This window comes from Peromyscus eremicus, chromosome 1, assembly GCF_949786415.1.
Source record: "Peromyscus eremicus chromosome 1, PerEre_H2_v1, whole genome shotgun sequence".
NCBI classification, from domain to species: domain Eukaryota; kingdom Metazoa; phylum Chordata; class Mammalia; order Rodentia; family Cricetidae; genus Peromyscus; species Peromyscus eremicus.
In genome coordinates, this window is record NC_081416.1 from 191854051 (window position 1) to 191926139 (window position 72089).

The 72089-nt window shown below is 43.7% G+C and overlaps 2 protein-coding genes across 2 annotated transcripts in view; one reads left to right on the forward strand and one right to left on the reverse strand.

The window, feature by feature from the left end:
• LOC131903935 (vomeronasal type-1 receptor 4-like) overlaps window positions 1–662 on the forward strand; it is a 921-nt gene extending 259 nt beyond the window's left edge. The window contains exon 1 of the mRNA XM_059254821.1: window positions 1–662. This exon is cut by the window's left edge and continues 259 nt beyond it. Within this exon, the coding sequence (XP_059110804.1) occupies window positions 1–662 (662 nt within the window).
• Window positions 663–31166: 30504 nt separating this feature from the next.
• On the reverse strand, window positions 31167–53166 carry Ppp2r1a (protein phosphatase 2 scaffold subunit Aalpha). Its single transcript, XM_059244886.1, has 15 exons — window positions 52949–53166; window positions 47145–47235; window positions 43891–43991; window positions 42643–42875; window positions 41752–41899; window positions 41492–41647; window positions 39848–39962; window positions 39672–39742; window positions 39112–39246; window positions 37441–37614; window positions 37065–37125; window positions 36075–36229; window positions 35019–35161; window positions 31756–31847; window positions 31167–31629 (listed from the first exon to the last, which is right to left on the reverse strand). Exons 1-15 carry the CDS (start codon window positions 53024–53026, stop codon window positions 31613–31615), a joined length of 1770 nt encoding a protein of 589 aa, XP_059100869.1. The 5' UTR covers window positions 53027–53166; the 3' UTR covers window positions 31167–31612.
• Window positions 53167–72089: the final 18923 nt, after the last annotated feature.

Consider the following 72089-nt stretch of genomic DNA (forward strand, 5'->3'; position numbering starts at 1 on the left):
TCCACAGGGTGGGGAGGACAGTGTCCATCAGTAGTACCTGCTTCTTGAGTGTCTTCCAGGTTATTACCATCAGCCCCATGGGCTCAACATGGTTAAAGTGTAAATTGCAAGCTCCCAGGTACATTGGCTCTTCCACATATCTGACCTGGATCCTGTCCCTTCTTGTAAACATAGTTTTTCCTGTGCACATAACTGGAAAATCCAACAATACAAATATCACAAGTCTAAAAGAGTTTGGATACTGTTCTTCTATCCGTCATAACAAAGCCAGTGACATCTTCTATTCAGTATTACTCACAAGTCCTGACGTGTTTTTTGTGGGCCTGATGCTTTGGTCCAGCAGCTCCATGGTTTTCATCCTCTACAGACACAAGCAGAGAATGAAGCACATTCACAGGAGCAACGTCTCCCTCAGGTCCTCCTCTGAGACCAGAGCCACAAAGACCATTCTGCTCTTGGTGAGCACCTTTGTATGTTTTTACACAGTTTCCTGCCTCATACATACTCATTTAGCTCTTGTCTATCATCCCACATGGTTCATGGTAAATGCCGCTGCAATTGTCTCTGGGTGTTTCCCAACTGTGAGCCCCTTTCTGCTGATGACCCATGATTCCTGTGAATCTTCATTCTGTTTTCAATGGGCAAAGAATAGAAAATACTAATCACATGGTCAACATGTAAACTGTTTGTTTCTGAACAATGTTTAGTTGTTATTCTATCACTTATACATTCTCAGTACATTGGTGAAACTATCATATCATAAAAGTGAGGGTGATACATGTGTGAACCATGCACATAAATTTTGCATGCTATATTATGTGTGTATTTGCATACCTTATTTTTTCTTAACAAATAAATGTCTTTAGTTAAATTATTTATCAAGCTTAATAAAACTAAAAAATAACATATTAATCTTGATATTATCTTTTCATTTTATTTGAGATATGATGCCCTCCTCTGATTTCCAAGGGTACCAGACATGAAAGTGGCACAGACATACATGCAAAATACCATATACATAAAATCATTTTTAATTACAAGTATTTATTAAAAGTCAGGTGACTGTAGGAGTGTGGGCTTATCTGTGAGTCCTGGCTTCTATTTCATTGATCAGTGTGTCTATAATCATGTAAGTACCATGCTGGTTTTATTACTATAGTTGTGTAGTATAACTTGAAATCTGGGATAGTGATACCTCCAGTAGTTATTGTGTTGCTCATGATTACTTTAATAACTCTGGGTCTTTTGTGTTTCCATACAAAATTTAATGTTTTTTTTCAATTTCTGTAAAGAACTGCTTCCCAGAATTTTAATGGGAATTGTACTGAGTCTGTAGATTGCCTGGGGTAAGATGATCATTTTCATGATATTAATCCTGCCAATCCATGAGCATGGAAGTTCTTTACATGGTTTGGTATCATCTTCTGTCTTTTTTTTTTCTTCAGTATCTTAAAATTTTCACTATGTGACTCTTTCATTTCCTGTATTGGATTTATTCCAACATATTTTGAATGTTGTGAGACTATGGTGAATGGTATTATTTCCATGGTTTCTTTCTCAGTATATATGTCAGAGAATGTAAAAAGAAAAGAGCATGTCAAGTTGGAAGGTAAGTAGGGGAAGAATTGAAGCTGAGAAAAGGGGTCTGTTTGATCAAAACATATTCTACATATGCATTTAAAAAATCACAAAAGAGAAAATATGAACTTGAACACAGCCAAAACATCGAATGAGATTGAAGCAGTATTAGAATGCTTCCCACAAAGCAAGGCCCAGATGGAGTCCCTGTAAATTCTTCCAAACATTTAGAAGAGCTAACACAAGTTCTCATAAATCTGTTTTATCAAACTAGAAAACAAGTTAGGTGACTCAGGCTCAGGTAGACTAATGTTGCATGTTCTCCTTTATATGAAGGTTATAACTAAGAGTTTTGATATTTGTCTATGTAATTTGGAATGTCTTTGCAAACCTGGAAATGATGATGGTCCCAAGATGGATGAGAAAGACTTGATGGAAGGGTAGATGGTGTGACATATGCTGGGGAAATAGAGGGATGGGAAACTGGAGGTGGTGAGGTTTAAATGGGGATGGGAGTCAGATGTGGGAGAAGATGGTGGGAAGGACAGGATTAACTAAAACGAAGGATTTCGTCAGCACTTGAGGAGCACATGACCTGTCACTACATCTGTCCCTGCTGCTGTCACTTATCACTCACATTTTCAGAACCTTCAGTTTTTTAATTTTTAAATGTAGTTTAGGTTTCCTTCTTATCGCTAAGGGCAGTACAAATGGTAAAGTGTATTTTGCTATAGAAGCTAAGTAACAGTTGGCAACAGAATGTGATGTAAGTTCAGAATGACTGACTGTGCAAAGGGATCTAATGATTGGCTATATGAATTATTAGTGTATTTTATACAAATCTATTAAGATCTTCATCATACATTTGTCTCATTTTGGTTATCTTTCAATATCGTAAATGATGGTGTCACTCAAGAGCAGTGGTTCACAATTTTCCTAATGCTGTGACCCTTTAATACAGTTCCTCATGGTGTGGGGACCCCCCAGCCTTAAAATTACTTTCATTGTTATTTCACAACTAATTTTGCTACTGTTATGAACTGAAATATAAATATCTGTGTTTTCCAATGGTCTTAGGCAACACTTGTGAAAGGGTCATTTACTGCCCCAAAGGGTCATGACCCACAGGTTGAGAACCACTGTTCTAGACTCACAAATAGGAAATAATTAAGTAGGCTTCCTTGTGGGAGGAAAGAATGCAATGAGACCTCCATAGTTCACTGCTAGTCCTTCACATGTCAGACCTCAGTATTTCCTGCTCCATCTCAGTGAGATATTGTCTTCCACCTGGGATCAAGAATTATAAGACCATCATCTGCACCTCCAGTATTCTCTTCAGAGAGAGAGAAAATAGCAATTGTATTTCCCTTTCACCTGAGATGAACAATTCTCAGAAGAGTTCTTTGGCTGTTCACAGCTGCCTGTCCATTGCTACTGCAAGTGAAAAGATAATTGAAGGTCTAAGGGGAGGTGAGGTCACAGAATCACAGACCCATCCATATCTCAGGCACTAGATACCTCTCTTCAGCACATATAGTGTTTATAGGGGCAATGGAACTGACATCAGGATCCCAGACAAGATCCAACTGCTGTCTGAAATGGGGAGTCCATAAAGGAAAGCTTGTGTCGAGTGTCTTGGTAAGTGACCACACCACCAAATAGGACTTGGGATTGGACCAGGTTGATGACAAAGCCATGTAGGAAATGAGGACTCTTGAGGAAAGTTTAGGCAGCAAAGAGACATAGAGCCCTGATCACACAGATAACCCTGCTTTGCATTTAAAGGTTCCCAGCACTAACAGTTGCTGTTGGGACTTAATCTGAGGTAATGAAGGCTTATCTTTAATTGATTAAAGGTGTTTGAAAATCAATCTGTTACTCAACCCTCAGCTCTGGAATCCTAGACTGGATGTTTGACCTTTTTAAGACTATGTATTCTTCCAGTACATGTTCTCAAGTCCATGTGTGGGATGAAGCTCCCAGCTTTATTTGGTCATCTTAGTTTTTTGTATAGAGTTGAGGCCTCATTTTTATCTGTGGGTGTTTTAGCTGCAGGTATGTCTGTGAACCATGTGCATGCAGTGCCCAAGGAGGCTGGAATAGGGATTGGATTCCCTAGAACTGGAGAAACTGATGTCGTGAGCTAACATGTGGGTGTTGATAGAACCCAGGTCCTCTGGTAAAGCAGTCAGCGCTCTTATCTCCAGCCTTGATTTCAAATTTTTTCTAGTATAACTTCATCTCATAAATATGCCATTTTTCATGTATGAGCTCTATTGTAATAGCAGTTAGCAATGCTGCTTCAATGGGGAAAGCACTATTTAATTGCACTAATAGCACTTCAGTGTGTCATTGTTTCTTTTTAATATTTTATTAGTTCTTTGAGGATATCATACATTGTTGATCATATTGCTTCCCCATCCCCTCCCAGAACCACTTCACTCCCTTTCCTTACCAACCCAACCTTGTATTCATTTTCCTTCTCTCTCTCTCTCTCTCTCTCTCTCTCTCTCTCTCTCTCTCTCTCTCTCTCTCTCTGTCTCTTAACCTAACCTATCAAATTCAATTTGTGTTGTCCATATATTATTGGGTATGTGGCTTGCCTTGGAGCCACACACTCTTAGGAAAAATACTGACACTCACTCTCCTAGCAGCTTACCAGTTGCCAATAGCTCCTCAGCTAGAGGTAGGACTTCATGCCCAACTGCTCTATCCATGCTAAAATTTTATCTGAGTTGAGCTTACATAGGTCTTATCACAACTACAGTGAGTTCATATGTGTAGCTTCACTGTTGTTTCCAGAAAATCCTGTTTCCTTGTAGTCATCCACTGTCTCTGGCTCTTACAATCTTTCTATTCCCTTTTCTGTGAGTTTTGATTCTATTATACTCTATTCTTGCATTGGTCCTACTTACCCTGACATTATGGCCTGCCTTGTGATTGCTTGAATATTTTTGTGATAGAGTCATCATCCTGGTATTTAAATACGAAAAAAAGTGAGTTCTGAGTAAATACCTGCACTTGGTTTATTTCACAGACTCATCTTGATGTAGGCCTCTAAGATACTGTGTTTCTCACAGTTGATGAACATGATCAAATATCTCAATGATCAATCTTCATTAGTTTTGGTTTACACAATTAATATTCACAAGCAAATGGATACTTCTTACAGAAACATTCCATTGAAAGCATAATTATAAATTATGAAAAGCAAATTAAATACCTAACTTAAAAAATAAAATAAGGTCTCACTGGGGAGCTCAGAGCTCTGGCTGGCCTGGAACTCAGTATGTAGATCAGGCTAGCCTCTGACTAACAGAATTCCACCTTCCTCTGCCTTCTCAGGTTTGAGATTAAAAATCTACACCACAATGCCCTGCTTTTAAATACACAACATAACGAAGAAGTCCAGTAACTAGTAATACTAAAAGCCTGTTGAATACGTGCACTCTGATAATACATAGCCACTTCCTTGTCAGCACCTTATCCTTTACCAAGCTTGAATTCAGAAACATGTAACCATTCTATGTTCAACGTTCAACTGTTTTCCTAATATTCATACATGACATCCTACTAGTGCTACCTTCTAGAATAAAAAAAGGAAATTATCTCTTGGGCTTCTCATATAGCTGGAATCTGTTCACTGTAAATCCTTTATAAAATTACAGCATATAAGTCATTATCTATTTATAGTTCTTTGTCTAGGAGTGGGACCCTGTGAAATTTTATACCTTCCACATTAACGTGTCTATTGACTTTGCCACTATTACAGACTTGGTTATGCAGCTAATTTGAGGACAGAATACTCCTTCCTGGTGTTCTGGCCCTTACCATCTTTCCCCTCCCTCTTCCATGGTGTTCCCTAAGCCATAGATTCAGGACATGCCTCTCTCAGGCATGAGCCCCTTACTGGTTGTCCAATACAAAGTAAAAATTTATACACACAAATAATAAAAATGATCTGTTTACTTTTATGTAACTGTGTATACAACATGCATTAATATATGCATGTAGTAATAATAACCAAAGAGAAAGAAGCTATCAATTGAGAGTGGGGAGGCGTGCTAAGTGTTGGAGGGTGGGAACATAGGAAGGACTGAAGGAAGTAAAGGGAAAGGGGAAAGTGATGTAATTCTTATTTAAAACAATTTAAAATAAAACAAAATGATGTAATGAACTGAAGTGTATCAGTTGACAATAAGTCCAGAGGGATTAATATCTATAGATGGAGATGGTTGAGATACAGATGATGTGGTATCTGAAGCCCTTGCCTCATCTTCTCATGCAGGATTCCCCTGCTCAGGAATCAGTCACTGATAGGATGAGGGACAGAGACATGGCTATAGGAATCATCTTTTTTTTTTTTTTTTTAATTTTTTGAGGCAGGGTTTCTCTGTGTAGCTTTGTGCCTTTCCTGGAACTCACTTGGTAGCCCAGGCTGGCCTCGAACTCACAGAGATCCGCCTAGCTCCGCCTCCCGAGTGTTGGGATTAAAGGCGTGTGCCATCACCGCTCGGCCTAGGAATCATCTTCTTTTTTTTTTTTTTTTTTTTAAAGATTTATTTATTTACTATGTATACAGCATATATGACTGCAGGCCAGAAGAGGGCACCAGATCTCATTACAGATGGTTGTGAGCCACCATGTGGTTGCTGGAATTGAACTCAGGACCTCCGGAAGAGCAGTCAGTGCTCTTAACCTCTGAGCCATCTCAGAGGTTAAGAGCACTGCTACTCACATCACCAGGCAGGCTACCTGGAAACCAGGACCCCAAGAAAGACACAGGGATCGCCCAATGACAGAGAAATGGAATGAGATCTACATGAACAGCCTGGACAGGAGTGGGGGTAGTGAAGGGCGAGGGTCGAGGGAAAGAGAGCTTGGGTGAGTGGGAGATCCCAGCTGGATCAAAAACAGAGAGGGAGAACAAGGAATAGGAGACCATGGTAAATGAAGACCACATGAGAATAGGAAGAAACAAAGTGCTAGAGAGGCCCACAGAAATCCACAAAGATACCCCCACAACAGACTGCTGGCAATGGTCGAGCGACAATCCGAACTGACCTACTCTGGTGATGGGATGGCCAAACACCCTAATTGTCGTGCTAGAAACCTCATCCAACTACTGATGGACCTGGAGGCAGAGATCCATGACTAGGCCCCAGGTGGATCTCTGGGAGTCCAATTAGCGAGAATGAGGAGGGTTTATATGAGAGAGAATTGTTGAGACCAAGGTCGGATAAAGCACAGAGACAAATAGCCAAACAAACGGAAACACATGAAATATGAACCAATGGCTGAGGGGTCACCAACTGGATCAGGCCCTCTGAGTGGGTGAGACAGTTGATTGGCCTGATCTGTTTGGGAGGCATCCAGGCAGTGGGACCGGGTCCTGTGCTCATTGCATGAGTTGGCTGTTTGAAACCTGGGGCCTATGCAGGGTCCCTTGGCTCAGCATGGGAGGAGGGGACTGGACCTACCTGGACTGAGTCCACCAGGTTGATCTCAGTCTGTGGGGAAGGCTTTGCCCTGGAGGAGATTGGAGTGGGGGGCGGGCTGGGGGGAAGGTGAGGGGGGCGGGAGGGGGGAGAACAGGGGAATCTGTGGCTGATATGTAGAACTGAATTGTATTGCAAAATAAAAATTAAAAAAAAAAAAAAAAAAAAAAAGATTTATTTATTTACTATGTATACAGCATATATGACTGCAGGCCAGAAGAGGGCACCAGATCTCATTACAGATGGTTGTGAGCCACCATGTGGTTGCTGGGAATTGAACTCAGGACCTCCGGAAGAGCAGTCAGTGCTCTTAACCTCTGAGCCATCTCTCCAGCCCCCAGGAATCATCTTCTTAATACAAACTTTGGCTGGAATTTCAGGCAATTCCTACCTTGTGTACAATTACCTGCTGCATCATTTCAAGGAGCACCAACTAAAGGTCAAGGACTTGATTCTGGTGCATTTAACTTTAGCCAATTTCTTAACTCTCTTCTGTAAAGGAGTGCCCCAGACAATGTCAGCTTTTGGTGTCAAGTGTTTTCCCAGTGATTCTGGGTACAAGCTGCTTTTTTACCTTCACAGAGTTGGCCGAGGTGTATCATTTGGCAGTACCTGCTTATCGAGTGTCTTCCAGGCCATCACTATCAAACCAAGGCATTCCAGCTGGACAGGAATTAAAATTAAAGCTCCCCAATTCATTACCCCCTTCATATACTTGACCTGGATCCTGTCCCTCCTGGTAAATACTGATATACTTGAGCACATGACTGGTAGCTTGTGCAATACAAACATCATTCATCTAAAGGATTTGAAATGCCATTCTTCTTTTCCTTGGGAGGAAAGTGGTGAAATGTTGCATGTGATCTACATGACCCTTCCTGATGCTGTGTGCATGGTGCTCAAGCTATGGGCCAGCAGTTCCATGGTTCTCCTCCTGCGCAGGCACAAGCAGAAGATGCAGCACATACTTAGGACCAAGGTCACCTCCAGATCCTCCCCTGAGACCAGAGCTACTGAAACCATCCTTCTCCTGGTGAGCACCTTTGTCTTCTTTTACACACTCTCCTCCCTCTTTACCATCTATTTAATGTTTCTGCTTGATCCTGGTTGGTTGATTGTTAATGCCACTGGAATACTCTCCATGTGTTTTTCCTGTCTCAGCCCCTTTCTGCTCATGAGACATGGCTTCAGTTCATCCATACTGTGCTGTACTTGGATAAAGAACAGAAAAATCCTGCCTAATTTCATAACAAACATGTGAATAAAGTTTGAAGAATTCTCATTTGTTTTCAGTCCTATCTACAGAAGTTTAATCACAATATAAGCAATCTTAACATCCATGAGTGGTGATTTCTACAAAGAAATTTTTATGTTAAATACACCTGTGTATGAATACACAAGTGTATATGTCTGTGCATGAATGCATGAGCATGTATTCACTCAGATGTTTATTTTCCATACAGAAATATTATGTGAAAATCGAGTGTAACATACATGCATTTCAAAGGAAAATGATAAAGTGTGAATTTTAGACTTCAAAGAATGCTAATTATAACCTTAACAAAGTATATTAAAAATACTTTATTATTTTATGTGCATGGCTGTTTTGTCTGTTATGTGTATCTGCACACTACATTTGTGCCTGGTGTCTGAAGAGTCCAGAAGAGAGAGCTGGGTCCACTTGAACTAGTCCTCAGCTTCCATGTGGGTTCTGGAAACGGAACCCAGGTCCTCTGCAAATTATGAAAACTTAGGCACAGAGTATTTCAACTCAACAACTGAAATGGGTTTGATATTTTCATGAAACGGTGCATGCATTTGGTAAGCACTGACCAATTTTAAAACATCCATGCCCAAGTCAGACATACACTGATCAATAAAATCCTCTGCCTGAACTCCTCTCTGCATGCAACTCCTATATTGAAAATGAATACTGCAGTATCAAAAGGCATCTGCCTTACTAAGGGTGGTAACTACTGTGACATCTCACAGCATAGATTGGCTCCTAATTTTTTACTTTATATAAACCATATCATTCAATGTGAAGTCTTTTACATTTGGCTTTTAAAATTCTATGTGCTTTAATTTTTTTCTACACTTTCCTATATTGGTTACAGAATTCAACTACATAAATATAAAATTACTTTAATGTTACTCTATTGAGGTTCATGTACTATGGTTGAGACATGATTTGAGTTTCTCCAGAAAGTTCCATTTGTTAAAACTTTTGGCCGGGCGGTGGTGGCGCACGCCTTTAATCCCAGCACTCGGGAGGCAGAGCCAGGTGGATCTCTGTGAGTTCGAGGCCAGCCTGGGCTACCAAGTGAGTTCCAGAAAAAGGCGCAAAGCTACACAGAGAAACCCTGTCTCGAAAAACCAAAAACCAAAAACAAAACAAAACAAAAAAGATGTACGAGCTCTGCATGTCCGATACCTGAGTTGATTCTGATTTCTGATTCATGTAGTCTTATATGTGTTGACCCAGATGTAGGAGGTCATTATTCTTCTCCTTTGCACAGTGACAGGCCATGTCCAAAGGTTGGTACTCTGAGTAAAGAGTACCACATGTAGATGTCTGAGCAGCTCTTTTCAAAGATCTCCAAGTAAAAATAGGATTTTAGGCTTTGATGATGAAACTAATTTCAAGGCATGCCAGTATGAAGCAAAGGGTGATTTGGTAAAACCAGAAAGGAATTTAGTGTGAGAGGAAACTCGTATCAAATAGGATGGGTGTGTGCTTCTCAAGGGAGAGGGGACAACTCATTTTTTGTTTTTACTGTGCAGCATGTGTGTGTGTGTGTGTGTGTGTGTGTGTGTGTGTGAAGTTTTAGTGACTTTCATTTTTGTATCCCTAAAGATTGCTAAGTAAGCCCCACTCCATTCTTTAACATTGCTCAAGGACTATAAAGTCTGTAGCTTATAATGATTCAAAGTTAAAGAATGTCAGGGCTGAAGAGATGACTTGGTAGTTAAGAGCAGTGGCTGTTGTTGCAGAGGATACAGGTTTGGTTTCCAGCACTCACATGGCAGCTCACAACCATCGGTAACTTCAGTTCCATAGGATCCAATGCCCTTTTCTGGTCTTCTTGGGTACTGAATGCATACAGCGTACTTACATTCATGCAGGCAAAACATTAATACACATAAATAAATAAAAAATTAAATAATTTCCTTCTGCAAAGAAAGATATAAGGTAGATATATTGGGGGTATACAGTATAGATTTAGGAATGAGTGAGGAGCACTATAAACTCAAAGTTATACATCATTTTAGGTATAAGTAAGGGGAGTTTATGTACTGTCCTTGTTATGATATCACATGGAAACTCATATCATCCCCATGGGTAATTTTTGCTTCATCAGTGTTCCTGCCTTACTCACCAAAGTAGAGGTTCTGATTCTAGAGCAGAGCCACCACACTGTCCTATTCTTTCCTCCCCATTACCATCCATCACCCCCTGTCTTTTTATCCTTCCTTACTAGTCTCTCCTCAGTTGTAAAGGGCAGTGTTTATATTTGCATCACTCTCTCCTTGTTTTCTGTCCTTCTCTCTCTTTTTTTTTTTTGTTTTGTTTTTGGTTTCTGGTTTTTGGTTTTCGAGACAGGGTTTAAAAACTGTGTAGCTTTGCGCCTTTCCTGGAACTCGCTTTGGAGACCAGGCTGGCCACCAACTCACAGAGATCCACCTGGCTCTGCCTCCCGAGTGCTGGGATTAAAGGCGTGCGCCACCACCGCCCAGCTGTCCTTCCCATTTTTAAGAGGCAATCATTTAAAATCTAGTATATTAAAAATTGGGAGCATATATACTGGTATTTAGAATGTTACTGTGCATGCTGAAGGAAAAGCACAGTCTCAGACAAAAAAAGACTTCCAAGTTTACACCTAAAATTGATCCCCATAGGTAGAATGATCACATAAAATGATTTTTTTTAAAAAATGGAAATAATAAAATCCCAAGAAAAGACAAGGAAAAGGTAAATCATTAATATTTTTGTTAGTTGTTTGAGAATTTCATACAATCAACTTTGACTCTGCCAGTGTTCACCCCCTTAAAAAACAGCAACTCTCCTTCCCCTGGAAGCCACCAACTGTCAACAGTTCCTCAGTGAGGGGACCTCCATACTAGAATGCTGTCTGGCTTGATCTTATGTGAGTCTTGTGCAGGAAGACAGAGCTGTTGTGTGTTCACTCAGGGTCCTGTCATGTCCAGAAGACATTTCATTTGGATTCCCCTCACCATCTGCCTCAAACAATTCTTCTGCTTTCTTCCTCAATAGTCCCTAAGACCTGGGAAAAGAGAGTATAGATACCCTATTTGTGTCTGAGCACTCTGCTGACACATATTCTCTGCCCATGGATAAGCTAGGTATTTCTGCATTGTCATCCACTGTTCAAAGAAACTTCCTCTCTCTCTCTCTCTCTCTCTCTCTCTCTCTCTCTCTCTCTCTCTCTCTCCTCCCCCCCCCCACATACACCTCAGCTGCAGTTTCCCCTCCCTCCTCTCCTCCCAGTACCTCCCCCTACTCCTCCTCTGTTCCAATCTCCCAATCTCCCAATCCACTCCTCCTCAGTTTCTGTTCAGGAAAGGACAGGTTTTCCATGGATATCAAGAAACCATGGCATATCAAATCAAAGAAACTTCTTTGATATGGTCTGAGAGCTGCACTAATCTATGGGCAGAGAGATATGACTTTAAAGGGCAGTTTCATACTATATACATTTAGCAGGATAGTAACAGCAATTTCACCTCTGGGGCCTGTGGGTTTCCCCAGAATAGGTTCTTGGTCAAACTTCAGGAACCAGGCATGCATTTCTCCCTGTGAAGTAGGCCTTATACTCAAGAATTGGTTAGCCCTGTAACATTTGTGCCTCTACTGCACCCATGGTCATATCTTGCCACACTAGTTACTCTTGTAGTCCACAGGGGTCATATCTGAGTAAGACTGTTGATGACTTTTGTCCTCCAGCAGTCCGAATAGCATCTTCCAGTACAATGAAAGCTAGTCATCAGGAAAACAAAAAAACAAAAAAACTTCTTGGCCACTACCAACTTGATTTCTCCATGATCTGTAACCAATGTTCATAGTATCTTTAGGAATCCAGTCTAAACATCAAGTCCTGGTGGGTAACCAAGCACAATTTCAATAGCCTGTATTGTTTGAGAGGGTGTCCAAGACATTTTCTGACTGACAACTTAAGAGAAAGTATTCCACTCCTGGCACTGTGCTTTCTATTTGTTAGTCTATGGCTTCTGGGAGGAACATAATTCCTCTGTGTAGGGAAACCTCAGTTAAACGCTTGTATCTAAATACACACACACACACACACACACACACACACACACACACACACACAGAGGAAGCGGATAAAATAGGTTTCTAAACGCCTTTTCAAACATTTTGAATGTCATCTTTCCCTCTCCCCCATCCTCTGCCCTACACTCCAATACCTCTCCCCATTGAAACCTGCCCTCCCATTATTTCCTTTATATCTATCCTGTGTTCTACTATCTATGGGGGGGGGCAGATTTTACTCTATAGGATTCTATTCAAATGTCAAATTTTCAATCAAATAAGTGTATTTCAAGAGGAAAAATATGTTCCATTCAAAAGCCAAGTAGGTAAATGACCATGAATCTATGACTGACAAAACGAATACTGCCCATTGCAGACAATTTCCTGAAAAATATTTGAGGTAACTCACAGAAACAAAAATAAACATAAAACCAGAATCTCACTCATAGCAGATATGAAAATAATAAAACACAAAACATGCTGACTGAGGAGGTTGAAAGACCGCTACAAGAAAAACTGAAACTGGAAAAAAAAATTGGATTTGTTTGTTTTACTTTGTATATGAAAGTTTTGCTTGCGTGTATGCATATTCACTACATGTACAAGGCCTATGGGTGCCACAAGGTACTAGATACCCTCAAAATCGTGTCACAGATGGCTGTTAGCAGCTATGTGTTTGCTGAGACCCAAGCCCTATACAAAAGCAGCTAGTGCTCTTAACCACTAGGGCATTTTTCTAGCCCTGAAAAAAACAAAACTTAAGATGAAAGTAGCCAGCATCTGACCTTAAAAAAGCATTTGCCTTACAAAGTATCAGTGTATGCTCTTTTTCCAGTCTTTGCCTCATATCATGGAAAATTTCACACATGCATTTTGACATTCTAGCATAAATACACATTCTCTTAGTGCAGAATTGCTTATGTCCATAACCCACATGTTGAATCATAGCCCCCAGCATATAACATCATGAATTTATTTTAAAATACACTAACATTTCCCATGTTATTGAGTACCAAACAATTGGCCATAATGTAATTTGCTATGTAAAATAATCACATCTATCTCCTTAGTATGCAAATTTGGTTTTTTATCTTAGTCATTAAGATGATATAGGTTGGGGGCTGGAGAGATGGCTCAGCGGTTAAGAGCACTGGATGTTCTTCCAGAAGTCCTGAGTTCAATGCCCAGCAACCACACGGTGGCTCATAACCATCCGTAATGAAATCTGGTGCCCTCTTCTGGCCTGCAGGTGTATATGCAGACAGAACACTGTATACATAATAAATAAATCTTCACCAAAAAAAAAAAAAAAAAAAAAAAAAAAAAAAGATGATATAGGTTGAAGGAAAAGGGCTGGGGAAAGGAAAGGAGAAAAGGTATATAATTTGATTTTTTTTTTAATTTTTATTTTGCAATACAATTCAGTTCTACATACAGGCAAAGATTCCCTTGTTCTCCCCCCTCCCGCCCCCCTCACCTTCCCCCCAGCCCGCCCCCCATTCCAATCTCCTCCAGGGCAAAGCCTTCCCCACAGACTGAGATCAACCTGGTGGACTCAGTCCAGGTAGGTCCAGTCCCCTCCTCCCATGCCGAGCCAAGGGACCCTGCATAGGCCCCAGGTTTCAAACAGCCAACTCATGCAATGAGCACAGGACCCGGTCCCACTGCCTGGATGCCTCCCAAACAGATCAGGCCAATCAACTGTCTCACCCACTCAGAGGACCTGATCCAGTTGGTGACCCCTCAGCCATTGGTTCATATTTCATGTGTTTCCGTTCGTTTGGCTATTTGTCTCTGTGCTTTATCCGACCTTGGTCTCAACAATTCTCTCTCATATAAACCCTCCTCATTCTCGCTAATTGGACTCCCAGAGATCCACCTGGGGCCTAGTCATGGATCTCTGCATCCAGATCCCTCAGCAGTTGGATGAGGTTTCTAGCACGACAATTAGGGTGTTTGGCCATCCCATCACCAGAGTAGGTCAGTTCGGACTGTCTCTCGACCATTGCCAGCAGTCTGTTGTGGGGGTATCTTTGTGGATTTCTGTGGGCCTCTCTAGCACTTTGTTTCTTCCTATTCTCATGTGGTCTTCATTTACCATTGTCTCCTATTCCTTGTTCTCCCTCTCTGTTGTTGATCCAGCTGGGATCTCCCACTCACCCAAGCTCTCTTTCCCTCGACCCTCGCCCTTCACTACCCCCACTCATGTCCAGGCTGTTCATGTAGATCTCATTCCATTTCTCTGTCATTGGGCGATCCCTGTGTCTTTCTTGGGGTCCTGGTTTCCAGGTAGCCTGCCTGGTGATGTGAGTAGCAGTCCAGTCATCCTTGTTCCACATCTAGTATCCTGTTATGAGTGAGTACATACCATGTTTGTTTTTCTGAGTCTGGGATACCTCACTCAGGATGATTTTTTCTAGGTCCATCCATTTGTCTGCAAACCTCATGATGTCATTGTTTTTCTCTGCTGAGTAGTATTCCATTGTGTATATGTACCACATTTTGTTTATCCATTCTTCAGTTGAAGGGCATCTAGGTTGTTTCCATGTTCTGGCTATTACAAACAATGCTGATATGAACATAGCTGAACAAGTGCTCTTGTGGTGTGGTTGAGCATTCCTTGGGTATATGCCCAAGAGTGGTATAGCTGGATCTTGGGGGAGATGGATTCCCAATTTTCTAAGAAATCGCCATATTGATTTCCAAAGTGGTTGTACAAGCTTGCATTCCCACCAGCAGTGGAGGAAAGTTCCCCTAGCTCCACATCCTCTCCAGCATAAGGTGTCTTTAGTGTTTTTGATCTTAGCCATTCTGACAGGCGTAAGGTGGTATCTCAGAGTTGTTTTGATTTGCATTTCCCTGATGATTAGGGATGTTGAGCAATTCCTTAAATGTCTTTCAGCCATTTGAGTTTCCTCTGTTGAGAATTCTCTGTTTAGTTCTATAGCCCATTTCTTAATTGGACTGTTGGGCATTTTGATGTCTAATTTCTTGAGTTCCTTATATATTCTGGATATCAGTCCTCTGTCAGATGTGGGATTGGTGAATATCTTTTCCCATTCTGTAGGCTGTCGCTTTGCTTTGTTGACCATATCCTTTGCCCTACAAAAGCTTCTCAGTTTCAAGAGGTCCCATTGATTGATTGTTTCTCTCAGTGTCTGTGCTACTGGTGTTCTATTTAGAAAGTGGTCTCCTATGCCAATGCGTTCAAGACTACTTCCTACTTTCTCTTCTAGCAGGTTCAGAGTAGCTGGATTTATGTTGAGGTCCTTGATCCACTTCGACTTAAATTTTGTGCACGGTGATAGATATGGATCTATTTGCAGCCTTCTACATGTTGATATCCAGTTTTGCCAGCACCATTTGTTGAAGATGCTTTCTTTTTTCCATTGTGCACTTTTGGCTTCTTTGTCAAAAATTATTTGTTCATAGGTGTGCGGATTAATGTCAGGGTCTTCAATTCGATTCCATTGGTCCACATGTCGGTTTTTATGCCAGTACCAAGCTGTTTTTATTACTGTAGCTCTATAGTACAGCTTGAAGTCAGGGATTGTGATGCCTCCAGAGGTTGTTTTATTGTACAGGATTCTTTTGGCTATCCTGGGTTTTTTGTTTTTCCATATGAAGTTGAGTATTATTCTTTCCAGGTCTGTGAAGAATTGTGTTGGTATTTTGATGGGGATTGCACTGAATCTGTAGATTGCTTTTGGTAAGATTGCCATTTTTACTATGTTAGTTCTGCCTATCCATGAGCATGGGAGATCTTTCCATTTTCTGACATCTTCTTCAATTTCTTTTTTCAGGGACTTAAAGTTCTTGTCATATAGGTCCTTCACTTGCTTGGTTAGTGTTACCCCAAGGTATTGTATGTCATTTGTGGCTATAGTAAAGGGTGATGTATCTCTGATTTCCTTCTCTGCTTTTTTGTCCATTGTATATAGGAGGGCTACTGATTTTTTTGAGTTGATCTTGTATCCTGCTATGTTGCTGAAGGTGTTTATAAGTTGTATCAGTTCCTTGGTGGAATCTTTGGGGTTGCTCAAGTATACTATCATGTCATCTGCAAATAGGGAAAGCTTGACTTCTTCCTTTCCAATTTGTATCCCCTTAATCTCCTTATGTTGTCTTATTGCTCTGGCTAGAACTTCAAGTACTATATTGAATAAGTATGGGGAGAGCGGACAGCCTTGCCTCGTTCCTGATTTTAGTGGAATTGCTTTGAGTTTCTCTCCATTTAATTTGATGTTGGCTGTTGGCTTGCTGTAAATTGCCTTTATTATGTTTAGGTATGTTCCCTGTATTCCTGATCGCTCCAAGACCTTTATCATGAAGGGGTGTTGGATTTTGTCAAATGCCTTTTCAGCATCTAGTGAGATGATCATGTGGTTTTTTTCCTTGAGTTTGTTTATATGGTGTATCACATTGACAGACTTTCGTATGTTGAACCATCCTTGCATCCCTGGAATGAATCCTACTTGATCATGGTGGATAATTGTTTTGATGTGTTCTTGGAGTCTGTTTGCCAGTATTTTATTGAGTATTTTTGCATCAATGTTCATGAGGGAGATCGGTCTGTAGTTCTCTTTCTTTGTTGTATCCTTGTTTGGTTTGAGAATCAGGGTAATTGTAGCCTCATAGAAGGAGTTTGGTAATGTTCCTTCTGTTTCTATTGTATGGAACAATTTAGAGAGTATTGGTATTAACTCTTCTTTGAAGATCTGGTAGAATTCTGCACTGAAACCATCTGGTCCTGGGCTTTTTTTGGTTGGGAGACTTTTAATGACTGTTTCTATTTCGTTAGGGGTTATTGGACTATTTAAATAGTTTATCTGGTCTTGATTTAATTTAGGTATGTGGTAACTATCCAGAAAATTATCCATTTCTTTTAGGTTTTCCAGTTTTGTGGAATAGAGGTTTTTGAAGTATGACCTGATGATTCTCTGGATTTCCTCAATGTCTGTTGTTATGTCCCCCTTTTCATTTCTGATTTTGTTGATTTGGATGCTCTCTGTCTTTTGGTTAGTTTGGATAAGGGCTTGTCTATCTTGTTGATTTTCTCAAAGAACCAACTCTTTGTTTCATTAATTTTTTGTATTGTTCTCTTTGTTTCTATTTTATTGATTTCAGCTCTCACTTTGATAATTTCCTGGCATCTATTTTTCCTGGGAGACTTTGCTTCTTCCTGTTCTAGAACTTTCAGGTGTGCTGTTAAAGTCACTAGTGTGAGATTTCTCCAGCTTATTTATGTGGGCATTTGGTGCTATCAATTTCCCTCTTAGTACTGCTTTCATAGTGTCCCATAGGTTTGGATATGTGGTGTCTTCATTTTCGTTGATCTCTAGGAAGTCTTTAATTTCTTTCTTTATTTCTTCCTTAACCCATTGGTGATTCAGGTGGGTATTGTTCAGTTTCCATGAGATTGTAGGTTTTCTGTAGTTTTTGTTGTTGTTGAAATCCAACTTTAGACCATAGTGGTCTGATAGAACACAGGAGGTTATTCCAATTGTTTTTATCTGTTTAGATTTGTTTTGTGACCAAGTATGTGGTCGATTTTAGAGAAGGTTCCATGGGGTGCTGAGAAGAAGGTATATTCTTTTTTGTTAGGATGGAATGTTCTGTAGATGTCGATTAAGTCCATTTGAGTCATGACATCAGTTAAGTCCTTTATTTCTCTGTTAAGTTTCGATTTGGGGGATCTGTCTAGTGGTGAAAGTGGGGTGTTGAGGTCTCCCACTATTAATGTGTGGGGTTTCATATGTGATTTAAGTTTTATTAATGTTTCTTTTACATATGTGGGCGCCCTTGTGTTTGGGGCATAAATGTTCAGAATTGAGACTTCATCTTGGTGGATCTTTCCTGTGATGAGTATGTAATGCCCTTCTTGATCTCTTTTGATTGATTTTAGTTTGAAGTCTATTTTGCTGGATATCAGGATGGCTACACCCACTTGTTTCTTAAGACCATTTGATTGGAAAGTCTTTTCCCAGCCTTTTATTTTTAGGTAGTGTCTATCTTTGAATTTGAGGTGTGTTTCTTGTATGCAACAGAAAGATGGGTCCTGCTTTCGTATCCATTCTGTAAGCCTATGTCTTTTTATAGGTGAATTAAGTCCATTGATATTGAGGGATATTAATGTCCAGTGATTGTTCATTCCTGTTATTTTTTGGTGGTGATGTGTGTGTACTTTTCTTCGTTGGGGTTTACTACTGTGGCTTTATCTATTGCCTGTGTTTTGGAGGGTGTATCTGACTTCCTTAGGTTGGAATTTTCCTTCTAGTGCTTTCTGTAGGGCTGGGTTTGTGGATAAATATTGTTTAAATCTGGCTTTGTCATGGAATGTCTTGTTCACTCCATCTATGATGATTGAAAGTTTTGCTGGGTATATTAGTCTAGGCTGACATCCATGGTCTCTTAGTGTCTGCATTACATCTGTCCAGGACCTTCTGGCTTTCAAAGTCTCCATTGAGAAATCGGGTGTTATTCTGATAGGTTTGCCTTTATATGTCACTTGGCCTTTTTCCTTTGCTGCTCTTAATATTCTTTCTTTATTCTGTACGTTTAATTGTTTAATTATTATGTGGCAAGGGGACTTTTTTGGGGGGTCTAGTCTGTTTGGTGTTCTATAGGCTTCCTGTATCTTCATGGGCATTTCCTTCTTTAAGTTGGGAAAGTTTTCTTCTATGATCTTGTTGAATATATTTTCTGTGCCGTTGAGTTGGTATTCTTCTCCTTCTTCTACCCCTATTATTCGTAGGTTTGGTCTTTTCATGGTGTCCCAAATTTCTTGGACATTTTGGTTCATGACTTTGTTGACTTTAGTGTTTTCTTTGACTGATGAATCTATTTCTTCTATTGTATCTTCAACGCTAGAGATTCTCTCTTCCATCTCTTGCATTCTGTTGATTATACTTGCATCTGAAGTCCCCAATCGTTTTCTCAGATTTTCTATTTCCAGCATTCCCTCTGTTTGTGTCTTCTTCATTTTTTCTATTTCCCTTTTCAGGTCTTGGACTGTTTCCTTCATTTGTTTCATTGATTTTTCTTGATTTTCTTTCAGTATTTTATTGTTCTCTTCCAGGACTTTTTTGATTTCTTCTAATTTGTTTGCCCTTTCCTCTAGTTGTTTACAGCGTTCTTCACATTTTTTTGTCTTTTCCTCTACACGAGCCTCTAGCTTCTTCATGATGACATTCATAAGGCTATTTTCTTCTGCTTCTTCCAATTTCTGATGTTCAGGTCTAGGTGTTGGAGGAGGGCTAGGGCCTGGTGATGGTGTATTGCTATTCATTTTGTTGTATGTGTTTCTGCCTTGACGTCTGCCCATCTCCTTGTGGTTCGTTCTTGGCCTTATCCGCACACTTGGTTCAGACAGAGCTGACAGATTCAGGAAGTCTCTCTCTCTTGTCCAGATGGGAGCTCTCTTGTCCAAATTGGAAGTCCGGGGCAGGATGGGAGCTCTTGTTCAGAAGGGAAGTCCGGGGGAGGATGGGTGCTCTCCTCTCTCTCTCTCTCTCTCTCTCTCTCTCTCTCCTCCAGATGGGAAATCCGGGGCAAGATGGGAGCTGGGGGCCAGCCTCTAAGTCTCAAGAAGAGGCTTGGGGCTCGGGCGGATGGGCGTGGGGTCAGGGCGTGGAGACTGCAGGGTCTGCCAGGGGTCTTGGAGAAGGGGATCCTTCCCGGTGGGACTAGAAGGGAACTTGCACAGTGACCAGAACCTGGGGCCAAGTTGGACAGGTCTTCCCGAGTGGCTGGTGCCCAGGTATGGGGTTGGGGGCAAGTTAGGGGACTCACCTGTGCTTCAGAAGGGAAGTCCTGGGCAAGATGGGAGCTGGGAGCTGGGGGCCGGCCTCTAAGTCTCAGGAAGAGGCTTGGGGCTCAGGCGGATGGGGGTGGGGGCAGGGCGTGGAGACTGCAGGGTCTGCCAGGGGTCTTGGAGAAGGGGATCCTTCCCGGTGGGGCTAGAAGGGAACCTGCCCTGTGACCAGAACCTGGGGCCAAGTTGGGCAGGTCTTCCCTGGAGTGGCTGGTGCCCAGGGATGGGGTCGGGGGCAAGCTAGGGCACTCACCTGTGCTTCAGAAGGGAAGTCCGGGGCAAGATGGGAGCTGGGGGCCAGCCTCTAAGTCTCAGGAAGAGGCTTGGGGCTCAGGGGATGGGCGTGGGGGCAGGGTGTGGAGACTGCAGGGTCTGCCAGGGGTCTTGGAGAAGGGTATCCTTCCCGGTGGGGCTAGAAGGGAACCTGCCTGGTGACCAGAACCTGGGGCCAAGTTGGGCAGGTCTTCCCCGGAGTGGCTGGTGCCCAGGGATGGGGTCGGGGGCAAGCTAGGGCACTCACCTGTGCTTCAGAAGGGAAGTCCGGGGCCTATAATTTGATTTTAATTAAAATAAATAAATAAAAACAAAGTTCCACATAAAGTTACAATAGCCAAAGAGATTATATATATTATCAAAGACTTGGTTTAAATAGTTTACTTCTGTTTTATCATCAGAAATGTTTGATTGGCACATTGAAAATGACATACTCTTTTTTTTTTTGGTTTTTCGAGACAGGGTTTCTCTGTGTAGCTTTGTGCCTTTCCTGGAACTCACTTGGTAGCCTAGGCTGGCCTCGAACTCACAGAGATCTGCCTGGCTCTGCCTCCCGAGTGCTGGGATTAAAGGCGTGCTCCACCACCGCCCGGCTAGAAAATGACATACTCTTAATTTTAATAAAATGTCAGAGAAGCAGGGTATCTACAAAGACGTTTGTGTTCCCCTTTTCTTGAGAATCTTAATCCACATTTCCCTATATCAGCATTTATGGAAAGCAAAAAGTAAAATCCCCTTCTAAACACTTCAGAGATCTCTTAGGAGATAAAACTCTTAGGAGTGAGTTTTAATTAGCAACTGGGATAAATCTTTTGTCAAAAACATTTCCTGGGTTCCAAGCCTGAAATGCCATTGCCACTAATAGATGAAAAGTTAATTTTGGCTCTTGGGGGAGAGGTCACAGAATGGGAAACCTATACCTCAGGACCTGGCTGCTTTCCCCAAACACACTGGCTGTTGTGACCTTAGAACCTATCCCACAGTCCTGAAAGGGGAAGCTGTTATGTTTTTACTGCAGTCTGTGAGGCAGAACAAGGGAGGGGATGAAAGAAAGACAGTTTAGGTTAGTGCTGACATTTGGAAAATGGACTCTAGGGATACAAATCCCATGTAGGGTCTCTGTAAACTGGGCTGTTAAGGCAACTTAATGAAAGGATCTCTGGAGATGGGCACAGCTGAACCATGCAAGTTATGGACAAGGAAGGCTTTACATGACTTGAGAAGAGAGATATGTCTGTTGTTCATGTAACCTTACAAACATCATGTCAGGTCCAAGGGAAACTCCATTTCCCTAAATTCTAAAAGGCAGAAGGGACAAATGGTTATCTGTGGTGCGTATCAGCATACCAAAGCATATGCTGGCCTCCAGGCTTCTTCAGTGTAACAAGTACCTGTCACACATAGTCCATGTGCATCCTAGCTCTTCTTACCTCCTCCCCTACCCTCAACTTCCCCCAGCTCACAGGCTTCTCTCCCTGCAGTTACTCTCATCCCTCTTATAAACCTGCTATTTCAGCTATGCTGTCTTCCTTCCTGTCTCCCTCCTCCTCCTTTCTCTGCTCTTCCTAACCCCACCCCCACCCCACATCCCCCACTCCCCCAGCACTCCTGTTTCTCTCATTGCCAGGTGGTCTGTTTACTACTTTCTCTCTCTGCTCTGGACTCCCGTAGACTCTGCCAGATGCCTCTGGCTGTTTCTCTGTCTATCTATCTATCTATCTATCTATCTATCTATCTATCTATCTATCTATCTATCTATCATCTATCTGTCTCTCTCTATCATCTATCTATCTATCTATCTATCTATCTATCTATCTATCTATCTATCTATCTATCTATCATCTATGTACTATAAAACCTTCCCCTTAACCACACCATAAAGCAGTCATATTGTCAATATCTACATCTCACAAGATAAATCCTCAGGATTACTGTCAACCAATATGTTTACCTTGACTTTGGGCTTTTGAGAAAGAATAGGATGAAATCACAAGAATTCCCTCATACTGTGTAGAAACGAAGAATATGAAATCATTTGTGGAATGAAAAATGTTTGTGAAAATGTTATTCTCATAGTTAATGAATGATTATAATCTAACACTTCTGTACTCTGATTATAATGGCAACACAGACTTCCTTCATGAACTTAAGATCTCATACATGTCAGGAAATGACTTCTCCAGGTGTCAGAGCATAAAAATCATGACACTGAAATCTCCATTTCAGCAAAGACCAACAGCAGGGTGAGTATTTCCAGCTGCAGTCTGAGAGGCAAGTTCACATAGGAAACCTGTGTCTAGAATCTGGTAAGTGTTTATATGAGAAAATAAGATGCTGGATTAAAAGCAACTGAATCACAAAGTCACACAGGAAGTAGAGAAACTGGGGAGGAATGGGATTAGGCAGCAAGAGCAGTGGGGTCCTAGATACATCCCAAACCCAGATGTTTTCTCTTTTAATATACTCCTCTCTGACAGTTCTTGCTGGGATTAAATCTATTTGAAAATGAGAGTTGATGCTGAAGGTGGTTATGGCTGCACTGATATTAGCCTGCTGCTGTTGCCTCCAACCCACAATCCTAGCCCTGATTTTCAAGTTTCCCAAAGCCATGCCTGTAAGCTCCCAGGCTTGCGAAGAGGATGAACCAAAAGGAACTACTTAGTCTGTACAGAAACGGAAACTGCTCAAGGAGAATGGCTACTCTCACTCTGGTCAGAGTGTGCTGAGTATAGAGATAAACAGAATCTACCCTGAAAATGTCACTGTCTGATTATGATGAAGCTCATTCTGTTAATACCAGCTATTAAAAGTTACCATCATCAGCCTGACATTTTTTTGAGACTTATGCAGCTCTCACTGACCTGGAGCTCAGTATGTAGGTATACCTGCCTCTTTTTCCTGAGTGCTGGGACTAAAGGCATATGACACCATGCCTGGCAATCCTGATTTCCTAACAAGACCCTTCAGAAGTATCAGCTATTTCTACTTGTTCATGGAATTCTCCATATTGTCTAAAATAGAGCACTGTGTTAAAGGAATTTAACAAGAGTCTGAAAGTGTACATGGGCACGTGGGAACTATATGGTCTGTTCAGTCTCACTATGAACCTATAATTGCTCTAAATAATAAATTGTGTTAATTGTATACTACCTAATGAAAGCCTGACATGTATTTCAATTATTTCAGTGTTCATGTTATACATTTACCAGTTTGCTCATGTCTGTTATAATATCAATCAAAAATCTGTTTTACTCAATTCAAACATCCCTTATCACTTCAGTGCATCATATGAAATCAAATCAGTAAAACTTTTACTTCTTCCCTGAACTGTTTTACCAGGTGAGAGTAATAGTTGTGCTGAGATTTTGGTAGAACACATGATTATTGAACTGATTCATATGATAGGTCTACTAGAACTCTTGTGTACAATGTGGATCCTAGTGAATCATAGGTTACTCTCAAGATAAGGTGTTCCAGTATCCATAGCTTGTCATGAAGCAAGCTCCTGATACATTTTTTTCTCTTGGAAACTTTCTTTAAAATGTCTCAATATTCTTGGGACTGGAGAGATGGCTAGGCAGTTAAGACAGTGGCCGCTCTTGCAGAGGACATGAGTTGGCTCCCAGTACTCACATGGCAGCTCACAACCAGTTCCAGAGGATCTAACAAATTATTCTGGCCTTCATGGGCAACAGGCACACAGGGAGGTTTCCAAATTCCTTTACATCTACTTCTGGCTTCTGTAGTTTCCAAGCTTGAAAATGGTGCACATACACACATATAGGCACTCATACATACATATATGTAAAATAAAAATAAAATAAAACTTTTCGAATAAGGTGAAACATAACTGTAGGAGACAATGTTTACCTCTGGCCTCCACAAACATATATAACACACATACATGGACACACACATTTTTCTATACTTTTAAAAATTATATCATTACATCATTTCCCCCTTCCCTTTTCTCCCTCCACCACTTTCATACATCTGCTTGCTCTCTCTCAAATTCATGGCCTCTTTTCCTTTCATTGTTTTATATCATCTATCTACCTATCTACCTACCTATATATCTATCCATTATTCCAAATATATAAATACAACCTCCTTAGTCCATATATAGTGTTACATCTATGTATATGATCTCAGCACTGACCACTTTATATTGAATAAAAAATTGGTGTGCTTGTCCCTTGTGAAGACCATTTCTCCTTTCTCAGCATTCACCAGTTCATAGTACTTTCTCTAGGGTTGAGACATCATAAGCTTTCTCCTTTCCATGTTATCATCCATTGGTGCCATTGTTGTTTAGGGCTTGTTTAGGCAGTCATGTTGATGAGACCTCATGGGTATAGCCTCTCTGACATTTCTAGGAGACACAATCTCATAGCAAACTTCCTGTCACATTGGCACTTACAAACTTTACACCCTTCTTCTGCAATGATCCCTGAGTCTTAAGTGTAGAAGTTGACATAAATAAAGAAATTTTGCAAGAAGCCTACAGTGAGTGCAGTGTTTAGCCCTAAGAATATGATCTGGGGATTGGCAAAGATTCCTGGGAAGATGTTAGACTGTTAAGCCTGTGAATTTTAGTGGGGTGTGTTGAGAGTCAAACTTTCTAAAGACAGAAACAGTTGATTTATGTGGAATAGCAAGGGAGTTGCTCTGAAGTTTTCATAAAATACGATGAAGGGGTTGGATTAGAAAACAAGGAGAGCCAGCAATGGAGTAGACTGGAGTACCAAGTAAAATAAGATGGTAGGTCGGAGGGTTCACTTTCTCTTTCTTGTATTCTTCCTACTGTTAAGAATCATCTAGGACTACAGGGCTGTTCTACTGTTCTATGGTGACATAGAATTCCAAAGTGACTAGGCATCTCATATCAGACTGCTTGAGACAAGAGTATATCAGACAAGGCAGTACTCCATCTAAATGACAACAAGGATATTTCCTATTTAATGTATGGTTTGGGGTTTCTGTTTCTCTACCACAGAGATAAATTTATTTTCATCAATATTAAACATTCAGAAACATAAATCAGGTAAGCAAAGAACAGAAACACTTGCCTGTTGTCCTTCCTGTTACACAGGATCTATGTTGACAAGTGTAAGGCCCGACCTTCCCATTTTGAGTAGGCTGTTGCCTGCTTGCTGACCTTGACCAGATGTCCTCCCTATGCTAATGCCCTGCCGGTATCCACCCTCCTGAATGCTTAAGGAAGTTCCCTGTTTGTGTATCCTGCATATTGGGCATGAACAGCTTAGATGCAAGATTGTAAACATCAGTGGCAAACTTCTGCCCTCTGGGGTTCTCCTATTGTGCTGTAAGCCTGTATTTAAGGTTCCTCCCTTTTTCAATAAACGGCATTCAGCATTTGGCATTCTGCTGAGGCGAATGACCCGCTGTTTTTTGTCTCTGTTTTTCGATCCACAGCCCCTCGCTCAGATATGGTGAACGGGTGGTGGTAGCATGGGCATTATCGCTACAAACAAGAGATAGATGGTGGATCTCAGGAGACACTAAAACATCATGTCTGAAGACAGAAACAGAGAGAAAGAGATAGGTTCTGTCCAACGCTCTAAATCTGTGTGTGGTAGATCCTCCTGACAATGATTCCTTGGCTCCAGACATGACTAAGAAGAAAACTCCCTTTAGGAATAAGGGCTTCTCTGTAAGGTAAAAGGGCCAGGGAAAGAACACCCTGGCCCTGACACCAGGGCCAAGGAAAAACACCCTACACGTGACCAGGGCCAAGGACTTGAAATCCCATCAATCCTTGAGCATGTAATCCAATCAACTCCTTAGCACAAACTTCCACCAATCACTGAGTTTGCCCCAGAGTCTGACCACAAGATCTCACCAAGCTAAGGACTTGAAAACTAACCAATCTCTGAGCTTGCCCCAAGCTCAGGACTTAAAATCCCACCAATAACCCCCATCCAAGAAACCCTATATAAGCCCTGCATTCTGATCAGCTGGCTGCTGCATCTTGCCCAAGAAGAGGCAGCCATCCTCTTGGGTTTTTTTCTCTTCCAATAAATCTCATGTGTGAGGTTTGTGTGGTGTGGTGTGACACTTTCACCAGACCAAGTTGTAACACTTTTCCACCCAGCCAAGCAGAGCACAGTGAAGCTCAGTAGAGCAGAGCAGAGCAGAGCTGTAACACTTGCTGGGGAATGCCTCCCCAACCCCCCCCCCCCCCACACACACACACGGAGCAGAAACACTTCTGTTGGGAAAACCTTTCCCCTCAGAGCTGCAACACTTGTGACTTTGTAGTATTCCTTGGCTCCCGACTGTCAAGATACCTTTCCAACTGGGCTGTAAAGTTTACATTCTGCAGCAAACCTAGATGCAGCTCTGACATAAGGATATCCTGCCAGTCAGGTGCCAAGGAATATCACTGTCACTGTAAGCTCAGCAGCAGCTCTGCTCAGCTCCTCCTAAGTGTAACAACTCTGCTCCTGTAGGGGAACGTTTCCACAGAGAAAGTGTTACAGTTTTGCTAAGCTCCAGGAAAAGTTGTTACAGCTGGGCTCCAGGGAAAAGTATAACACCTCACAATAAACCTCACTCAAGTGATTTATTGGGTAGGAAAAATCTAGGAGGGTGGCTGCCTCTAGGATAAAGAACAGTGGAAAACTGAAGAGTACAGAGCTTACATAGGGTTTCTTGAGGTGGGTTGGGGTGGGGGAGCTTTCCAGGGTGGTTTGGGATTGGTGGGTTTTTATAGCTTTATAGATTCTGGGGCAAGCTCAGGGATTGCTGGGATTTCAAGTCCTGGTCCTGGGGTCAAGTCACGGGTAGGGTGTTCCTTTTTACCCTACACATGATAGTGTGCTGATCTGGAGAATATGGAAGCCATGAAAACATGTTACAGACGGAAACACTGGCTGAGGAAGCATTATCCTGTCTGACACAGCTTCTTGTTCCAGCAGGTGAGACGCATTATACTTCCCACATAGACCCAGGCAGAAAAGGTTTTTGAGACCGGGTCTCACCATGCAGTCTTAGCTGAACTATAATTCAGATCCACCTGCCTAGACATCCTGCTAGCAAAGATTAGACGGTACCTGGCTTGATGGCTTCAACAAAGCAAAAGAACCCCACATTAATGTGCTGATGTCTGTGGTGCAACTGTAGGCTGACACAGGAGAAATGGGAGAGTAAGGCTGGAGTAGAGTGAGCAGAAGCGAACAAAGGAGAGAAATCTGTCAGTAAGATGAAAATGAGCACAAATTTCCTCATCCTCAGCTAATCTCCCAGACACAAACTGACCTAGACCTTATCCGGTGAGGATCCATACCACACTGGAGTATCCTGCAGAGGTATGCACCATGCTCTACTGCAGGCATATGCAAGGCCTGAAGGAGACTGTTTTTCTGACCTGTTGTTGCTATTTTGGACAGAGACCTGATGTCTTTTTTTTAAGATTTATTTATTATGTATACAGTATTCTGCCTGCATGTATGCCTGCAGGCCAGAAGAGGGCACCAGATCTCATTACAGATGGTTGTGAGCCACCATGTGGTTGCTGGGAATTGAACTCATGACCTCTGGAAGAACAGCCAGTGCTCTTAACCGCTGAGCCATCTCTCCAGCCCCCGAGACCTGATGTCTTACATCCATCTTCATGAGAAGCAGGACACGGTTCTTGTGTGTGAACACGTGCCACATGTCTTCATCCAGTGGGAGAGCCATGGTAATTCTCCCCAGCACCACTTGCAGCTCATACCCCACAGGTAGATCTTGTGTGGGAGCTGAAAATACTATAACCCTAACACTACTCCCGAATGTGGTGATGTATTGTGTCCCCCAATATACTGTGTTTCCCAATAAAATTTACCTGAGGATCAGAGGAAAAAGCCAGCCACTATATTAACATAGAAGTCAGGCAATGGTAGCACACCTTTAATCCTATCACTTGGGAGGCAGGGATTTGTCTGGATCTCTGTGAGTTCAAGGCCACATTAGGAACAGAGCCAGCTGTGGTGGTACATACCTTTAATTCCAACACTACTTAAGAATAAAGGCCTGGAGGTCTGTACAGACAGACAGGAAGTGACAGAGCTAGGCAGGAAGAGGAAGTGATGTAAATGGGCTGAGAGAGCAAATGAGAGAACAGAGAGCCATATAAGTGTGGGTAGATAGGAAGTAGCTTGCTTTAGAAGCTGTGGAGTTAGTGAGGTGAGGTTAGCTGTGGCTTTTCCTATTCCTCTGATCTCTCTCAGGCTTTAACCCCAATTTCTGACTCCAAGTGTTTTATTAATAAGACTGTTTAACGATTTGTCTACACCCGAACCCTACTCATTAGTCAAAGGCCACACCCTCGCCTGCATCTGGGTTTTTTGGGTCAAAGCAGAAGGGCTGAGTAAAAAAGATGCCAGAAAAATATGTCTAAGAGCCAGATTATTGGACTTACCCAGAAAGAAGACAAAACCTGTGCATGTGTCCTATGAATGAGACCAGAAGACAACTGCAGCTCTGTAGACTGAGCCTCACAGGTGAAAGTGGAGTGTTTAAGCTCATCTTAGCTCCACATAGTGTCTGTACCCTGAACCAGCTCCAGGTCAAGGTCCCAGGAACAAGATCACTGAGCAAGCAAAGCTTCACCCACGTCCAACACTGCCTTGATTAGAAGGCATCTCTTAGGGACATGGAAGCTGCTGCTCCTGCCCCTTCTAACAACACTCTAAGTGTTAGGCCATCCAGTAGTCTCTGGCTGCTTCTAAACTATGCAACCAGACACCAAAGCACTCCTGGTAACCTGTGATCCCCTGCTAGGATTTCAATGTCCCCATCTCATGACTAGGGTGACCTCCTCCTCAGCCAGCCCATCCTGGGGATCAGCCACACCTGGACTTCAGTCTTGATCCCCATCTTAACACCACCAAATCCTGTAGCCCTGTGTACATGTTCACCCAAGTGGATACTTCTCTGAGTGGAATGTTTCTTGTCTTTAAAATCACTATCAAGAAAGGAAAACGGGGGGGGGGGGGGGGGGATGGATATGATAGTGTTTAAGGGAGAGTCACACAAATGTTACCAAATGTTACTGAAGAGGTAGGTCCCTGGAGACCTTATTAAAATAGGGAGATTAAGATGTAGGCCAGGAGGTGGTGGCGCACGCCTTTAATCCCAGCACTCGGGAGGCAGAGCCAGGCGGATCTCTGTGAGTTTGAGGCCAGCCTGGGCTACAGAATGAGTTCCAAGAAAGGCGCAAAGCTACACAGAGAAACCCTATCTCGAAAAACAAAACAAAACAAAAGATGTAGGCCAGGGCCAGTGCTCCTACATTTCTAACTTGCCTGCAGACAGTGCTAAGTAACAAGATTCCAAGTTCTGTGCATCAGTCTGTAAAAAAGGTAAGGACTGGATTAATGTCAGACTGTGTGTGCCCAGTTCTCACCCGAGAAAACCTCCATTCTGGGGCACACAGCACGGCCTGAGGATCCTGTTGGTCTTCTTTGCCCTTGCCCCCACAGCCAACATGGTCTAATAAATGAGGTCAGAAATGATAAAAATCAGTCACCCAATGCCAGTTACTTCCTATACAGGTGAGTCATGTATCACTCAAGTGTTACTTATTGTGAGACTCTTCCTGGTAGACAATTTATCTGTAAGTCCCTTGTTCCTTTTTCAGGGGCTTTTGGCCTCCTACTCTTTTGCTTTGGTCAGAATTGGGGTGACCTTCAAGAGAAGACGCTAGTCATTTAACAGTTCCACAGTTAACAGTAATGGTTGGCTCTTCTGTGTGAGGGATTCAGGCTCTGTTTTACTCTACTGCCCTGCCTAGCTTACAATAACACTTCCCTGGCCTGAGATGATTGCCCCTACTCCAGACATCTGGTCTACATTCCAGAGAACAGAAAGGAGGATCATACCTTTCCAGTGGTATCTTATGAGTAATATTTCTTTCCATGTCACTTTGGCCAGAATTTAGTCGTACCACTAGACACTACAGGAGAAAATGCTTTGAACCAAAGAAGTTATATAGACAGCTAGAAATTATCACTTCCATATTAAGGGGAGAGCAGAAGCTGGAGATATGACTCAGTGGTTAAGAGTGTTGCTCTTTCAGAGGACTCGTTTGGTTCCCAAAATCCATGACAGAACGTTCACAACTGCCTTTATTCCAAACCCTCGTCTGGACTCTAGGGGTACCTGCACACGCACGGCTACACACACTAATGTAATAGAGGAAAAAAAAAAAAATCAATCTTTACAAATAATAAAGGCAGGGGAGATATTGAGAACAAACGGTTTTGTCTTCATACACAGTTCCGACAAAGCACTGTGAAGCCACGACCTGAGTCTCCTCACGGAGCCCTAACCAAATCTCCACGTAGGAAGGTTTAGCCTGCAGACTTACACATGGATTCACCGGCCAACCTGACTGCATAGCAAGTGGCTCACGGAGCTTGTGAGTGCTCTCCCAGTGAGGGCTCACACTGGCCCTGTGACTATCACAGGTACTAACACAACTAGCAATACACAAACCTGAAGATCCTGCCAACAGTGCCTGAAAACCTGAACCACCAAGCAGCCTCTGGGGCCTCTGCCCTGTGTCTCTTGCTGACCCAAGTCCTTCTTCCTCTCAGGACAGCAGGAGTGATAGCTGCAGGACGGTCTCCTCAGGAGGAGAGCAGAAAACAAGCCCCAGGCAGTGCTCTTTCCTCCCTTCAGATGACCAAGACTAGTCACCAACTATTTCTACACCTTTATTTCTCTGTGTAAAGAGTAGGGAAAGGAATAAAATAAAAATGGCACAGTTGACACACACACAAAAAAAACCACATGGTTGCGGGGTCGGAGAAAGGGTAGTGGTGGTAAGTAGATGGGTGAGGGGTCCCTATTACAGCAGCAGGAGCCAGTGACCTAGGATGCTCCATCTCTCCCAATATGGGCAGGAACAGCCAGCTCTTCCTTTCAGGCTGCTGCCCTGCCCCAACTTGCACTGCCCCAGCCCCTTGGGAGGTGGACAGAGAAGTCTTCCCAGGCTACAGAGAGGAGGAACCGTGCTGGGGGAGGGGCCTGGGGTCAGACCATGCACAGGGAGTGACAGTCATTGACCTCCACCACCTCCCTAAGAGAGGTACTTGGTGGGGGTTGGAGGGTAGACACCAGAGGCCGGCAATGGTTCTTCTTCCAGCATCAGGCAAGAGACAGAACTGGGGAAACAAGGAACAATCAGACCTCAGAACCAAACCACATTCTCTACCTACACTGCTAAGCGCTGCCCCCTTCCCAGGACCCCCCACCTTTCTTCCAGGGGCTCAATACTCTCAGGCCCTTACCAGTCAGAGCCTCCTGGGCAAAGTACTTGACATCCACATCCTGGTCTTGGGTCAGCTTCTCCAGGATGGGCTTGACTTCACTCTGCAGTGTGCTGGAAAGGGAGGAGAAAAGAAGTGTGGTGAGCCGGGTTAGGCTGGGACAGGGGAGTCACAGGCAGGAAGAAGGTTCCTGTGCAGGTAAGCATCAAGACAGAGACACACCACATCACTAGGCAGAGTATACACAAGGACACACACAAGTATACAAATGAGAAATCCTGATCCCTAGGCTTGGAATCAGTTAAACAAGGACAGCTCTGGGGCTAGCACAGGATGTGAGCAAGGTCTGGAAAGCAGAGCCCACAGGTGTTAAGAGCTGAGCAAACATATTCACCAAGGGACTGTGTGTCTGGTATGAATACAAAGGCACATCCCTCTAGATTCTTGTCCGGATGAGCCCAGACTAATAGACAGGGACAATAGGTATGACAGGAAGATCAAAGGCTTGTTCATTTCAAGGGGCCTAGAAGCGGCATTTATACGGAGAGGGGGGGGGGGGGTCTGCACGTCCTGTAAGCAAGTTGTGAGACATGAGGGCCCATCTCAGAGACAAAGGTCAAAGGCCCTGGAGCAGAGGCAATACAGACAGGCATCAGATGTCCCCTTCAGTTGGCAGGCAGCTCCTCCTCCCTCCATACAGTCACTGCCAGCATTTCTAACACCTAGAGTTGCTTTGCTTCTGTTGTTTGCCTGCTCCTTTGTTTGTTTTGGGGAGGCAGGCCTTACTATATAACTACATGTGACCTCAAACTATGTATGTCAGGCTGGTCTACAACTCATGACCCTCTTGCCTCAACCCTGAGAGTGCTGGGACTACAGGAAGCTGTGCATCATGCCTGGTGGTTACTTTTTTTTTTTCCCCCCAAGACAGGGTTTCTCTGTGTAGCTTTGGAGCCTGTCTTGGAACTCACTATGTAGCCCAGGCTGGCCTCGAACTCACAGAGAGCTGCCTGCCTCTGCCTCCTGAGTGCTGGAATTAAAGGCATGCACCACCACCGCCCAGCACTCTGGATGTTACTTTTTCCCAAAAATTATTTATTTACTTGTGTGTGTGTGTGTGCACATTTTTGTGAGTTCATGGTCTTCAGTGTGTGTAGAACAGTCCTTGGAAGCCAGAAGGTGGTATTGGATACCCTAGAACTAGTTACAAGCACTTGTGAGCTTCTGTCTGAGTGCTTGGAAGCAAACCAACGTCCTCTGCAAGAGCAGCTAGTGGTCTTGACCACTGAGCCATCATCTCTCCTGGCTTCCATCTGACTCTTTTAAACAAAATATAAATGGCTTATTTTCCTGACTCTAGCTTCTCCCTCAACATGGTACCAATAAATTATCCATAATTATCCACGTTGCTACTGGAAACAAGCATTTCTTTTCTCATTACTAAGTTTTCTGTCCCGTGAATAAGCCACAACATACTGTGTGAAGGCATTTGGCTGCTTCTGTCTTATGGCTGCTATACATAAGGCCACTTGTTGCAAGACATTGCTGCCTGGTCAGAGGTCAAAGCCTCCCCATGGCCTAGCAGTTTATCTCAATAAGCTCAGCAACATGGAGCTCCCTCCCTCCAGCAAAGCTTCCTGCTTTCTACCTGCCCTTATCTAGAGAATGTCCCTGGGCCTGGAGGGCTGACATTACCTAAAAATTGTCTTCAACCAGTTGCTTGATTCATCTTTTGCTTGACCCTTGACACAGATCCCTGCTGAGAAGACTTGTGCTAGGGGTTCTGCTATAGGACCCTACTGCCACATACTAAGCCTTGTGATTCAAGAGTGCCACTTAATGCAAATTAGCGTTTGTCCCAAGGCACCCCAACCCTATATATTCCTTATACTCTGGAATAAAACTGACCTGATTCCCTGAAATCTGTCTCTTGGAGGGCTGTTTCCGTTCATGCTCATGGGCCGCCAAATCTTTCTGTCACCCCACCTGCCTCTTTCCCTTCTTGCCCTGGTGGCCAACAGGCTGATGGGAAAAAAAAGGACACCCATAGCCACTATATTTGTGGGGGTTGGAGGGAGGAGTACTCACTTCTCTAAAAGCAAGGCCTGGCTCTATGTCTACCTAACTGCATCCCTCCAGTTAATGCTCAGCCTTTTAAGCCATGTGCTGGTGGCATAGCTGTGCCACAGCTCCCAGTTCAGAGAAATTCAGCTGTAACCTGTGCTGTCCCAACAACCTACGATGCTCAGCACCTAGTCAGATGCACCTAGTTGAGTGCTCACTGAGCATGTGAAGACCCTATTTTTAAATTAGCACAAAAGCACAGGTTCCCTCATGATACTGTCACACATATTGTTTTGATGGACTACTTGCTGCCTCTCTCTCCTCCCAACTTGCACCTTCCAATACTCCCACGTGAATGCCACAAGCCCTACTTCCCTTTGTCTTCTTCCCATCTGTATCTTAGAGTTTCCTTGTCTTCCTACCTGTAAGAGTCTAGATGAGTTCTTTACACATAGAAATATCTCCACCCTGTCAGGGGTTCACCTTCTGATACACAGCTTTTCATTTGCATAAAGGCCACCCTATCAATTTCTTCCTTTCACAACTTCCCTGGTCTATGTCCCACCCAAGTCATGAAGACATTCTTCCATATTTTCTACAAGTTTCATTCATCATCCTGGTTCTGGTTTGAAAACTAACTTCAAATTAATTTGTTTATGCAGACGCAGGAATTCCAGTTATTTTACATGAGCATCCAAGTGATCCAATCATTCTTAAAAATGGACATTTCTCCATCTAACTACAATGGTACCCACTGTTCCACACATGGGAGTGTTCTGTGTGCTCTGGAAAATGTTCCAGTGAGACATGAATGTCCATCATGCTGTTTCTTAATTATGTACATGTTTCCCAAGCTTTCCAGGACAGTTTAATAGCTTCACTAGAAATGTTAAATGTATTTCATTGAATGTATTTTTGGTTATTTGATATTTGTGGTACAAGATAAATTTTAGATACAAGCCTAACTATCTACATAGATAAACACGGTACATAAATAAATACAGGCTAATTTCATTTTGTAGTAATTCGTTGCAGTGTAAGCCTGCAACTACCACCCTCTCTTTTCTTTCACTCTATTCTGTGGGAATGAATTCTCATTCCAATAGGGAAAACAGGCTTTGGGGACGAAAGAGGAGGCTAGGGTCACAAACAAGAAGTCTTCAAACCCTGGGCTACATCTTCCAATATCTAAGATGTTTAGAACAAGCCCCAAACCTCACCTGTTGTCAAGAATGGGTCCTATCTTCTGTAGGGATTTGGCCACATTGAAGCGGACATTGGCAACTGGGTCTCCAGCCATACGAAGAACTGTGGGCAACATGTGCTTGGTGGTGATATCCTGCCCACAGACCTCAGACAGCACCTGAAGACCAGTGAACAGCAGAAGCATGATTATGCAAGGCTCACTGCTAAGTCCCCATGTCTCCCCATCTGACCAGGCTACCTGGGTCATCATCAGGTTCCTGAGGAACACGGGAGGAACTGGATCCAGAGGTATCACCCTGGGGGAGAGGTTCCCTCTTGTAGCTCCAAACTCCCTAACACAGTCTTCATCTGGGGATGTTCTGGGCTCTATGTTTGTATTTCCTTCATCCTCAGGGTTTAAGGGGTATTGATTCCTAACCCCTGAAATCCCTCCTTAATACAGGAGTCTCCAAATTGTAGTATGGAGGAAATGAGCAGAATACTTGTCATTTCCAACCCATCCTTTAACTTCTAGTCTAGGTAGGACTTACATATCCTTAAAGCAGTACAGGTCAGTATAACGCTAATGAGTATTAGTAAGTATACTCTGACATAGAATCAGAGCTGTTCTATGCCCTCTGTGTCTATTACATTACTCTTCACAGCCTAGTGAGCACCAACATAAATCCCCAAAGGTGAGCAAAACAAACCTTTGATGTGTGGCACAGCTGGAATTGAACTGGATTAACTCCAGAGCCACAGAGTTGCTCTCCTGCTCAGCAAGCAGAAGGTGCTGCAGTATGAACACATGTGCTCTGCTGACCAGCGAGGAGAGGGTGCTCAGAATGAGACTGCTGCTCCCACACTACAGCCTCCCGATCTTGCATCTTTCACCATGCAATTCTCAGCCCCCGAGGCTTGATGTCACACTGCAGACTCAAGCTCAGGCCTGCAGTCCTCAGACACCCATCCCTGGCACCAAGTCAGGTTTCCATTTCTAAGCAAAACACCTGGGTAGATATGGCCCTCCTCCACCTTCATCTCAGGGGCACTCCCATTCCCTGGGCTTCACAGGCAGTTGGGATGCTCACATTGATGCAGAAGAGTGTAGTCATGCGGTGCAGGTAGTTAGGGTCTCCAGACATAGCTAGGACCTTGGGGATGATAGTGGCATGAGCCCACTCCTTCCCGAACTTCTCCACTAGCTTCTTGAGGTTGCTGGTGGCAGCCTCGCGGATAGCATAGACTGTAGTAGGAAAAGGGCAGGTGAGGTGATTCAAGGTGAAAGACTGACCAGGAGGGGTTAACAGCCACGCCTGCTCCTGCCTAGTTGGAGGCCCTAATGTGGTCAATTCAGCCAAAACAGAAAACAGCACTAGCTACGCTTTGAGTTTCTTCTCATACAGTACCTTCTGGCCACCCAGAGACAGACGCTATTTGCCTCATTATTTAGAAGTGCTAACTGAGAGTCTGCTTGTGCAGATTATATCTCAAGTTATTTAATGCATACTAGTTAAACTGGCCGGGTGGTGGTGGCGCACGCCTTTAATCCCAGCACTTGGAAGGCAGAGCCAGGCAGATCTCTGTGAGTTCGAGGCTAGCCTGGGCTACCAAGTGAGTTCCAGGAAATGCTCAAAGCTACACAGAGAAACCCTGTCTCGAAAAAACAAAAACAAAAACAAAACAAAACAAAAACTAGTTAAAACTGCCTGACAGAAAACAAACAAACAAACAAAAACAGTAACCACTTAATAAAAACAAGGAACAAGTCTTACAAGGGCCCATGAGACCACAGTGAGAAGTCTTCATGTTTCAGTAGGAGTGTAAAGCAGCAAGATAGGAAGGGACTTGCTTATGGTTCATCAGACAAAGTGAAGGATTCAAACCCATGTATTTCTTCTTGGTGGCTCTCCAACTCCACATCCCATCCCCACCCCTAATCTACACTTCTCTAGGTTTTTTTTTTTTTAACAGCAACAGAGTGGGTACAGGTGAGCGCTGACAGTTAAGGAAACGTGCCAGCTCATCTGTCTGTCCTTGTGACTACTAACCTGTCCTGCTGTGTGGCTGAGCACACTTACCATGATCCACCAGCCAGGCCATACATAAAGAGTTGAGTTTCTCATCAAAAAATTCCACACCCTGCAGGAAAAAATGATTGGTAAGGCTTGAGGGGATAAGAGGAAGGAAGGGAGGGAGGGAGGGGTCCCAGAGAATCAGGCAATTCTGAACCACATCAGAGCTGCCAGTCTTCTTCCTCTGACTAAACTCCACGCATCTGCTAAGGACCCAGTTCCTGAGTCCAGTCCTCCCACCATGGGCAGCTGTCACTGCCTACACTGAGGCTCCAAGACCCTAGTTACAGCACCACAGCTATGGCACCAGGGCTATGGCCAGACTAGAAATCTATATGAAATCTATCAACTCCGGACCAACAAAAGCTGGCTCCTTACTCACCAGCTGTCCAGCCAGCAGAGGCATGTACTCAATGATGGCCAGCCGCACTCGCCACTTGGCATCCTCAGCCAGCTCCACAATGGCAGGGAGCAGAGACTGAGAGAGCTGCCGGATGCCAATCACCTCATTCACGCAGTCCAGGTTGGAGATGATGTTCAGCCGCACCTCAGGACACTTGGGAAAAGGATAGGAGGATTAAGATAACACACTGCATACAGCAGCTCTAGAAAGGTGATAGGAGCAGGCAAGCGCTCCTTTCTGGGTATCATCCTGTAACATGAAATAACCAAATATCCATCTAGTCTCAAGGATAGCTGAGGCTCTTCAAAGTGAAATGGGAGCCCCCTGATAGACTGAAGTATCTAGTGTCTGGAATACCAAGGAGTGAATGTGTAGGACTCATTCTCTATCATTCTCATCACTTCAATTTGCTAATGTCAGACCAGGGAGCACATGTGACAAGTCTCTGAAGTGCCTGACTCTAAGCATGGCAGTCCATATCCATCCACACTCATTCCATAGAGCAGAGACATCTACAGGAACAAATACATGGACTGGCTCCACAGAGGCCACGAAAAGCAAGTCCTCTGGAAAACCCAAAACCCAGATCCAGGAAGAGGTTTTGTTTTGTTTTTTTGTCTGTTTGTTTTTTTGTGGTGATAGAAACTGAACCCAGAGCTGTGAATGTTAGACCTTTCAACTGACTTCACACACCTCTAAAGAAGACTTCCAGAGCAGGAACAGCCTATGAAGAATCTTTGTCCCTGCCTGGTTCATCATTATAGAATCAGCCACTGGCCGGGCAGTGGTGGCGCACGCTTTTAATCCCAGCACTTGGGAGGCAGAGTCAGGTGGATCTCTGTGAGTTCGAGGCCAGCCTGGTCTACAGAGTGAGATCTAGGACAGGCACCAAAACTACACAGAGAAACCCTGTCACAAAAAAGCAAAAGAATCAGCCACTGGGTACTCCATGAAAGTTCTCCATTAAAGAATTTGAAAGGACAGCAGCACTCCAGGCTTGCTTCCCAAGTCCTCTGGCCCTCTGTTACCACAGTGACATCTTTTGTCCTCTGTGGTCTAGGCTACCTGCTCAGTTAGGTATGGTGACCTGACTGGCTATGGTCACTGGAACATGTAGAAGACACAAGCTAGAGCCAAACCCTTCAATGGGCCAAGAGATAAAATCATAGTTGTGACCCCAGACCAAGAAAGCCAGGCCAGCAAAACTAACCCCCCAAGAAAGCAACAGTTGGAATGATGTGAGAGGAATAATCACAACTTATTTATGCTACTGTATTAGGGTCTCAATGGAACATGAACTTAAAAATCATGGCGTACCTCTCTAGTATCTACAGTATCTGAATGGAACTATGGGACAGGTTACCACCTGTTCCTCTCCACTGGCACACTCTGTGGATCCCTAAGGATCACCACTGTCTTGGTCTTTGTTCATATCCTCAACACTAGAGAATGGATGAGTGCAAAGTTAAGGGCACATGAAGCAATGTCTAACAAGAGTGAGTGAATAGACACAGACACTTAGGCCTGTCATCAAGCAGGGAGTGCGGGGTGTAGTATGTGGTGCCAAGATTCTAAAGCATTCTTAGATAATCGGGTGAACTGTAGTCCATCATCTCTGCAAAGAGCTGAAAACCTTCCTGGTGCTCTTACCTCATCCTTTAGCTGAGCCAAGAAGAGTGGCAAGAGGTGTTCAATGGTGTTGTCTTTGCCCAGAATGGGAGAGAGGCCCATGATGACTGAAGCCAGCGCTGACTTGACGTGTTGGTTGGCATCTGACACGAGCTCCTGGGGAGGAGATGAAAGGGTCAGAAAAACCCCTTTATTGGCAAGTGGCTACAGAGACCTCAGCCCTGATGCCTAAGGAGATCACACTCTCCTAACATAGTCAGAGCAGCTCAGGCATGAACTGCACTTATATTAAACAAGCCCTCCCTTGTTTATTATGTGAGCCCTGCTTCCAGCAGCCACTGCCCCATTCCCCAAGCTCCGTGGGTAAGGGGACTCAGTGGCCTCTGAGGGGTAAACACATCCCTTAGATCTTAGGGTCAGCTGTAACCCTCAGATTTTGCCTACAGACAAACCATGACTGTTAAACCCAGTTACTATGTGTCCCAAAAGGACCCAAACCTAGCTTGGATCTGATGGTACTCAAAACCAAATCTTCACCCCTCGGTGGCAGTCTCAAATCCTACAACCAAGCACTCCATTACCTTGATGCAGGGCAAGATCTGGGTCATGATCACATTCTCCCGGCAGTCAGCTGAGAGATTTTCACAGAACTCTGTGGGCAAAGACAGGAAGGTGCTGTTGAGACTTGATAGCCGGGTCCCATTTCTGCCTCGCAGACATCCACCCACCTAGCTGTGTTCTGGTCACCAGCACCAACCTTTGACCTTGTGGGAGGCTGCGGCCCTCACCTCGGCCTCACAGTCCTTCATCAGGTTCTGGAAGGCGGGTACCAGATCTGTCTTGGTGATCTCAGGCCCCACTGCTTTTTGGAGCTGTACACAAAGAGAAGAGGGGCAGGGTTGAGAGGCTGGCAGCCACTCAGTGCTAATGAGGCAAAAATTGAGGTGAAGGCACCAGAATGAAGGTAAGACACAGCACCAGGAACCTCATCCCAGGACCACAACACAATCCCCAGTGAAGTCGTCACTGTGCTGAACTCTTGCTTCCTCAGAAACAGAAGGAAGGCTCTAGGACAGCTAACATAGTATGTTTTCCATTTACTGTTCAGGTTACTTGGGGCTGGATTCCATTACCTAAACATAGTAAGTGGCTCCCACTTTCATCTGACATGAAAATATAAGCATATTTATATTTTATTTAATTGGCTACAAGAAGGAGGTATCATTTTTGTAATTACAAATGAAATGAGTAAAGAGGAAGACATATGAGCCCTGCCAGTCTCAAGGATCCAGGAGAAGAAGGTATGTGGGTCTGCTTTAACCTGCTTGGAAGACCAGCTGGAAGCAGGATGACTCTCTACTACTAAGAGAATAAATAAGTAAAAATCTTGCAGGGCCTCACGTTATCTTGGGCACACAATACCTTTTATTTAAGAACATGTTTGTGGTCTGCTGTGGGCAGATTGTTATTTCCATAACCCAAGGGTCCTGTCTTCCAAGGCCTAGTGTAAGCCTACTTCCCGCTGAGACAGAAGGAGCAGACTGACTCTCTTGCCTTTACAGTGGTTCTAAGCCCTTCAGGCGCATAGACTTCAGCATGGCCAAGTGTCAACTTCATATGCCCACGAAATAGCCCTTAGGGCTGAGCCTTCCAGCAGACCGCAGTAATCATTATCACAAGGGGGTGCTCCTGTCCATCACTTCTGCCCCTTCTCTCAATGAATCCCAGGATCCCGCTTCTCATTCTGTTTCTCACCTCCTACATCCTCTGCACAGGCTGTCTTCTTGTTTGGACACAGTTCCTATCTAGATGCCACTTCCTCATCCTCAAAACCAGCTGGAGCACGACCTCCTCCTTTCAATGCCATGAGGCATAGAGAATAGCACACTCCATCAGTACTTTCTATTGAGGCTGACCTTTAGCCTGCTCCTTGAAGGCAAGGTATGCGTGTAATTCACTGACTGTAGTACCTCCACCAAAGGCACTGCTAATAACTATGGGCCTGGGAACATAGCACAGCAGTAGAGCGTCTGCCTAGCATGGGTCAAATGGGTCAAGCCTTGGGATCAACTCTCAGCACCGGGGTGGGGTTGGGGTCATGCTGTCAGGTAAGGAAATTTTGATCTTGTCCCTGCTCTGTCTATCTTATGGCAACTAGCTCTTAGACTGTATTTTTCTTAAGGAAGCTGTGAGGTCAGGGAACATGCTTTCATGGAGTTGGAACTTGGCTTCACAATCATTCTTATCTTAGCACACTCAGGTGCCAATCATGTATCCAGGGCTGGCTCTTCAAGATCAATGGAATACTTATTAAGACTGAGGACTGTGACTGCTTTAATAAAACATGCCAGCTCCCACATGTGTCTCACTCCTCCCCTCAGAGAACCTCATACCAACTTACCTCTGTGAACTTGTCAGCCACCATATAGCGGACACGCCAAGACTTATCCTCAGCAGCCTGGCGCAAGGTGGGCATCACTAAGGCCTCCAGGTCCTCCTGGGGCAGAAGCTGAGCAATGTTCACACATGCCTCCACTGCCAGCAGCCGCACCGAGTCCTGGGGAGAACAGGGGGTAGGGTGGGGAAGCAGAGGTCCACTGAGCTCTGAGGGTCCCTTGCCTGAGCAAGTAAGGGCATGGTGACAGGCAGGGACTGACTCACCTGCTCGTCAGAGGCCAGGTTAGAGAACATGGGAATGATCTCACTCTTGACATTGTCCAGCTCCAGCACCTTGGCAAACTCCCCCAGCTTGGAGGCTGCGGCCCGCCGCACCATGGGGGTGTCGTCTGAGCACAGGTTCCGGAAGTACCTGGGATAGATGAAGGCCTGGGCTTAGGATCCTGGGAAACCCTAGCAGCTGGCAGCCCAGCCCAGCACAGAGCACTGCTGGTTCTGCTAGAAACTCTGCTGCCCACAATGGTGACTTTGTACAACTCATGAACTCTGTTTTCCCAGTCCTACAAATGGGACAAACAAGAATGGAATGTCCCCGCACAACTGACTTGAGGTCTCAGTGAAAGAGTACAAAATAGTACTAACGACTGGCCATGGCCATAAAACTGTTTAAAATGCCACTAACAGGTCTTCCTTGTCAGGAGCCTCAGTCAGAGACACATAGGGACTAATGGAGACATTGCAGTATGTGCACATGGCTGTAACCCAGTACTACAAAGTGACAAATCAGGACCTGGGCTTCACAAGTCTGAGCAACAAGGCAGTGCAATTGCCAGAACATCTACTGAGGGGTCTAGACCAGGGGCAGGCTGGAGGTAACACCAGACACCATTTGTTATGTGGTGTTCTAGATTCTGTTCCAAGCAGGCCATGTGTAACCAATGGCAGGAATGAATTTCCATGAAGGCAGGCCAGGCAAATTCACTCCTGTGGTGTCCAGAGGCCACCGTCAAGGACAAGCCTCTGAGGAAAGCTGAGGAGGGAGTAAGGAGAACTCAGCAACATCAGGTTCTGGGAAGACCTAGAGGGGCCTGAGGCTTCGAGGACCGTCAGAAGAGGTGACAGGGTGCAGGTTGCCAAGGGCAAGTGAGGACTCACTGTCGAAGTTCTGCCTTCACAGCACTGGATACTCGGGGGTAGCAGACTGAGAAGAGGCCGCAGGCCGAGGTGCGGGAGGTGAACCAGTCTCCACCCGCCAGCCGCTTCACCAGAGGCACAAAATGAGCCTCCAGGTCGGAAGGTGAGTGCTCGTGTGAGATGGCCCGTAAGGATTCTACCGCCTTGTCTCGCACCACTGTCTCTTCCACTGTGGCCAGTGACTCCAGGGGTGGCTGTGAGGAGAACACAAGTTAGAAAACAGTGTTTTCCCTACTGTCAGCTTTGGTACCCCACCTCATGGCCTGATCTCCCCACCCCATCTTCATCACAAGCATCCCATGAGGATCCCTGAAAGACCCTCACTGGGTCCACAAACCAATCAGTTCTCCAGGAGGCCCACGTGTGTAGCTCTCAATGTACAATAATCACTGCTGATGTTGGCTTCAAAATCCCTGTACCAGGATGTAGGCAACACCACTGTATTGCTCACATATTTGTCACTCCTTTATGAGTCCTGTGAAACAGTCTGGATACTGTCCTCATTAATCAAAGAGCAGGAATCTGAAGGACACAGGCTATGTAATTTGCCTAAGCTGCTAACAGCTATAAGCCAAGATCTGAAAGACCATTTGGCTCTCCTTCCATACATAACAGATCCTGTCAGTATTAGGTCCTCTCTGTGCTCTCGGCCATCACACAGACGTATGGTATGGTATGGTATGGTATGGCCTGGCACGATCAAGCAAACAATCTTGAAAACCTAGCTCTGCTACTTACTAGCTACGAGTCCCTCCTGGCACTCTAGGTGACTCATATATCAGATATACCTTCCTACCCAACCACAACAACCACAGCATCTAATTGTGAGTACTTACTACATGCAAATGCTGTGTGAGGGACTCTAAGTCAGTTAGCAGGGTGGGCTTCAGTGGCTTCAATTTAGAGGCAGACAAAGGTTAGCACTCTTGAAAGTCTTATCAATAAGTTGTAGAACTCTGCCTGACCCCAAACCCACAACCCTACAAGTGGGGTGCCAGCTGGCCCTAGTATGGGTAAGTATACAGAATGCATTGTAACTGTAGATTAAATGCCACTAATGACTAGACATAAGTGACATCCAAAGCCCATCCATTCCGAGGTGATCTCCAGCCTTCCTAATTCCTCTCCTTCTTGGTCCCCAAGGACAGAACCACAGTTTTGACCCCAAGGTAAAAAAGAGGATTAGGGGACCTCCCAGCTTTCACTCACCAGCAGGCAGTGCACATACTCAGGTCCTCCCACCAAAGTGGTGAAGGTTCCCAGTTGTTCGGCCAAGGCCAAGAGGACCTCATCTTCATCATAGATGGTGTCTGTGGGACAAACACCAAGTCCATCAAAGACTCAAGCCAAACTAGTAACCCCAGCTTCAAACAAGCGAAGAGCCCTCTGCTTCCTCACTGTCAGCACCCCATCTCCCTACCCACTTTCTTCATCATCCTCTACCTGGAGAGCAGAGTGAGCCCCAGTCCCACAACTGCCTTTTCTGTGCTAGATTAGATGGAGAGTGGCAACTGAGTGGCACCACTACTCTAAGCCCCAGGTTTGGCTTCCTCTCAATGGGGGCAAACAGAACCATGTTTATGTAGCACAGGATGTTCAACTGAACATCTGGCTTAAACACACAGCACTGCTTTCAGGAACTCCTGAAAAGTTAGGTAGGTTATAACTAACGTAAGAAAAACTATATACATAAAGTACAATAACTATATACAATATATACAAGTAATAAATACCTAAACAATGTCCAGTCCATTTGTATTTGACAAATTCAGAGAAAATAATTCCATTATCTATCCTATTTTGGTAAGTCCAAAATGTACCTAATTCACTTTCTATCCTAATTAATCTTCAACTATAACTAACTAATCTTCAACTCCCTCAGAGATCCAAGAAGGAAATAATATTACCTAATAAAAAATAAAAACAGGAAGTGCATGCAAGCAGCTTCCAAAAAAATTGTGAGCTGACAGAAACTTCAGCCAGGAAATTCTTTTCTACCTTTTCAGGGTTGGTTTAGCCACTGCTGCTTGCAGATTTTCCAAGAAGCCGCTAGACTACGTCAGATCCTTTCCTGAACTCATTCTCTCCCCCCACTTGCACCTTTACCAAGTACCCTGTCATGAGCTATGGTCACTTGCAGCCAGGACTTGCTTTCACATGCTCCAGTTCCTGCCAGAGCTGGAGTAGCATGTGCTTAAATCAGTCTGTTAAAAAATGAGTGACCAAGTGACAGGGAAACTGCCTGCTCTGCCCAACTCAAGGGCCTCTCTCAGGTTCTGCCTCTCCTGAGGGAAATGCTGGCTGTTCCCACAATGTGCAGTCACTAGCATTTTAACATTCTCCACTTTGGACTTGCCATGAGGAAGTCAAGCAGAGTAGCTCAGGAGAAACCTAGGCCAACGCTACTGATACCTTGACCTCACAGTTCCAGATTCTAGAACTACAAAAACACAGCTGTTGAAGATGCCCAGTCTGAGGCCTTTGTCCCTAGTAAACTAATAGAATTCAGTGATTTTTCCCTCAAAAAAGAAAAAAAAAAAAAAAAAAAAAAAAAAAAGAGCTGAACGTTCTGTCAATAATGAGATTAGAGGCCTTTAGCTTGTGCTCTCTAAAACACTATCACTGTCCTGCACATGTGTCTGCTGCTTGCTGTTTTGAACACTTTCGGAGCCCAGAGCAGAAGAAATCTGACATTACTTAGATTTCCAACAGCTCAAAAATAAAGGTGTCTGAATCACAGTTCCTTTTCAATCTTTGGTCTCCCGCACTTTCCGGCTCCCACAGTTTTTCCCATCTGGATTATTAAATGCCACATGCAATTTTCAAATAATACATCTGAGTAGTTATTTTCCACGCTTAGTGAATTGTCACTGTCCCATTATGTGACTTGTGACACTGCGAGGAAGGACAACAGCAAGGCAGGCCCGAACCCGGGCCATCTGACTACAGAGCCTTTGTTCTCAGATATTACCTTGCTGGCAGGCTTGCTGCCCCTGTGCCTCCCCTCACACCCCCTCTATATATCCACACGATGATCCTAAATCTCACTCCCTTTGTACTCCAGCAGCCAGCCACAATGGCACCTTGCCCATCTACAGAATTAAACCTCAGAGGCTCCATATGGTACAGAAGGCCAGGAAAAGGCAACCCATTATAACCTATGTGACTCTCTGGGTGCCCCTAATCCTGATGGCATTGTCATCCCACTTCCATTCACTAGTCACTCACACTGGTCATTCTCACTAACTGCACAGCTCCCTCCTCAAAGAATTGCCTACATACAGCACTTACTCCACAGTTCTTATAGAACAGCCTTTCAACTAAGGAGCTGAGCCCAAGCTGGAGGGCATTCCCAGGTTCTCGGCAGGGTAAAGCCACAGCAGCTTGTTTCAAAACCCAGGGATCAGTGGCTTTTCTCCTGTACTATTTATTCATGTAACTGTTCTTCATGTCATCCTGCTGCCCCATAAGCTGCCTCTATCTCCGCATCCTAAAACCTTAGGGTATCTCGGATAGTTTGTCAAAGGAAGACCCTGGTTTGGGACCATCTCCTCAACAGGCCTCAGCTGCCCATGTACCAAACAGGGGAAAGCCAAGGCGCTTGGCCTTCTACTTCTCCCAGGTCATCCACAGGAGATGATCCAATACAAATCACTCTGTCAGTAACAGAGCATTGAAAACCTTTAGTTCCAATTCTGACTAGAGGTGACTGTAGTAGGGGTGAAATGACAATAACGAGAGCAGGGATTTAGTAAGGTGGCCCACACTGTGCCAGCCATGTACTGAGTATTTGATATGTACCTGCAGACAGTGGACTTGCTAAAAGTTAAGAGAGCCCCACTTGCCAAACGCCTGGACCTGTTACAGCATCATGCCTATCTTACCCATGAACCCTCTGATGCAGGCAGATGTGAAATCAGATCACAGTTCTTTACAATTAGCTAACATTGCTCACTATGGAGTCTAAATATAAACTCCCTTTGGTCATCTCCAGACAGAAAAATCCCAGGGAAATGAGTTACTTCATCTTTCTGTGCCTCAGTTTCTTCATGTATAAATCAGCAACAGTACCGCTCCTTGCTTTAAGGTGTTGCTATGAGACTGAGATGAATGGCAATGGAGATAGACATTTAGGAGTATAGGCACCATTATAAACACTGTGTGAACTAAGAGCTAACTCAATATCACAAAACAAGACCTGAGGGGCGAGCTGGCATGTGACAACTATGTAATAAATGCAATGCTACTGTTGAAGCTGTGATTTATATAAACTAGGTTCTATTGTGCCATCATTCCAGATGATTTTTCTCAGAGGACTGCATTTAGGCTCCTCTGGAGTACTGCCCATGCTACCACAGTGGCATAGGGAAGACATTAATTTATTAATCTACAGTGAGACTTCTCACTCAATAGCAAGAACCACCCAACTGTCCTCACTGCATTTGGGCCCCAGAAATCCTTACCTGTAAGGAAGGGCAGGAGCTCACTTCTGGTCCGTTCAACCCCAAGGGCCAAGGCGATGGTGGAGAGCTTCTTGATACTATTGAGGCGAAGCTAATGAAAGGACAAGCAAAGGACAGGAGAACCTTTAGGAATTTTGGACCCACAGGAGTTCCACAGTTCTGAAACTATTAGGTCAATACCTAGACTTCATGCTATTCATGAAGATGCTCAATGATCCACAGTAGGTAACAGTAAAATACAAACAAGCAACTCCGTGTTCCTGAAAAAAATACAGCAATGGAAGCCAGCACCTTCCCTGGGTCTTTCCAATTTTAGTCTAAAATGAACTCCACTCCCCTACCATTACTGCAGAGAACACTTGGGAGGTGGCAGCAGGAGGAAGCAGGAGAATCAGAAGTTCAAGGTCACCCTTAACTACATACCAAGTTCCAGGCCAGCCTCAGCTAGAGCTCCTATAAGCCACCCTAATTAAAATGACTGTATGTAGGAGGACTATGGGAAATGGGGGATCAGTGGGAATGGCAGGGTACAGAGAGGATTATGATCAAAATGCATCATGTAGATGCAGGAGAATATCATAATGAAACTATTATGTAGAATTAATATATGCTAAAACAACAACAACAACAACAAAAAGCAAGACTAGCATTAAAAGTGCTAATCCCTCTAGTTCAGTGGGGCTGACCCACAATATGAAGGTTTATTTCTTGTCTCTATGTAAGCATGTGTTTTTGCTTATTGTTTTTGGCTTGTAGCTTCCCTCTCACATAGGTCATAACAGCCAGAAGAATGTTTCCTGCCCAAAGCTAGTCACAGAAAGGCTCATCTTCCCCTGCCTTCCTGTACTACTGTAGCCATAAAGGGTTTATCCTGACCATCAACTATAAATACCATTTCAGAAGGGGTCCCATCCTATACCCTAGAAGGAGGAATGCTGCAGAGACCAAGAAGAATGCTGAAACCTTTCTAGGTTTTCCTTATCCAGTCCATTACCAAATAGGGTATGTGGGGACCCTGATTTACAGCCAGCTGATAAAGAGGCACAGGTAAAAGACCTGGGGCTTACAACTGGCATCTGAAGGTCAGGAGACAGTCTTAAGGATGAGACCTGAACTGTAAGATCTGACACTCACCAAGTGAGACAGCATCCCAACTGAACTAGGTTACAGAACACTGGCTGGTGGGTACTGCTACAGAATGGAATGCTTTGTTGTTATCAGGGAAATCATGCACCATTTTAGGATCACGGAACTCTTTTGACTGTTGTGTGAGAGCCCAGGAAAAGCAAGCAGTTTTGTTCTTCCAATGCACAGCATATGGGAGACACAAATCAGTCCTAACCTCTTGTACTTGAGAATGTGAAAGAGCATCTTTGCTAGTAGTATGTTTCATCTTAAGATGAAATCATCCGCTATTCAGAGTTGGTCCTAGGCCCTCTGAGTATCCTTATAAGCAACAGAAATGGAGAAGACATATTTGCAGAAGACAGGGTCATGTAAAAATGGAGGAAGATGTTCGGGTGGCATATGCACAAACCCAAGAACACTAAGAATTGTCAATGGCTCCCTGAAGTTAGAAGAGATATGAGGCAGATTTCCCTTGGAACCTCTGAAGAACTGCTGACTTGATTTCAGATTTTTGGCTTTCAGGACTTTTAGAGGATACATTTGTTGTTTTAACCCACCCTGTTTGTGGTGATTTACTCCATCAGTCTTAACAAATGACTGTCTGGCTAACACATACAACTGGTCTGTCTTGAAGCATTTACATGCTAGGTTCTCACTTGATAGGTTTCCCACTAGGGAAGAACATGTGTGACCATGCCTCTCCACAGAAACTTGAGGCTCAGATAAGGAAACACCTGCCTAGACTAGCCCTGAAAACTGACTATAACAACTTCCCTGTCTGTTTCTTCCTCTCCACACGGTGCTTTTATTCTACCCAGGTCCAGAACTGTCCCAAGAATGTAATAAGATAATGTGAAGAAGACAATGCTTGAGGGACACAAACCATTATCACACAGGGGAACACTCTTCCCTGTAAGAAAAAAAAGAGAACAGAGGAGACTGAGGGAGAGCTGAAGAGCGGGTGCTCTCTACCTGTTCTCTTTTCTGGCCCCAGACAACTGGAAAGACATCTACAAATAACTGTGATCCTGGACAAGTATGGTTCTCAAATAAGGGGACTGAGGCGGGTCTCTGGGCGCACAGACTGAGAATCTGATACAGTGCTATGATGAAAACTGTACCTGAGCACAGCAGTACAAGCCTGTATCCCCAGCACTTGGGAGGCTATGGCAGGAACATCATATGTTCCAGGTCAGCCTGGTCTACAAAACAATACTTTACCTCAAAAACAAAAAAACAACAAACTTTTCATTCACTGTCACCAGGGCTTTTGGAGGAATGAAGGAACAAAGGAGGCCCCAAATCTCATTTCAGTAGTAAAAAGACGTCAGGATGAAGTACTATAAACCCAAAAAACTTATTTTCAGCCAAACTATAAAATGTGCAGAGATCTGCCGGGTGGTGGTGGTGGTGGCGCACGCCTTTAATCCCAGCACTCGGGAGGCAGAGCCAGGTGAATCTCTGTGAGTTCAAGGCCAGCCTGGTCTACAGAGTGAGATCCAGGACACGCACCAAAACTACACAGAGAAACCCTGTCTTGAAAAAAAATGTGCAGAGATCTATGAAAAGGTTAAAAAAACCAAATACTGCAAACACTAACAATCCCTAGATGCTGGCAGTGAGTCTGCAGGTGCTCAGTGCACTGCTGAGTACCTAGCAAAACTATTCTTTAAATTACCAGTAAACGTTCCTGGCCTCACAGTCACTGTCTCTGAATCACTCAACTTGTACTCACAGCACAACGGCAGCCATGGGAAAGAGACATTACGTAAACAAACTGCCATGGCTTATAGTCCAGCAAAACTTCACCTGCAAAAGCTGACAGTGGCTGGATATGGTCCAAAGCCTGTACTTTACTGACCTGTGAACTAGTTTTGATTTCAACATTCTTGCCTCAATTTTTAAAAATGAAATTCTACAGGAATGGCTGTCCTAGCAGCCTGCTTCCTTTCCCCTTTGTGTTTAAGGTAGACAGATGTTTGTGCTCCTCTCCCAGACGGACTATGGGAAATGCATGGGCCAGGGCCACAACTGGTGAGCAGCAGCCCTAAGAGCAACGGATGGTATCAAGGAGCAACTGCAATCACATTCATAATCTTAATGTTAGTATTAACAGCAGAGAACATCTATAGATTGCTCCCGGTATGCTCAGCCAGTTTATTAACAAAGTCGGCATTGTGCTTTGAGGTCTTGTTCTGGAAACACCATTTTAAAAGGCAAGGATGATGATGCAAAGAAACAGGCACTTTATGGAAAGCAATGAATCCCCAACCAGAACCTAAGCACTCTGACTATCCACCCTGTCATTGCAGAAATAAGAGTTGGGATCCTGAGTATCAAGCTTCCTCCCCAGTTGTGGGCAGCTGTTCTTCCACTCTAATTTTGATTTTGTTAACAATGTCCATTGTTTTCTTTAGGAAGATGGCACTGTGAATGCTAGAGAAAAGAGGCAGAAAGCTGTGTAGCCATGTAGCCTGAATTCAAAGCTATGCTGTTATCAATCAGCAAGATCTTAAGTCATCTTCACCCAGTGAGACTTAGGACAGACTTCTGATCTCTAGAACCATAAATAAAACTGTATGTTGTTTTATACTGTTAAGTTTATGGAATGTGTTACAAAAGCCTAACAAAACTGACACACTGATCTAAGCTAATCAAGTCCCTTATTGTCTCTGCATGCACATTTCATTCAACAGCTTCCCTCAATCTGAGCACTAATGTCTTAAATAAGACTTCCCCACCCCCAAACGGAACCATGTATAACAGCATTCCTGACTTCTACTCACTAAAAGCAGCAACAATCTCCCAGTTATGACAAATGACAACCAAAACATCCCTAGACATTGCTCAACATCCCTGGTCGCAAAAATCGCTTCAAGACGGAAACTGCAGTCACCGCATAGATATAGTCCCTCTTTCTATAGGCCTTTCCCCCAACTTCTCAAACACTGCATCCTGGAATCTCTTGACTGTCCCAATTCCTCACCCAACTGTTTAGTTGTTATGCACTCTGCCCAGAATCTCACAGCTCTCCCCTTGACCACAAGCAGGTATTGGCTCCAATTTCAACTTTTTAACAAGACTTCCCCCATACTTACTCTAATACTGTACCCTACATTCTTTATTTTTCTCCCTACTATTTTTCATGGTCAACCCAATATGTATTTGACTGTCACCCCTCACTACAAGGTAAATTCTTCCAAGGCCAGTTTTTGTCCTTTTTCTCCCAGCTGTACACAAGCATCTAGAGCACTGCTCAGAACACAGGCCCAACAAACAATTGCTGATTCATTATCTCAACACTGACAGGTCTCATCACTTCTTACAGGTAGTAGTCTATTTACTTCTGTTTACCTGCTTCACACCTAGCTCCTGAACAGTAACTAGCCTGTTTCTTTGTTGATAGAGTGTCACTATGTAGACTAGGCTAGTCTTGAACCTGCCTCTGCCTCCTGAATGCTGAGATTACACACGCACCACCATACCTGGCTCTGGTCTCTGTTATGTTCCCAACAACATTCCTAATAACACTGCATGTGTTTACTAAACACATAAATTCAGAGTATCCCTAAAACCAGGCTGTTATTCCCATTTAAGAGAAGAGAAACACTGATTGCCGTGTCAAACAGCAAGAAGTGCAAGGCCCAGGAATACAAACTCCTGCCTGTCAGGCATCGGAACCAGAATCATATACATTAAGACTTAGAGGCTGGGCTCAGCCTCAGGTTACTCAGTGCACCACAAACAATTCCATACAGTAGGAGAAACAGAGGCTCCATAGAGCATGGTAGCACAATAGCCACTCCCCCAAATAACAGCTAACATTTATGGGGCCTTTACAAGCAGCCAGTTCTATTTTACTACATTTCCTCAGCCTCCGGGGTTAGCCAGTATTTTGTGGAAAACGGAAGCCAGGGGCGATGAAATAATGTGCACACAAAGTCATTCTCAGGAGAGAGGATACGGCCTTGGGGTCTGACCTTTTTTTTCAAAACCACAGCCGACCGACTCAAAAGGCCCTGGATCACTCTTCTCCCACGAACCAGTTAACTCGCTTGGCAGTCCGGCCTGGGACGAGGTTGGGGAGCGGGGGTCTGTACACGTGACCTATCCCTGAATTAGGCTAGTTAAATCTCAGGAGAGGATACTTTCACGTCCTCCCTCCTCCTTCAGGAGAGCTACCCCAAAATACGAGGTGCAGGCCTAGAGGAATGGGTGGATGTCCTGGTATCAGTCTCCCCTCGGCCCAGGTAAAGAAAACACTAAAAGCAACGGGAAATGTACCCTGGTCCTCGGCACCCATGAGGGCTTCCCCTACTCTGCTGGTCACGCGCCCCCGTCCATCTCCCCCAGGGGGCCATTCTGAGTCCGCCGCCAATCACTCGACTAGCAGGCGGCCGCAGGCTCCCCAGCCCATCTCGGGCCACCCAGCACAGATCCCCGGCGGCCGCGCGCACTCAGAAGGGACCCTCGAGGGTTGCCCTCCGCCGGGGACAAGACCCAATCAGGGGCGCCATCTCATCGAATCCTGCCACCATGGAAGATGAGACCTCGGTCCTGATTGGCCGCCGCTGCCTTCCGCCACTCCCGGAGAACCCGGAGCCATCTCTCCCGCATTCCGCGAACATCCCCGTCCCCGATCTCCCCCACACACTTTAACGGAAGGCTCCCCACACCTGAACGTCTTCATTGCGGAGTTCATCGATGAGCACCGCAATGGGGTAAAGTGAGTCGTCGCCGTCGGCAGCTGCCATCTTGGCTCCCTGGCGTCTGTGTCAGGCTGCGGCCAGCGCCGGGCGGAATCCAGGATCGGGCGGGGCGGTGCCGGGGGAAGGACGCAAAGAGGGCGTGGGGGCGCCCGAGCCAGGCTACAGGGGCTGTCCGGACGCCATTCTCCGCACAAGGTCGCGTCTGTTTGGTCCGAACCAACCAAGTCCCGCCTACTTCCCATTCACCATTGGTCAGACGAACCAGATTGGCTTTCCGCCGCAGGATCGGAAGCGGAAGTGGAGTATCTTAGCGACCAAGGTTGTTCCCGCCCACGTCGCCGCTAGCAACCGCAGGAACGAGCAGGGCTTTGAGCCAATGAGGATCGAGAGTGGGAGGTGGCGAAAGTGGCTTTGTCGGGAGGCATCGAGAAGGTTTAAACCTGGGTGCTGGGAGCCGTGCGTGACGTAATGAAGGACAGGCTGGTCGAGTTGTACCTCCGCGGCGTTACACCGTCCGCTCGCTTCCTACGACCGCGGGCCTGGGGCTGGTGGCATAGGCCCACCTGCCTTCCTACTCTGGATCAGTCGTAGGAACTAGAGCCCTTATCTGGCTGAGGAGCTTCTAGGGAGCTAGTTAGCAATCAGCGAAGTGGAAGGTATTTGAGGATGGACCCCTGTCTCACGAAGAGATTGGGAGCCCAACCCTGTAAAGTATCACAGTCATTTCTCCTTGAGGTTGAAAAATGAACGTATGAAAGAAAGGGAGGAATGGTGGAGGTAGCAGGGTTGGTCGAAGCCTTATTCAGGAAAGACTTCTCTTAGCAACGCATGGCTATTTTTATACTTGTTTGTTTTCTCTTCTCTCCCTTCCCTCCCTCTCTCTCAGACCAGAGAGACAATTAAAGAAGAAAATACCCTCGCAGAGAGTGGGCATTTATAATCAATGATGTGCATTTGTATCTAAATTGTGGCTCTGGCCCTGAGTGGAGACACAAGAATTGGGACTCTCAGAGGAGACTATGGTCCTAACAGTGCCTTCTTGAAGTGCTGTCCCTCCTAATTTGAATGATCTCTATAGAAATCTCCTCCCTTTCCTGTTCATCTCCTTTCATACATAACAATGATTTCCAGTCTCATCTTGAACTGTCCTGGGTTAGACAATTTAGGAAATACTGGATTCATTAACAATCACAAGATAGGGGTAAGTTGTGTTTGTTACTAGAAGATTATAATTGGTACTGGGCTCTTCAGGGGTTAGTGTGAGTATGCGTTTTTACAAGTTGTGAGTTCTTATTGGCACTTCTAATCAATTTATAAAAATTATGAGAATTCAAATAAAAGCTCAGGCTTTCACTTAGCAGTATTTTGATTTTATATTTGTACTCCTTATCTCATGCTGAAAATCCGTAATTTTTAGTGATATATCTGAATTTGGGGACATATCATAAATACATAATTTCATGATTGTATTTTGGGATATTATTACATTTAGAAACGTTACTTGTTAAACAGTTATGCCATGGCCAACACATCTGGGCATCACAGGGACCTAGAAAGAAGGATAATGGAAGACAGAGACACAAGACTCAAGGTTCACTTTGAGAGTGAACAATTGTTATTTTTCCCACTGCTGTTTATATGTTGTTTAACTAGCACCTGGAGATTGCAAGCAGAGTTTGAGAAACAGTCTCTTTGGCTGTATTACCCGAATTCTTCTTTTGCATTTTCCTGCCCTTGGCTTCTTTCGTCCCAGTGGACATTCCTTTTAGGCTTTATCTCGTTCCTGCATTTTTTCAGTCAGGAGACCACAGACTATCTGAACCTAACACAGTTATATACAATATATAATAGAAATGTATGTTATATAATTGAAGGTTTTGTATATTAGGAAATTAGGTAAAAAGCATATGATTAGTAGTTTCAAGTGGTCAGTAGAATTATTAATCAACCTACCAGTTCTAGCTTAACGTGTTTATGTTTTGTTTTGTTTTTGAGACAGGATCTCACAGTGTACTCTTGTTGACCTGGAACTCACTATGTAAATAAGGTTGAACTTGAACTCCTAGAAATATGCCTCCCAAGTGCTAGGACCAAAGGTATGTACTACCACACCCAGCTATGTGTTTATGGTTTTTCTGTCCTTAAGAAAAGTCCCACTTTGCTAGGCGGTGGTGGCACACACCTTTAATCCCAGCACTCGGGAAGCAGAGCCAGGTGGATCTCTGAGTTCGAGGTCAGCGTGGTCTGCAGAGTGAGATCCAGGACAGGCACCAAAACTACACAGAGAAACCCTGACTCGAAAAACCAAAAAAAAAAAAAAAAAAAAAATCAAAACAAAACAAAGAAAAGTCCCACTTGAGGGCTGGGGATGTAGCTCAGTGGTAGAATGCTTGCCTAGGATGCACAATGCTCTAGTTTCAACCCTTAGTACAAGAAAGAAAAGGGTAAGGTGAAAAAAAAGAATGTTTAACTTAATATGTACAGGCAAAGATTTATTTTTTAATCTTTATTCATGTTAACGTGTGTATCTATGTGTATGTATATGTTACATGTGTGCAGGTGCCCATAAGAGGGCGTCACATCCCTTGGAGCTACTCACAGGTAGCTGTGAGTGGCTTGATGTGCTGGAAACTGAACTCTGGTCCTCTGTAAGAGCATCACGTGATCTTAACCACTGAGCAATTGCTCCAGCCCCACTATTTATTCTTTCACTTTGCTTACCACATACAGAGCACACTCACACATTCAGCATTGAAAGCACAGCTATCACAGATCATTCTCCAGACAGTGCAGAGTAGTTCCACATGAAGTCAAGTTTCAGGTATGTGATTTGATGTGATGAGAGGATGGAGGAGAACATTGGAGGTGTGGAGAACATAGGGCTTGAGTTGCCCTGGGGTGGATAGTGGGACTTGTAGACAGTAGGATGTGAAATAGGGCTCCCCTCTTTTTTCCTGTCCCTCCTACCAGAAGAACTCTCTGCACTGTTTTGTCACTGTGATGCAAACCTGGCACTCTCCTCTGGAATGCAGCCTCTTCTAGCTGTTCCATATAGCAGTTCAGCAAGGAGGGCTCCTCAAATATGAGAGAACTGCCGGTTCTCTCCAAGGATACTAAGTGCTCATGGCTGAACTCAAGCTGGATCTGTTTCTTTTGTTTGTTTTTATGCCAGTTTCTCTCGAAGACAGGTTTCATGTATCCCAGTCTGGCTCAAACTCACTATAGTCAAGGCTGGACTTGAACTCCTTCCTGATCTCCCCTACCTCTACATCTACAGCACTGAGATTACATGTGTGCATCACCATACCCAATTTATGTAGTACTGGGAATGGAACCCAGGGACTCATATATGCAAGGTAAGCACTCTACCAACTAAACCACATCCTCAACCCTTCAATGCATAGTTCTCTGACTCTTTTTACCTGTGTGGGATGGAGCATCTGTGTTTTTACTATCTAGAGAAGAATTTTGTTTTTTTAACCCAAAATTCAAAAAATCAGAGATATAAGAAAGAGAACAGAGTGGTTAACAGTATAGATGACATTCCAATTCTACATCCTGCTTCATAGCATCAATATAAAACATTCTGGGTTTAGACTTTCAGGGAAATGTCAAGCATCATCCTATCATCCTTCTACAGAAAAGGTAAGCTTGGGAAGGGAAGGAGAAGGAGTGAGGAACAATCTTTTGTTCAAAACTTCCAGTCTCTATATACGTTTTAGGTGACTCCTAGAGTGTGTACGTTCCTGGGTTCAAAGCTCCAAATGAGGAAAATGAAAGAAAAGAAAGGTTGAAGCCTAGCTTTCAGCTTCCTTCCTTCCTTTTTTTCTTCCTTTCTTTTGTCTTTGTCACAGGAAAGAAGCAATGGATGAAAGGCAGTTGAGTTTGAGTTTCATAGTAAGTCAGTCTTCTTTGAGTTTCTCCAGGAAAAGAGAACATTAACCCCCCCTCCCCCATTCACACACACTGCAAATGAATGATAGAGAAAGAACACAAACCTTCGTTAGTTTGATGGAAGAAACCCAGTGTATCCATGAATAATAATATCCATGAATAACAGTAATACACATAAATAATCATAACAATCTGTGTCTTGCTTAGCGAGAAGACAATGAGGATGGGTTACAGGCCTTTACCCTTTAATGAACTTCACCTGTCGGAGAAAATCAATTGCAAAAGAAGAACATTGGAAGGTAAAGGCTAGAAGTACCTCAGTGGCTGGTGTGCTTGCCCACTACACATGAGGAGGCCCTAGTTAGCAATCTGTTTCTGATAAACCCCTCTGAACACAACTGACATGGGGAGGAAAGGGTTTATTATTTTGCTTACAGGTTACAATCCATTACTGAGGGAAGCCAACGCAGGAGCTTGAAACAGGAACCATGGAAAAGAGCTTCTTATTGGCTTATTTCTGGGGTTTGATACCTTTCTTATACAGCTCATGCCCACCTGCCCGTGGATGGCTCTGTTCACAATGGGCTGGGTCCTCCCAAGTCAATCACTGATCTAGAAAATACTCAACAGAGTCCCACAGACTGTTCTGACAGTGGCAATTTATCCACTGAGAGTCCCACTTCCCAGATATATTTATATTTTTGTCAAGTTCACAGAAACTGACACCTCAGCACCATATAAAATTGAGCGTAGTGGAATTCGCCTGTAATCCCAGAGCAGGAGAGACAGACTCAGGAATCAGGGGTTAAAGGTTATCCTTGGCTGCTTAGTCAAAAGGCAATCTGGCCTCCATGAGATCCTGTAAGTGGGGTGGGGTAGGAAGAGAATATGCTGCTTGTTCCGCTTGAGCTCTCCAGGAGTAACTTGTTTTCCTTGTTTTCTTCTGAGGCACCCCACATCCACAGTGCCTGAGGATATAATTTTCTTTCTTTTTTATTTTATTTTATTTTTTTTTAGGTTTATTCCTAGATACTTAATTTCTTTTTAATTTTACTTAACATTTTTTTTTCATTTATTTTTACATACCGACTACAGGTTCCCCTCCCTCCTCTCCTCTCGTTCCCTCCCTCTACTTCCATCTACCCCCTCCCCATCCACTCCTCCTCCATCTCCATTCTGAAAGGGGCAGGCCTCCCTTGGGCTTGAACAAAGCATGGCACATCAAGATGAGGTAGGACCCACTTCCTCCCCCTGTATCAAGCCTGGGCAAGGTAATTCAGCATGGGGAACAGGTTCCCAAAAGCTAGCTAAGCCCCAGGGACAGGTCCTGATATTACTGCTTGGAGCCCCACAAACAGACCAAGCTACACAACTGTCACACACATGCAGAGGGCCTTTGCAGGTCCCATGCAGGCTCCCTAACTTTTGGTCCAGAGTCCATGGTCAACTGTCTCTGTGGGTTTCCCCATGTAACCTTGACCACCCCCCCACCCCCCCACACCGGCTCATACAATCCCTCCTCCCTATCTTCAGCAGGACTCCTAAAGCTCAGCCCAGTGCTTGACTGTGGATCTCTGCATCTCCTTCCATCAGTTACTGGATAAAGGCTCCCTGATGACAATTAGGGTAGTCACCAGTCTAATTACAGTAGATGGCCAGTTCAGATATCCTCTCCAGTGTTGCTAGGAGTCTTAGCTGGGGTCATCCTTGTGGATTCCTGGGGTTTTCCTTGACACCATTCTCCCTAATCCCCAAATGCCCCCCCCCATCAAAATGTCTCTTTTGTTACTCTCCCCCTCCGTCCCACCCCGACCTGCCTCCTGCACCCAGCCCATCCAACTCGCTCCCTCAAATTCCCTTCCCTCCATCCCCACCCCCACCCCCAGTTTACCCAGGAGATCTCTATTTTGCCTTCTTAGGGAAATCCATGCATCTCTCTTTGGGCCCTCTTTGTTATCTGGCCTCTCTGGGGCTGTGAACTGTAGGTTGGTTATCCTGTACTTTACTCCTAATAGGAGGATGTCATTTTCTACAGCTGTCCTCAAAATCCCGCTGCCAGTCCCTGGGACTCAGATTACATACTACTCGACCTTCATCAGAGAAGTTTCTTGCAGTAAGTGGCAATTAACACAGAAACCCATAACTGGACAACGTGCTGAGAGTGAGAGACTTTGGAGCACTCAGTTCTAATGGATGTCTTTACCAAACTCCTCCCATCAAGGCTCAGGGATCTATGTGGAAAAGGAACCAGGTAAGGCAGAAAGATTGTAAGAGCCACAGGTGGTGGTTAACTCTAAGGAAACAGTGTCTTCCAGACACAACAGGGCTGATGCACATATGAACTCACAGAGACTGTGACAGCATGCACAAGACCTACACAGGTTCAAGCCATGCAAAGGCACAGTACTGAGAAGGGGAAGTGACACAAAGTCCCACCCCCTAGCTAAATTGCTGTTTGCATCTGCTACCTGCTGGGAAGGGGAAAATCAGTTTTCTCTGACGGAGTATTACTGAGTTTATCAACCACACTATACTCCAAGGTAGGACTCATGCCCAGGAGTGGCTGACCAACACAAAGCAGACGTGTTTTTGTGTGCTTTCTAGCTTGGTTTGGCATTTTTTGTCTTACTATTTTTTTTCTGTTCATTTTGATTTTTATTTTTGTTTTATCTTGAGAAGGGAGGTGATGTTATTCATTACCAGAGAACTAAGTCTACCATGTATATTTTTGTATTCATGTAAAATTGAAAATGATTATTAAAAAAAAAAAAACAGGGAAGAGTGTATGTAGACATATGAGAACCTGGGACTGTTCTTCAGTTATGACGTAGTTGATCGGCTGAGTGGAGTGATGATAGCAGCCTGCATTGTGTCTCAGCAAGTGGCAGGAGATGCAGAAGGAAGTGTTGGTTATGAGGATTTGCTAATGGCTACATGGTGTTAATTCCCTAGACCATAGGCTATTCCTGTGCCATGTGTCCTGTCCTACACAGTTACAGTATGTGTCAGAGGATACTGTGTACTGAGATTTAGGAACAGTAAGTCACTCTGCATTTGAGAGACTTGTGTAGCAATTTGCTCTGAGTTGAAACATTTCCTCTGAGACTCAGGAAGTAAACAAACTTGACAAGGTTTAAGCTGCCTCTCTTCAGGGTTAGAGAAACATCGAACAGCTGCTGGGGGGAGTTGACTCTGACCAAACCAACTCAGGTCAGACATTCTGACCTGTGGAGCTGTGTATAAGCTGTGCAGAATCTCCAAGATTGCAGCTTTCTTGAGATGACACTGAAAGGAAAAAAATCAGTAGTCATCTTGAGGGACGCTTCCCCTCCTCTCCCCTCCTCCAAAGGTATTTGCTGACCAGCAGTTTTAGAAGTGACCAGAAGTTGAACTTATGAGGCTGGGACAATAGATCTATGTATCGTGGACTTGGGAAGTAATGTGCTCAACTGACCTCTGAGGAGAGTAGGACTGAAGCAATAAATCTGAATGTATATATCCTGGGTTTTCAAAAGCAGGACATTGTGCTGTGGGATGTTCTGTAGGTCAAATGTGTTGCTCTGATTGGTTAGTAAATAAAACACTGATTGGCCAGTAGCCAGGCAGGAAGGATAGGCGGGACAAGCAGAGAAGAGAATTCTGGGAAGTGGAAGGCTGAGTCAGGAAACACTGCCAGCCACCACCATGATAAGCTGCATGTGAAGATGCCAGTAAGCCATGAGCCATGTGGCAAGGTATAGATTAATAGAAATGGATTAATTTAAGCTGTAAGAACAGTTAGCAAGAAGCCTGCCATGGCCATACAGTTTGTAACCAATATAAGTCTCTGTGTTTACTTGGTCGGGTTTGAGTGGCTGTGGGACTGGCGGGTGACAGAGATTTGTCCTGACTGTGGGCCAGGCAGGAAAACTCTAGCTACAACATTGTTATGCTCAGATCTTGGGGACCCCCAAAGACCACCATGGAGACCGAATCCCGCATGTAAAAGCAAAGAGCCTTTATTTCAAGCTTCAAGCTTGGTCCCTCTGTCTGTCCTACACAGTAGTGAGAGCAGAGAGCCCTGAACTCAGGTGGGGCAGAGTTTGTATCATAGCAGAGGTTGGGGTGAGGGGACTTCCAGGGTTCAGGACCCTGATTGGCTGGCAATTGTCTAGGGGTATCTGTAAAACAAAAAATAGATGTGTGCTAGACTCAAGGACATCTGGCCACCTTCTCTAATGGTTGGAATGTTTGAGATGTCAGGTACTTCCTCACCCCTGGGTGGTATCAGCTTAAGGTTTTTCCTGCATCTGGATGTTGCCCTCCAGTAAGCCTGTCACAGAAGCTATGTCTGGGCCCCTAAGCCTGTCATGGCTGCTGTGTGATCAAGCTGTTTGGGGGCCCCTCCACAAACATAGGGAGTAAAAATTTATGTCTCTGTAGATACCCTGAATCCTGTTAGCCATCAGTAGCCTCATGCTTATAGTTCAGCCAGTAACTTCAAAGAACTACCTCACCCCTAGCCCCCTCGTCCAATCCCAAGCTGCATGTAAACCTTTCCTATATAAACCCCTTAAAGTGAATGCTTGGGGTGTTCTCCTCCACCCGCTGTGTCAGATGTTGGCAGACCAAACTTGCTTGTTTTGTTATTAAAAACCTCTGTGTGCTTGTATCGGATATTGGCTCTATGGTGGTCTTGCTTGAGGGTATTGCGACCTGGGCACAACAACACCTATCTTGGTGTGGGAATCTATGTTGGGGAGGAAACTCATACCACTGTGTCATTAGAACCAAGACTTATAATGAACCGCCAAAGGATCTGGGCTCAAACAGGATGTGTGGAGTCGTGGAGGAAGAGGAGGAGGAGACGGACATGATCTGAAGGTGAATCAGGATGGCTGCCAGCAGCGCTGAGAAAAGAATACACCTTTTGTACTCTATAGTTGCACAGGAGAAAAGGGACCATGTGAACTGGGGTGTGGCTTGAGATCCGGAGGAGAGGAATCTAGCATTGACCTTGACAATAGGCACCAGTCATATGTTAATGAAAGGACCACAAGTTCCTCCTGCCAGAGGATAAGAAGACTGACTGCTTTAGCAAGCAGGAACTTTCTTTAAGCCCCCAGGGAATGGAGAACCTTATCTAAATGCCTGTCCTTGGGGAAGGGACTTCTGGAGACCAGACTACAATTTCTTAGTGTTACTATTTGGGCCTGTTCCCTCATAATGCTCCCAAAAGGGAAGGTCCTGATGTTTTACTCTTTTCCCATTATACCGTACCATTATGATTTCCCTATATTTATTAACTGAACTCTTGCCCTTAATGGCTTCAGGCTCTGGATCTGAATTATAGGCATTTCATCCTTGGGATCAAGTGTGTCTAGTAAATCTCTAACTTACCTGTTCTTGGTGAAATAGGAGGGCAAAGTGAGATTACTATTTCCATGGTGTTGAGGATTTTTTTTCTAAAGAATTATTTTGTTTAGAGAGGCTACCATTGTACACATTTTTATCCTTTACCAAAGCGCACACAAAATTTCTCAAAGGAAAAGGCATTAATATTAAGAATCATTAAAAATTAAATTAAAAAGGTGCTGGAGAAGTGTGGCCTGCAATGTTGAAATGCTGGAACTTTGTCAAGCAGCAATTTGCACGGAAGGCCTTTGCGGGTTGGTCCAAGGTGCCCTGATGAATGAAGGAGACAGGCCACGCAAACTCATCAGTGGGCGGCATAGCACAGTGGAAAAGTTACACCCCAGGCACGGCCTCAATAAGGAAGTTTATTTTGAGGGAAGGGGAAGAGTGGAGGGAAAGAGAAAGAAGAGAGGGTGGAGGAGGAGTTTTCTTTTTAAAGGGGACTTTATGTCAGGATGCAGGGCAGGTCCCCAAGGGGTGGGCCAGAATGCCAACAGCAATGGTCTCTGTGTGGTCCACGCAATAAATCAGCAAAAACAAATGCACAATTAATAAAAAGTAGCAAAATCTGACTTTGCAAAACCCATCAGAGTCTATTTTATCACCAAAACCACAAAACTATCTCTGGAGAAAAGCAGTTATGCATAAGAACAGGTCACCCCCACCCCAGCCCCAAGCCATGGAGCATATCAAAAATCCAGAGAGCCAGAAGAAGAATGGGATAACAGTGAGATGTGGATCCACAGGACCTGGGAATAAGATAATGTTGATGTGGCTGACACATGACAGGTGACAAGTATACGCAAACCCATGGGAATATACACACAGGTCTCTGAAAGTAAAATAAAGCACATCCCACTGTGGACAAATGAATGGACTGTTGATGTACATTTGCAAGCCACAAAATAGTATTTAAAGGAAAATAAGTTCCATTTTATTACAGGGAAAGCGTTTTAAAAGACAGAAATTAATAATAATTTTAAAGCGGGATGACAGTGCAAATGACACTGGATTAGGATTAAGACAACTTTCTGACTGAAAATTGTGTGGTCCTTTTTGGAAAACTTGGTGCCATCTCCAGAACTCGATTCAAGAAATGTTATGACCCTCCAGTTCCATCTCTGCACACATACACTCCCAACAGAATACTACCAAATAGCACTGTGGCATGGGTAGCCCTGCTAAGGCTGGACACTCACCTAAGCATCTGAGGGTGGAAAGACTAAATTAATTACCATTGTATGTACACAGCTTCTTTCTGATCACCAGTGCTCTGCCATGGCACAGGGGTAGTGACAGCAGGGGAACAGAGGAATCTGTGTGGGTGGCAGTATTCTGATTTTTGGCATACAATTTGCATGCAAAAATGTGTCCAGTTCATAAAATTTCTGCAAGCAATTCACTCATGACTTTGGCACACATAGACATGCACACACATACACACACACACTAAAAAGTAAGTTGCAGAATATAAGTAAATTCTGAGATCCTTAGGTTGCCTGTATAAAGAACAAGGCCGTTCCATAACTTTATACACGATTAAGTTTGGAAGACAGTTTCTAAGTTGCGATCAATGCACTTCCAAACACACAGTGTGTGGAGAATATGTATGAACCAGGAAGGTTTAAATAAATCAAAATAGAAAACAAATAGGTATCAGAAAAACTACAGAGTAGGATAATAAGTACAACTCTGTTCAATCACTAACATTTTAAAATATCCATTTATTTTTACTTTGTGTACATGAGTGTTTTGCCTGCAAGTGTATCTGTGCACTGTTTGTGTGTACGGTGTCTAAGGAGGACAGAAAAAGGTTGCCAGGTCACCTGTAACAAGAGTTACAGACAGTTGTGAGCTGCCATGTGGGTGCTAAGAACCTGGATCTTCTGGAACAGCAGCCAGTACTCTTAACCCCTGAGCCATCTTCAGCCTCATAATCATTACAAATTTTTTTTGTTTGTTTGTTTTTTGTTTTTCGAGACAGGGTTTCTCTGTGTAGCTTTGCGCCTTTCCTGGAACTCACTTTGGAGACCAGGCTGGCCTCGAACTCACAGAGATCCGCCTGCCTCTGCCTCCCGAGTGCTGGGATTAAAGGCGTGCGCCACCACCGCCCGGCAATCATTACAAATTTAAAGAGTCAAATAGTGCTTTATTGTATTCATTTGGATTTTTCAATAGATGTAGCTAAAATAGAAATTACAACTAGATTAATAAAAATAATTCCACATTTTTAATAAGCTTAATGAAAAGAACAAAATAATGCCAGGCAAAGCATCAATGTAAGTAGAACTTTAAAAAAATTAAATATTTTGAAACAATTTCCCAGAATTACTGATTGATAGCAATCATGATCACAGGGACATTACTGTAAATATGTTCACCATAATCCAGCTGGGATTATAAAGAAGAAACATATAAGCTTGAACAATACAGCAGAGTGTGTCAAAGCAGACAAATGTGCCAGCCAGGAGAAGGATCATTTTCATAGCTCTGGATTCAGGGGAGAATCTGGAGGATACCTTGGTCTTGCACATGTTCGTCTGCTCTGTTTTGTGTCTATGGTAAGTAAACCATGTAGCCACTGAGCTACAGCATGATTCCCACACAGGTAGCATCTGGCAATAACAGCAACATTGTATGTGGTATGCCCATGGTTTTGTCATGATGAACACCAGAGCAGTCTCCAAAATCTTTGATATTTGTGATGTTTTCTTGCTCAGTTTGCCAGACACATACATAGAGAAAATTACACTACATAGCATTTGTAGAATCCAGCAGAAAGAGAGAGATACCCAAGTCTCTGGGAGTGATCACTTTAAGCTGTATCCACCTGAATCTCTGGGGCTGATGTCGATGGCCTGGCAGACAATCAACAGACAGGTGCTACTACTGATGGACACACCTCTCTCCACCATGTGAAAATATAAAAGGAATCTGTATACAAAATCCCTGAAGACAAGTTGCCATCCAAGTAATGCCACTGTATGAGTGATTCCTTTAGAAATAAATGATGGTGGAGATACTGCACAGCCAGATCTGTATTCTTCAACTTGTACCCTGTGGAACATGGGAAGAAGTAATTAATGATGGAGGAGTGAGGTGGTATTGTGTTCCCTGAAATACTGTGCACCCTAATAAACTTATCTGGGGTCAGAGACAGAACAGCCACAGTATTAAACATAGAGGATAGGCAGTGGTAGCACACGCCTTTAATCCTAGCATTCCAGAGGCAGTAATCCTTGTGTTCAAGGATACAATCAAGCATGGTGACTCATGCCTTTAATCCCAGAAAGCGAGCCTTTAATCCTAAGGAGTGATGGCAGAATGCAGAAAGGTATATAAGGCACGAGGACCAGAAACTAGAAGAGGAACTGGCAAGGTGAGGTAGCTGTGGCTTGTTCTGTCTCTCTGATCTTCCAGCATTCACCCCAATAACTGGCCTCAGGTTTGATTTTATTAATAAGAACTTTTGAGACTCCGGCTACAGAGGAAACAGAGGTTCTCCATGATTCTGAATGCAGATTGTGGTAACAAGACCACTCCTACTGCCACGGACCCAGTGGCCATCCTGCCAGGTCTCAGTTACTGATATCTGTATCTATTAGTGCTTTACTTAACCAAAATTATTGGCTTAAATAAAGCACAATTTTTGAAAGAAATCAAAGTGAAGGGCACATATGAAAACTGGAATGTTAGGACAAAAATTGGGAGGATTTTATATTAAAACATGTTATTGGATTTGAAGTATGTGTGTGTGATTGGCAGGCAAATTGTGACACGATCTTGTGTAACCCAGCTGGACTTGAACTCACTATGTAGCTAAGGATGGTCTGGAATTCTTGAGCCCTTCTGCCTCAGCTTTTCATATGCTGTGACCATTCAGCTCAGAATTATATACATATTGTTTTTGGTTTTTTAAAGATTTATTTATTTATTATGTATACAGTGTTCTGCCTGCATGTGTTCCTGCACTCCACAAGAGGGCACCAGGTCTTACTATAGATGGTTGTGAACCACCATGTGGTTGCTGGGAATTGAACTCTGGTCCTCTGGAAGAGCAGCCAGTGCTCTTAACCACTGAGCCATCTCTCCAGCCCTTGCTTGTTTATTTTGAGACAGGGTTTCTCTGTGTACTTTTGGTGCCTGTCCTGGATCTCGCTCTGTAGACCAGGCTGGCCTCAAACTCACAGAGATCCACCTGGCTCTGCCTCCTGAGTGCTGGGATTAAAGGCGTGCGCCACCACCGCCTGGCTCAGATTTATATTTTAAAGCAGGAAAATAGCAGATGCCCTGAGCCTGACAGCTAACCCTTGAATCACATAGTTATTCTGTATTCTGTCCTTGCTGGCTGTTTTCTGGATGCTGAGAGGGACTAATCTCTCCATAATCAATGATGAAACAGTGACTCCACTATATATGTGATCCACTAAAGTTAGAAGACACAGAAGACTGCACAGAGGCACACAAATTCTGCACAGGACTAGGGGCTGTCTGTAGAGCCTTTCTTCCCTTTTGCCAAGCAGGGAAGTACTTTAGACTTCCTTCTGCAGCCCTCACCATTATAGCTGTAATCTGTGTAGGTACACCAAATAGGAGATAAATTAGACAGAAAGTGCCATTGTCATTGCAGACCCTGCCTTTTAAATCAGGGGTCAGTGTGGGGTGTAGAAACCTACCTCTGTTTCTCAGGTCACCCCTGCAGCAGTCCCTTCTGTTGCTTGTGTAGCTGGAGCCCTGAAACAAGTTTAAACCCAGAAAACACAAACACACACACACACACACACACACACACACACACACACACACACAGACTTTTCAGCATGAGCAATTATCCAAACCTATGATGGACTCTGATGACACCAACTGATTTTCAGCCCATTTCCTTCATGGTGCGTTCAGAGTGAATGTCAGGACCATGACAGCATTCTGTGTGTTGGAGGGCTTATCTGGACTCTGAGATATGGGTATATGATTCTGTAACCACCCTCCCATAAGAAATGCACTTGCCATTTGATCTGTAGCAGCAGAGAGTGACAAATGAGACAGCTAGAGATGCTCCTGTAAATTTCATGATTTCTCTATATGGCTGAACGGTATTACACAGTATCTCACTTTTATTATCCATTCCTCAGCGGAGGGAAATTTAGGCTTCTAAAGTGTTCAAAGTACTCATCGCCTGATTAAACACCATTGGGAGACTTGACAACTTACAATCTGTGTCTATTTCACCTGGAACTCTTTACACCATAGAATTTATCCCTTGTTTTGAAAGATCCTTTATACACTTTCTCCTTTGAATGTGTGTGTGTGTGTGTGTGTGTGTGTGTGTGTGTGTGTGATATTGTCTTTGTGCTGTGCTTCCCTGCCTTGGCAACCTACATAGATATAGTACTCACCTTTGTTACTTCCTTTCCCATTTGATCTTTTTTTTTTTTAATGTTGAATGTGGAACTTCATCCCTTGGTCACATGTCATTCTATCATCTATCATTCCCCCCCCCCCCCCACACGCACACTTTTTTTTTTCAAGCTTTTTAATTCTCCAAAGTTCTCACACACTATATCACACCCACTTTCTCCCATCACTGAGACAGGGAGACATCAATATCCTACTCTCTCTAATATACAGGTCATCCAGACGAAAACAAAACAGAAAAATCCTGGAACTAACTGATGTTATAAACCAAGGGGCCTAACAGGTATTTACAGAATATTTTATCCAAACAAAAAGAGAATATAGATTCTTATGAGCACCTCATGTAACTTTTCCCAAAATATGCCACTTAAACAGATACAAGTCTCAACAGACATCTACTGAAGTATGAGTAAAAGGGAAAACATGATGCAATCTACACTAGACATGATTGTGCTCATTTATACAACTGAATGCAAGTTAATTGAGAAATAGTTATATGCAAATATTCCGGGAAAAATTATAAATATCAGCTCAGTCATGGATAGAATTCAGAACAGAGCCTTGTTCCTAGGAGACAGGTTCATAACCATTCCTCATTAATTAAAGCACCTGTCCTTTTGTTTGGTTTTTTCACATTTATTTTGATTTTGATTTATGTGTGTGCACAAGTCTGCTTAAGTGTGTACCCCATCTGTGCTGGTGCCGAGGGGGCCAGAAAAGGGTGTCAAATCTCCTGGAACGGTGTTTACAGGTAGTTTAGGGTCTCATGTGATTTCTGAGAATTTAATGTGGTGGTATTGTGTTCCCCAAAATATTGTACACCCTAATAAACTTATCTGGGGTCAGAGAACAGAACAACTAAATATAGAGGCCAGAAAATGGTGGCACTCACACCTTTAATCCTAGCATTCCAAAGGTCTGTCTGGATCTCTGTGAGTTCAAAGCCACACTGGAAACAGCCGGGTATGGTGACATGTCTTTAATCCCAGGGAGTGATGGCAGAAAGCAGAAAGGTATACAAGGCCTGAAAACCAGGAACTAGAAGCTTTTGGCTGGTTAAGCTTTTAGGCTTTTAGCAGGAGTTCAGCTGAGATCCATTTGAATGAGGACTCAGAGGCTTCCAGTTTGAGGAAACAGGATCAGCTGAGGAATTGGCAAGGTGAGGTGGATGTGGCTTGTTATGCTTCTCTGATCTTCCAGCATTCACCCCAATATCTGGCTCTGGGTTTGTTTTTATTAATAAGACCATTTTAAGATTCATGTTACAATTAAACTCTGGTCTTATGGAAGAGCATCACTCTAAACTACTATCTTATCTCTCCAGACCCTTTCATTTAAACATCACACATGCCAGGAGGCTTTCTCAGTGTTAAAGTTTGAAAGTATATCAGAATGACCTACATGTGTTGGTTTGACTAAGAAATGTCAAACCAAAGCCCCATAGGCTTGGGCATTTGAACATTTGATACCCAGGTGGTTGTGTTGTTTGGAGAATCTTGGGAAATGCAACCTTGCTGAAGGAAGTTTGTCACTCAGGGTAAGTTTTTGAGGGTTCATAGTCTCACCCCACTTCTACTTTTGCTTATTTTATTTTATTTTTTTTACTCTTGAACATGTGGCTCAAGAGGTTGTCTCTCAGCTTTCTGGTCCTGCTGGTTGCCTGCAGCTTGTTGCCTTCTTCCCAGTCATGATGGACTCTAATCTCTATAGACCTGCTGCCTTTGGTCATGGTATTTTATTACAAAAATAGAAAAGTAATTAATAAGGAAGTTAATACCAAAAATGGGGTGGTTGTTGTGAAAAAAACTGATGATTGTGGTGAGATTGGAAGATTGGTAATTTGGTTGAGCGCTATAAGCAGAAGTGAATGGAGCATTTTAGTAGTAGCCTAGGAGAGCTCAGAGCTGGGCGTATGTGCTTCTTTAAGATATCTGTGAGAGTGAACTGATATAGTCACTCATTCCAAAGTTCTGAGAGTCTTCAGTGCCAGTGTGAGGTCATGCAGCTCTGCATGTCACAATCTGAAACACGTATCAGTGAATGATTCACGGCTATCTAATGTTACTTTTTCTATTGGCTTTCCTATTCCTGCAGTTTATGAAAGGAGATACTGCCAATACATGAAACTAAATGGTGTTGACATTTTTATTACAGTGTAGTAACACTATGAAATAAAATATGTCATGGTGGGGCACTGATCTTAACTGACCTTTTGCCTCAAGAAGATTAAAGTCTTGTGTCACTACCCATAACAACCTAATAAGTGATAGAAATCAGCACAGTTATTGCCAGGCCCTCATGTATCTGTGCCAGAGATGGAATGATCCGGCTGGAATCCCATAAGCTGCTTCACCATATAACTTCACAGCTGCAACCTAGCAAGTGCTCTGTGCAGCAGAATCAGGCTCCTATTGAACAAATGGTTCAACCCACCCCATCCTCCATCTCATTACCATGTGACTTTTAGAAACCCAAATACTTCCACTATTTCACGTCTGTGCTGCCCCCTCCATGCTATCATCTCTCTGAGGTAATTTTTCATTTTATCTATCCCAAAGATTTTAGTCTTGACCCTCACTATCTTTTACTCTCTCTCACAAAGTCCAGAAATCACTGTTTCTGTCTTCTTCTTCTTGTCAAGTATCTGCCTCCAATTCACACATCTCAATTCATAATAGGCCACGTGTCCTCTATGACAAGCAACCTCGAAAGCCTTGGTTTTCAACTTCCATGTACTTCAAGAACTTGTGAAAATAATAAATGACCTGGTCCCTTAAATTCAGACACCTGAGCCATGTCTCCTGACTCTATTGTCACTGCCCTTTGGTACTGTGGGGGCCAGAGCCAGGCGGATCGCTGTGAGTTCAAGGCCAGCCTGGTCTACAGAGCGAGATCCAGGACAGGCACCAAAACTACACAGAGAAACCCTGTCTCGAAAAAAGAACAAAACAAAACAAACAAACAAACACAAAAAATCCAAAACAAAAAAAAAGAGAAAAGAAAAGGAAAAGAACACTTACAAGTAAATATATAAGGAATAAATGGTATACTCTTTGACTCACTTTGTCACACCATGGCTTCCATGCTGAGACTTTTTTGTTGTTCTGTTTTTGTATGTTAGTTTTTGTTTTTTGGTTACTTTTTTAAAAAATTAAGTTAATGTTTTTTTTTGGGTGAGGGTAGTTGCAAGGACAGAGGACAGCTATGATGGGATGGGGAGATGAATGGGATCGGGATGCATGAAGTGAAATCCACAAAGAATAAATTTTAAAAAGTCTAAAAAGAAAGTCCTATACTGTATGTAAAACAGCATAGGCTTGTCAAGATTCAATAATTGAAGATATTTCTATTATTATACCAACTTCACATCCTTTACATGTTAAATTTCACAGAATTTAATGCCCACCCCCAAGTCATTTAACCTGTCAGCATCCCAGTTCTCTAAATAATTGAACATTCTGGATTGTGATACAGATTAGCTTGTTCTCTAAAGAAGACAGCCTAGCCTAAGGACCTACACTGACTCTGGCCTGCAGAGTGTTAACTCTCATTTTTTAGAGATCTGAGGATTCTGAATAACAGCTGTAATTATTTTCAAACTCCATGAAAGTTTGAGATCATTCTGGAAATCTTCATCATACATTGGCTGTATGCATAAAATGTTTTTGAGAGAAACAAATGTGTTTACTACTCAGGGAATACCAGGCAACACAAACACTCTTATGGTGACTGTTTGTTTTCTCACTATTTCCAATGTTGGTGGTAGGTACGTGCAAATGAGTGGTTTTTATTGGTGAGCTTTGTGTGAAGTGTACGATTTTACAAAGATAAGTGCTAGCAAATTATCACAACCATTTCCCTAGAGAGAAATGTGAGCCCTGTTTAATTGAACAGCAGAAGAATTTTGTTTCACACTTCAGAAATGACATTGAACTAGTTTTCTAACAAACTTATTTTTATATCTATAATAAAGACAATAATAAGGAGAATCTGTAAAAGTGATAAACATGCATGATGGATTCGTTTAAAAAGTTATCTCCCAACTAATGGGTAATGTCACTCTGTATGTTGTGAATGTGTTGCTCTGATTGGTTGATAAATAAAATGCTGATTGGCCAGTAGCCAGGCAGGAAGTATAGGTGGGACAAGCAGAGAAGAGAATTCTGGGAAGAAGAATGCTGGGTCAGGAGTTGCCAGCCAGACACAGGAAGCAAGATGTGAAGGCAGAACTGAGAAAAGGTACCAAGCCACATGGCTAAACATAAATAAGTATTATGGGTTAATTTAAGTGTAAGAGCTAGTCAGGAATAATCTTGGGCTAATGGCCATACAGTTTGTAAATAATATAAGCCTGTGTGTGTTTATTTGGGTCTGAGTGGCTACGGACCCGCAAGTGAGAGAGATT

Bases quoted from the DNA above. Each gene is read 5' to 3' on its own strand.
- Ppp2r1a (XM_059244886.1), bottom strand. From the start codon at position 53,026: ATGGCAGCTGCCGACGGCGACGACTCACTTTACCCCATTGCGGTGCTC. The intron at 39,247-39,671 runs GTAATGGAGTGC...TCTCCTCCCCAG, and splicing joins AGATCTTGCCCTGCATCAAG to GAGCTCGTGTCAGATGCCAA. The intron at 35,162-36,074 runs GTGAGCATCCCA...ACTGGTCTTCAG, and splicing joins CTACACTCTTCTGCATCAAT to GTGCTGTCTGAGGTCTGTGG.